Here is a 72089-nt window from a genome sequence, read left to right as displayed (position 1 = left end):
ACAAGATGAGTCATTTTTGGGATTTGTCAGGCCTCTGCTGGCTGCTTCCTTCATTCATGTTTTTTAATGTGTGCACTACTTCGAAAGTGTCCACTGTGCAACAATCTATAACATCACCTGGAACCTTAAAGCATAGGAATGGTCTACTACCAGCACTAAGATTTCCTAACTGTAGTGGCTCTGCCATTTCTTATTTTCTTATTGTTTTAAGATCAATACTGACTAAAATTTGATTGTAGCACAGAGTATTGAAAACTAGCAAGTAGATGAAATCTAAAGTCTTTTCACCTTTGTCAAGATGTTTGATTAGGTAATTGTTTATTTGAATGTAAGGATTCACAATACATATCAGGCCCATAGATTATCAGCTGATGATGCAAAATTTATATTATTATTCAGTTTTCAGTTTTATTCACAGGATTTTTGGAGACAATTGGGGGGGGGGGGGTGTATGAAGAATATAATATAATATAAGAGGATATGCCTAGATTTCAACATCTTTGTGCTTTTTATGTGTCAAAAATGTTCTATTTTCACTGATTTAGGTACTTAGGGTCAACAGACCAGAGCAACGGAGAGTGTGGAATAGAGGTGAAGAAACGTGTGCAAGCAGGTTTGAACGGGTGGAGAAAAGTGTCAGGCGATAAAAGAGTACCAGCAAGATTAAAAGGAAAGGTGTACAAGTCGGTGGTGAGACCAGTGATGTTGTTTGGTTTAGAGACAGTGGCACTGAGAAATAGACAGGAGGCTGAGCTGGAGGTAGCAGAGATAAAGATGTTGAGGTTCTCTTTGGGAGTGATGAGGATGGATAGGATCAGGAATGAGTACATCAGAGGGACAGCTCATGTAAAATGTTTTGGAGATAAAGTCAGAGAGGCCAGACTGAGATGGTTTGGACATGTTCAGAGGAGGGATAGTGAATATATCAGCATAAGGATGTTGAGATTATTTCCCCATGTGTATGTGTGCGTATGATTCATAGGTACAACTCGTTTTAAAATTGGTTCAGTATTGAGGGAGGCGGATGCAGCCGGCAGCCGTGAAATGAGCTAAAACGATAACGGGGGCAAATGCGTCCCGTATAAGTTTGCGCATTAAAAGTGCTTTTTTTTGCCACTGACCGGTTCAGATCGCCAGTGCTATCTCTGTAAATAGCATGCTAAATGTTTCCCTTACCTCTGGGCTGTGTGACGTCATCTCGCGAGAGCTTGTCCCATTAATGGAACATAATTCCTATAATATTGGAGATTATATGATAATATTTATGACAGAGCGTAAAATTAACACCTGCCAAGCGCCAATGGCGGGTAAAAAATTAGTTTGGCGTGTAAAACAAAAACACACGCCCGCCAGTGGCCGATGGAAAATTTTGAATTGCATGTGAGTTTTTGTTTTCATACTTTTGACCATTTCTGCCGACTGTCAGGCTATTTTGACCCTCGCGGCACGCTGTACTTGTGTTGTGATTTGGTACGCCGGGAACGGCGTGACGTCAGCTACTGGAGTTCTATTCATTCCCTTTGTTTGAAGAAGCACAGCGGGAAGAGCGTATTAAGGAAGATGTGGCGACACATTCCCGGCGTGAAGCCACCACAAACAAAAAGGATAAACAAAGAGGTAGGAGACGATCAAGAAGAGGAACAGACAGCAAAACGGAGTAATGTCACTATACGACATTTCAAAGAAAACTGGAAAATTAATGAGGCTGGCCAACCTCGGTCCTGGCTGACTTACGACCCGAAAAACCACAACATGAGCTGCAGCCTTTGCCGCAAATACACGAAGGATAAACAGAAGCAAAACCCATTCGTTGTTGGCACAACGAACATGAAATTGGAAAGTATTAAGGACCATGAAAAGTCAAAATGCCACAGTGACAGCTTAAAAACCTCGCAGCCTGTGATCTCAACCCGTGTCATCAAGTCAGTGACGGCTATACCAGACCCAACAAAACGAAAACTTTTCACCATGTTCAGGACCGTACACGCATTGGCAAAGAAGGGAAGGCCGATGGCCGACTTCGAGTGGATCTGCGAGTAAGTGTTTTAACTCTTAAGTCACTGTAAAATTTGTGGGAACTGTTGTATATTAGTTAACGTAACGTAAATGTCAATGACGCTTTACGTCGGGTACTGTCTCCTGTTTACGTTACCTTATGAACGCTAACGTTAAGTAATATGTGACGTTACACTTAGTCGCACACAGTAGCAGTCCTGAGCTACAGTTTGAGCAATGTTTGTGTAACCGGCACCAGATCTAGGGTATCTGGACCGGTCCATGTGATACATGTGATTTTAGACCGCATCATTTGCATTAGATATTCAGGTGACATTCACTTTGTCCACTCTAATTATAATATTTTTCTCTTCTTATCTTTTTTAGGCTGGATGAGATGAAAGAGCTGCCAGTAGGGAAAACCTATAGGAATAAAGTAAAAGTAAGAGTGTTCCTCCATTATATAGCAGACATGGAAAGAAAAAAAATTGAAGACAGATTGGGGAGGGCGAAATTTATTAGTATAATGAGTGATGGTTCAACAGATAGTGCTGTGAAGGAGCAGGAGATGGTCTATGTTAGAAGCAGTGTGGGGGGAAAAATTGAGCCCAGATTTGTTGGGATTGATGCAGTTGACAAGGCAGATGCAGAAAACATAACAAAGGCCATCAAAACTGTCATGGATAAGGTCGGTCAACAGTGGGAAGTTAAGCTTGTGGCAGTAGCCACTGATGGAGCTGCAGTGATGGTTGGAGCGAGGACAGGGGTGGTCCAGCGTCTGAGGAGAGACAGACCATATGTAGTTGGAGTACACTGTATGGCGCACAGGTTGGAGCTAAGCTTTAAAGATTCGGTAAAAAACATAGTCCTTTTCAAAAAAGTAGAAGAGCTCCTCACAGGCCTGTACACTTTCTACCATGTTAGTCCCTTAAATCGCTCTCACCTCGAGAACAGCTTTGCAGCACTGGAATTGGCACCTATCATGCCCACAAGAGTCCGTGGCACAAGGTGGGTGGCCCACCTCCTACGTGCCATTGACCACTTCCTGAGAGGCTACCCAGCCATAATGCATTACTTAAACCGGGTAAGGCTCATATTTCAAAATGTTGATGAAAACCTCTCTCTGTCACACTCTCTCTCTCTCTCTCTTTCTCACACACACAAACACACTCACTCACTCACTCACTCACACTGACATATTAACATTTACACAAAGTATTGAATAACTAGTTACTCTGTAGTTGTGTGATATTTTCATTAGCAACAAAATAACAAAGATAAACAAACAAAATCACATTTTGCCATGGTATTTGAACTCATTAGACTGACCATTTGTGTGTGTGCCTGCACATCTGCAATTTCAGATCACATCCCCAGATGTTCAAGGTGCAAGTGCTGTGCAGCAGTGCAAAGCGAAGAGCTTCAGTGCAACTGCCAAGGAAGCTGTTGTGCTTAGATTCAGTGGGTTCCTACATGACACACTGAGCCATCTCAGCAGAGTATCAGAGACTCTGCAGAAGTCGGACATCTCCATTGCTGACGCCCACAGCTGTCTGAACTCCACACATGCTGTATTGGAGAGTTACAAGACAAGGTATGGCTTTTTTATGATAATGTTTTTCTCAGTGTGCAAATAAATACTAGATACATTTGTGTAGTGTAGTAAGGAAAAAGTGTAGTATAGTGAAGTGGGATTTTGAATCATCAGAGCGGGACCAATGATGAAAGCCACCCAGGACGGAGTGTTCAAGGGAGTTTCCCTGACAAGTGGAAGGGCCAGGTCCAGGGGTCAGGAAGGAGAAGATAGGTTCCTCATCTCATGTCAGGAGCAGCTGCTGGACAGGCTTATTGAGAGCATCAGGGACAGGTTCAAGGATGGCAGCTCAGATGTTTTGATGGCAACAAAGCTGGTCAATTTCAGGAACTGGCCACAGTCAAGAGAGGGTGAAGCAGGTGGGTTCATCAGATCAAGCTCATTGGACAGAACAACTAAGTCTATTAAGACATCACTGCCAGTATGTAACAAAGTTATAAAACATTACCTTTTCATATCTTTCAGATTTTGGTGATGCACAAATTGATGTGCTCGCTGACCACTTCTCCCCTGTTCTATCGTCTCCTGAACACATCCCCGATGAGTGGACCCTGCTCAAAGCCAGACTTTACCTTGAGCCACAGCTGCTGACAACCCTGACCTGGGAGGATGTCAACCGGCTTCATAGGGACACTTGTCCTAACGTCCTGGAACTGATAGACCTCATCCTCACCATCCCTGCATCAACCGCCGACTCATGAAAGTGGTGAAATCAGACTGGCGGTCAAGCTTAAAGGCAGACACACTGTCTGACCTTCTGCTTATGCAGCTCTCATCTCCACCCATTTCTGAGTTTGATCCCAGTGCTGCTGTCGAGTTGTGGCACACTGACTGCATAAGAGGTCGGAGGCCTAATTTTAAGGATTGTTCTAAGCAGGTTGCTGACACAGACTCAGACATGTCTGACTCTGAGGCTGATGATGTGGTGATTACCTGAGCCACAAGGACAGTAGAGTTGAGGAAGCCTACCTTTAAAATAAAAGGCTGATGCAAATGCACTTGTATTCATATAGCATTCTAGAAAAATATCTATGGTCTGTGGAGTTCATTTCATTTAGACTCAATCCCAGTTGATGTTTTTTTCATTCTTTTCCCTTTTCCTGCGGGTTAAACAGAACGTTCCTGTTAAAGCTGTGAGACAGACATTTGGCTCACTCAGTCAATGTAAAAGGTTGCACTTTTGAATATTTTTAATACATGATGATACAGCAGTCACCTTGAAATGAAATATAACCTAATAGCATACCTAAATAGCAATAATCTAATTGTATCTGTACATAACTGTATTCTTTAAGTGATGCTTAAGTTGGATTTTCATTATAAAACTTATGGTAATTATTTTAAATCAAATAAGGCATGATTTTTTTATTTGGCGGGTGAAAAATATTTTTGGCCGGTAAATTTTTGGAGGTCACTAGCCAATGGCAGGTGAGGTAAAAAGTTAATTTTACGCCCTGATTTATGATGAGCAGAGTGATTGTGGTGCAGCTGTGGAATGAAACTGAGTTTTGTAAATGGGCTGTGTACAGTCTGAACGTGTTTTAACAGAATTTCAGTGGCTGTTTTTACAATTTACAATACAATTTACAACTGTTAAAGTAGCTGAAATAAAGCAACTGAACTGGGCTATACATATATATATATATATATATACATACATATAATTTAAATCTTTGACTATATTTTTCATCTTCACTCTGCTGGCCCCTGTGTTTTGTCCCCGTCAGATAAAAGCTGTACAAATACATTAAAATGTAATTAAGCTATGGCCTAAATGACGAATTAATGGACAACATTGAATAAAACTGCATTACTATCTCTACGTCCACTGGATTAAAATGGAGGCTCTGCCTTTTATTTACCCATTGCCATGGTGAATCCTAGTATCGGAGCTGCAATGATGATAGCTTTTTCATTCACCGCACACCAGCTGAACTCAGAGTGTACATACTCAGAGTTGAGTGAACTGACTCTGATCAGCTGTTCTGAAACTAAAACTCAGAGTTTTCCATCTCAGGGTTAGTTGACTCAGAGTTCAGAGTTAGACTCAGAGTTTGTTAAACCTGCTTTCTGAAACAGGCCCAGGTCATGTCTAATAGATTAGTAAATATTTACATTAACTACATTAACTACACAAAACATTTTTTTAATGCTGCACAGTCTTATGGGGGGGGGGTCACTGTGACCTTACGCCTTTCTCAGTCTCGTCAGTGCTATATCTCAATAACATGTTCGGGGCAATTCCTCAAAATTGGCAGAAAAACATTCACTTGGACTCAACAATGAACTGATTAGTTTTTGGTGGTCAAAGGTCAAGGTCACTGTGACCTTGTCTGTCTCATTCTCATGAATGCAATACCTCAAGAACATCTTGAGGGAATTTCTTCAAATTTCTTACAAACATCCACTTGGACTCAAGGATGAAATGATTACATTTTGGTGGTCAAGTGTCAAAGGTCAAGATCACCATGGCCTTGCATCCATCTCATTCTTGTGAAAGAGATATTTCAGGCACATCTTTCGAGAATTTCCTCAAATTTGGGACAAACGTTCACTTGGATTCAACAATGAACTGATTGAATTCCAATTATCAATGTTCATGGTTAGTGTGACCTTGCACCTGTTTTATTATTGTGAATGTGATATCTCAACAACACCTTAAGAGAATTGCTTTAAATTTGACACAAAAGTCCACTTGGACTGAGTAACCTGATTAAAATTTTGTAGTAGAAGGTCAGAGGTCAAGGTCAGTGTGGTGTCACAAAATTTTTTGGGGGCCATAATTCAAGGACTGATATGTTAATTATTACAAAACTTCACATAAATGTCTAATAGGATAAAATAATGAAATTATGACATTTTATATCCAAAAGGTCAACTTCACTGTGACATCATAATATTCTACATAAAACACCTCTGGCCATTTCTTAATGTTATATCTCAAGAACACAGCTGAGAATATTACTGTCAGGTATTGTCCCCCCTCTATTAAATATGAAAGGAGGCTGAAAATCACAGGACATGTCTGTTCTGATGATACAAGTCAGCGGAAAGTAATGGGTTTGTGTGCGCAAAAGACGCTACATCTGAACACCCCCCATGCACACACACACGCTTTAACCAAGATGGCGGCCAAAATCACCCAGGTGGCCCGCCCTTGTCTTAGATCTTTTTTATATTCGAAATAGTTTCATATTTCGGATGTTGACCTTCTTTTGGGGACTAAATCCTCCTTTACTGTTTCTCCCTCTTACATGTCGCTAGTTTTCAGTGTGTGACTGCAGCGTGTGCATGAGAGGGAGAGGCTGCTGAGTGCTCAGAGGGGGAAAGACAGAGAGACAGAGGCGAGTGGGGCTAAACAAAAGTTTACATGTTCTAAAAAAAGAGAAAACATTGCATGTCCTGCGATGTGACTATTGCACATGCTCACATCGCGATGGCGATGGCGATGTTCAAACGATATATCGTGCAGCCCTATTTCATGCACATCTCCCCCCCGGCAGCACATTAAATCTATGCAATCAGCACAGAGTCAAGGTGGACACCCAAGATTAGCGTCACCATTTCAGTATGTGACCAAATGTCTCCCATTCTGATGCTGAGATATGAAGTTGAATAGTGGCCAAAAAAGTGTTGTTGTACAACATTATGTTGTCACAGTGAAGGTCACCTTTGACATGTCATCACTTCTTTAATCCTATTAGACATTTTTGTGCACTTTTTTGTTTAGCATATGAATTCTTGCAGTTTGGCAAAAAACATCTTTTGTGAGGTCACACTTACCTTGACTTTTGACTTTCAACCACCAAATTCCAAGTAGTTCATCGTTGAGTCCAAGTGGATGTTTTTTTTTTCCGGAGGGAATTCCCTGAACGCGTTCCTGAGATATAATTTTGAAGAGAATGAGGCAGACAAGGTCACAGTAACCTTGACCGTCGACCACAAATTCTAATCATTTCATCCTTGAGTTCAAGTGGACCTTTGTGCCACATTGGACGGAATTCCCTAATGTGTTCTTGAGATATGTCATTCAGGAAAATAAGATGGATGAGGTCACAGTGACCTTTGATCTTTGACCACCAAAATCTAATCAGTTCATCGTTGGATCCAACTGGACAGTTGACAATTTGAAAAAATTCCCATAAGGCATTCTTGAGATGGACAGACATATGGATGGATGTACAGACACACAGACGAATGGACAGATGGATGGACGTACAAATGTATGGATGGACAACCCGAGAAACCATATATTTTGGGATTTATGCAGCTTTCCATTAACAAGGGTTGGAGCTGGGAAAGACGTCACATCTGAGTTGATTGTGTTCTAGTACAACAAGTTGGAAAACCAATTAAGGTTTTGTGAGCCATATCAGGTGATAATAAGACATTAAGCTGTATTTTACACAGGGCTCATATAAATAATCCTCAAATGTAACAACAAATTAGTTAATTACTAGTTTCCTGGTCACATAACTTGGATTTGAGTCGTACTTGAGTCACAAATTAAATAGGGGTGTAAATCAATCAATCAATCAATCAATCAATCAGTTTTATTTATAAGCCCAATTTCACAAATCACAATTTGCCTCACAGGGCTTTACAGCATACGATGTAAACGAAATGTCCTTTGGACCCTTGTAGCGGATAAGGAATAACTCCCCAAAAAAACCTTAAACGGGGAAAAATAATGGTAGAAGTCTCAGGAGGGATCCCTCTTCCAGGACGGACAGACATGCAATAGATGTTGTACAGAACAGATCAACATGATAAATTAACAGTAATCCATATGACACAATGAGACAGAAAGAGAGACAGCCACAGAGAGAGATGCAGGACAGACAGTAGCTTACAACAACATTAATGAAAGTAATAAAATTATAATTATAGTTACAGCTATTGTGGTACAATAAGTTGAAAGTATATATTAATATATGATAATGTAGAAGTAGAAGTAGAAGTATGACTAATGGTAACAGCAGCAGCAGGAGGCATCAGGCAGGACCACGGCAGCAACACAACCACACACGTCACACTATGCAGGCACTGCTGCGATATAAGTTAAATCCCTGCAAATAACACAGAAGCACTAAGATGCTATTTGCTTGGCAGTGCAGTTAGGGGTGCATTTCACCCTTTGTGGGTGCTTTGAGAATTACAGAATTTCTTTTTGTCTTATTTGTGCAGGTTTGCACAATCCTTTAGTAATTATACTCCACTGTGTGTAAAAACTGAACTGAAATTGTGACTCTGATTCGATGATGATTCGACCACCAAATATTGCCTTATTAGGAAGGAATGTCTCTGCTGAAGTTTTGAGATAGGGGGACGAATAAGGGATAAGATACACAGTCAGAGACTCCCCCTGTACTTCTGCTCTGCTTTTCTCTGCTCATCGTCTCCTCTCGCTCTCCTCTCCAGGCCATCTAACCTTGTTGCTCTATTCCTCAAATCTGCTGCAGCAGGTGAGATGTACTTTGTTCCATCTATTGTTCCAGCTATAGTCCCAATTATTGTAACATCATTGAATACATAATAAATGCACTATTGAACTGTATTGATTGGTCTGTCTTTATTATTTGCCACCACACTCTCATAGAATATTTTTGGATGATATCCTAGGAAAAATGCATGCACAACAGTTTGTATGATATCCTACAAATTTGCGCCCCAGGAATTATGTTACATTCTTGAGGTACAGTTACGTAACTAACGTAAAGTTACGGAGGTTAGATTTAGGTAAATAAACAGCCTTAGAGGGCATAAAGGTGCTGCTAGTGAAGATCAAAGCTCCATCACACTCTTGATGGTTCCAGCAGAGACACAGAGTCTTACAGTAGCTGATGGTTAGCTCTGGACGCACTTTTAGGTTCTTATTTATTCATTCAATTTTGACCTAGTTAGACTTCCACAGTCTGACTGTAGTAAAGCGTAGATCTGCTGGCAGCTTCAACATTTCTATAGCAGGGGTCTCTAATCCATTTTTCTCTCTCACTTAGCACAGATTGTGTGTGTTTGATTGTGTGTATGTCTTGTATGTCCATGTGTATATGAAGGCATGTGTGTACACAACACCCTGCTTCTTACCTGTGCGACTCCTGGCTGATTTATCTGTGTGATGCTTTCCAGTGTGTGAGCAGCACTAATTCCACCCTGCTGTTTATTGTCTTGTCATAGCGTATATGATGTCAGCAGTGTGTATGTTCACTCTTTAGTGTTGTGTGGAGGGTTTGTCATTATGACTGACCTCACATTTGTGTTGACAGTTTTTCAAATAGCTGACAACTCTGGACCTGGTCTTTGGACTTAGCCTTGAGTTTGGATCCTGTCCCAGAGAGACAGATTGTTGGCTGAAGTGGCCAAATGTCGCTGTCCCTCTCTGTCTGCCCTTTTCTCTGCTGTCTCTTTTCCTATTTTAATACTGCGGTGGAAGCACTTTGTCTTCATTTGTTTGGATGTGATGACATCTCAAATAAACACAAAATATGTGTGTTTATGATCGGGGTTTCACTTCTCAGAAAGTCAGAGATTTTTTTCACTTTGTTTCTTGCATGCTTGAAATTTATCAGGCCTTACTCTGTGTTGCCCTTCTCAGTCATGCTGTGTGAGTGGGTAGAGAAAACATTTTCACTATGTTTCAGACATGCCACCTTTAAGCTGAGATAATACTCCAGTCTGAGAGAGGGACATCTAGTCATGATGAACTTTAGATGCATTTAATAGCCATGAAGATGGAAAAGTCAAATAAATAATCCCCAAATGTAACAACTTATTAGTTAATTACGAGTTTCCTTCATGGATAGCTCTGGTCACATTACCTGGATTTGAGTCATACTTTAGTCACAAATTAATAAGGGTGTAAATCACTGGTTTCATCACAAAATGATATCATATTGATTCTTTGGACAACGATACGATATTTGTCGATATCACAAAGTTTGTCAGGGGCCTGCGATCAATATGAGACAATATTATATTTCCATTTAAAACAGAAGGGTTTAGGTTACAGGAAAAGCTGCCACCCCTTTCTTCTTTACTTTTGGCCATTAAAAACAAAAACAACACAAAAATAATGTAAATAATGATGAACTGTTATAGTAATGTTTACTTTAAATTGACTCCACCAGCACATTAAACAGCAAATGGGATAAATTAACCTTTAAGGCTGTCTGTTAGAAACTGGGTTTCATTTTAACCCAAACCATCATCTTTTTAATAATACTTAAGGGTTATCTGGCTTAAAACCTTGAACTTCTTCCAACAGCCATAAAACATGGATTAACAGCAAGATCATTTAACAAAAGTATAGATAAATGGGACAAAAGTCTACAACATATTCATACCTGTTCCATAAATGCTAGGCAATGCCTAATACAGTTTAAGGTGCAGCACAGGTTATAATATTCGAAATCCAAACTCAATGAAATATTCCCCAACATCTCCCCTCTCTGTGATAAATGCCAATTCCAGGAAGCCACTTTAGCCCATAGCTTTGTACTTTGCCCCAAGATAGAAAGTCTTGGGACCAAAATATTCAGCATCTTTTCCACTATACTAACAATCCCTCTGGTACCAGATCCAGAGATGATTATATTTATAAGATCGGAAGCTTTTAGAAAGCTGACTACTTCTCAACAACACTTTATCTCCTATGGGCTAATAGGGGCTAAAAAACTCATACTTAGTTTTTGGAAAAAGCAGAGGCCCCTCCTGTGAAGTTGTGGATCACAGAACTTACCGATACACTCCACATAGAGCAAATTAGGTTTATCTTAAATGATAAACTGAAGAAATGTGTAAAGATTTTGTCACAATTTGTTTCTTTTCTCGAAGAACACACAAAATGAATACAAATTCAAGAACTACAAAAAGTACTGAGCAGATGGGCGACTGGGCGGTCTAAAGGGTTTCTTTTGTTATGTTTTCTTTTTGTTTTTTTGTTTGTTTTATTAATATTTTGTCTTGTCTATTTGCTGTGGGTATTTGTGTTTGGCTATTTGCTGTCCTCTCTCTCTTCCCCCTACGTTACGTTATGTCATGTCGTGGTAAAACTTGAAGCAGTTTCATTTTCTGTACATATGTCAAGCTTTTTTCACTGATGCTGCCAATAAGAATATTTGAAACAAGATCACTCAACAAAAGTATCAAATTCAGCTCAGTACTAACTGTAAATGTTCATAGACAAAACAATTGTTTTTTTGCCATTTATCCATCATTAGATTACACACATTTACATTATATAAATTAGCCTAGCACCTAGCAGACTTTTCATCTACTCATAACTTAACAAAGTACATGTATCATTTTTACTTTTTCTTACTTATTTTACTTTAAGTCACTGCACCTCCCGACAGAACAGCACGGTTGAATTTCAGCCTGCATGCATATGTTTTTTAGTCTGACAGTGTTAAAAGAAAGGAGCAAATGTTGTTGCTAATGTGTTGCTGCAAGAAGTTAGGTGTTCGTTCAGGTGAGTAACATTACGTTGAGCTTTATCTTGTAACGGCATTGTTTACATACACCATGTGCTCTGTCTGTTGACCTGTATTTTCTCCGAAATCCAAAATATTTCCACACTGCTAATTTATTCCCGAGTAATATGCAATAAATTGCATTGTAGAGGAGTCTCTAAAGGGATAATAAGAATTCTTGTTTACTGGTATGCTCATCAGTCTGTGCACTTTAGCTGGGGGGTTTCCTGTATCGGAACCATTTCATGTTAGTAACAGAGTTCAACAGAGTGGCATTTTGTCTCCTTTTCCTTTAAATGTATACAGGGATGACTTACTATTAAATGATGGCTCTGCTCCAGCAGTTACAATCAATGCAATGCAGAATTAATTTTGTTATTGCTTACACCTGTGTTTGACATGTCAACGTGTTTGCAATGAAGAAGGTTCGTACTAGTTAAGATTCACTGCACACCTCATGCCACACTTTGAATGAGTCCTTTGTAATATGACTTCAACATATCAGCCATTTAGAATTCATTCCACAGCTCTCAGTATTAGTCTTGAAACACAGTATCAGACAACCTGTATCTTCAAGGTCGAGGAGATAGGAATAGAAACCATCACCCTCAGTCTACTGTTCTCTGATCTCTGGATCTCTGACCTCAGCCCTGTAATATCTCAACATCTTCACTTGACAGCAACATTAATTCACCATTTAAGTATGGTCCACACGTCTGAGGTCTCGAAAAACTAATTCAAGTCTGTCTTTGCCTCTGCTGGAAAGGAAGAAATCAACTGTGTAGCGTTCTGAGATGGGTTTGTACTTAAAGTCCAACCGAAGTAAAAAAAAATAAATAAATAATGAAATGAGAAAGAGTGAGAGTGGCATTATCTATTCTCTATTACATCAAATAAATCATTTTAAACTGTATTTATAACCCCAGTTTTCAAAAAAGTTGGGACCCTGTGTAACACCTAATGATTTACACATCTCTTTAGTCCTATATTCAATTGAATACAGGACAAAAACAAGATATTTAATGTTCAAACTGATAAACTTCATTGTTTTTTGTAAACATATGCTCATTCTGAATTTGATGCCTGCAACACCTTTCAAAATAGTTGGGAGAGGAACAACAAAACTCAGCGAATCAGGACCTTGTGAATCGAAATTAAATCGATTGAGGAAATCAGTGGCGATACCCAGCCCTAGTGGGCAAACAGTCCATTATTTGCCAATGTGTGATGTCATTGAACCAGGAAATTTGTGTGTCCACCACAACAAAAGATCCCAACTGACCTTTTATCTGCACTGTTTCCATTAGGGCAGGGTATCACCGCTGATTTCCTGAATCGATTCGATTTTGATTCACAGGGTCCTGGATCAGTTCTGTTTGATTCAGTTGGAGATATTTCAGTTACAATACCAAATTCTGCTAGAAAGTGAAAGAGTTTTAGGCAATAAAAGTTACTGTTGTCAGGTTTAGGAAAAGAAACATGGCGAGGACGTACCTTAAAATGAGTGTAAAGTCCACAGTGAAAGTCTGTTGCTTTGTGACCCATTCACCACCCAACCTTCCTCCTAACAAGTGCTCAGGACTGCTTCCTTGTTTGCTGCCATCAGCGCATTAGTCACGTGATCACAGCCTTTCAAAATATATGGGATAGGTGCAAATTTAAGTGCATTGCTTTTTGTAGGACAACATAAAATGCCATCAGGGAGAAGGTTCCAGAGCCTTTGTGCCTGCTCCACCAGACTCATGAACAGCTCCATCCACCGAGCTGTCAGGAAACAGAACTCTCCCCTACCCCTCAGTGAAGTGAGGCACTGCAGCCTGACACACAAAACACAGCCAGGAATCCCCCACTCCACCCACCCCCATAGACTCTGGTTACCTATACTAACCATATTACACAAAGAGCACCAGCCACTTTAAACAGACTACCAGAACTCACTCATATACTCATTCACCATTTACTGTTCTTGTCTGTCATTCAAATTGTTGAATATTTGCACATTTGAATTGATTGTGATGACATCTTTGCAATACTTGCTCTTATTTATTTTGTATGATCACTTCTATTTTATACTTATCCCTTTGCACTGTCTGCATTGTGGGTCAATTCATAGTGAAACATTATGCCTGCATAACTGTAGAATTGACAATATAGCCTCTTCAGTATAAGAACAGTGTATTTATTTCACAGCTCTGTTTGGGTTGGCGAATTAGGAGACAAAGCTTTAGTTCTTGCCTTCACTAAGCCAGTCTACTCTTAACCAGATACATACTACCACCTTGCCCAAAGCTGTGTTGACAACGGGGTCATACTGCGTGTTAAGTAACCATTGATGTTTTGTGCTTTTTGGATTTACCCTGAAATTATGATACTCTAAAAGCTGTAGGGTAAAACTAACCTCTCTCACGATGGTCTAAACCCAGCTCACGTTCCCTATTTGTGAGTAAACAATCCAAGGCTTTGTGAATTATGCTTCACAATGATAGGAAGAGCAGACAACGAAGGTTACAAGCCCACCCAAACCCTCCTTGTCAAGTGCTGATGTGTCCATAGTGAGTGAGTAAACCAACTTCAATGCTTGCTTTGAGGCATTTGGCAGCCAACAAGCAAAAACAGCTTAATGGATGGGTAGGTGCACCTTTCAAACCTATCACCCTCTCTGAGCATGATGTCAGGAGGGCTTTCAAGTGTGTGAGCACTAGTAAAACAGCAGGACCGGATGGTATCATAGGGTGGATCTTCAAACTATGTGCTGACCAACTAGCACCGGTGTTCACAATGATATTTTACTTTTCACTAGCTCAGTCTGTTATGCCCACATGCTTCAAGAAGTCCACCATCATTCCTGTGCTCAAGAAAACAAAACCAACCTGCCTGATTGACTAACACCCAATGACTCTCGCCTCTGTATTGATGAAGTGATTTGAACAGGGTTTTCCCTGCATATAAAATATTTTGGTGGTTGCCAAAGCCGTTTTAGCCCTCCGCCAATGGAAAATCCATTCTGCCAAAGAGGGGTGTGGGGGGAAGGGAGGAAAAAAAAAAATTCAAATCTCAGCGCAACCACTCATAGTTCAATCACCATGGTTCGGACCAATAACGAGAGCCTGGTGACGCGACATTAGACCAATAATAATCGAGTTCTTTGATTCATCAAAGATCAAAGTAATGTGCTGAGCCCCACACTTCGCGTCAGCTCAGAATGCAGGTGCTGGTGCATTCACTGCCTGCCTGGTGACAAGCGAGATTATGTTTCGGTCCTGAGGTGCTACTTACAGTAACATAACGGGTTTATACAACTCCACTGCTGTCTGTCTCTGCTGCGCTGTACACACTGAGGGCTCAGCCCCGCAGTGCTGAGAAAGAGCAGAGGTGCAGCGAGATGGCAACAATATTCAGACCAAATCAGGTGGTGGAGCACAGCCTTAGTGTTGAGCGGAGTGTGTTGGGGTGTGGGTGTGTTTGTGCTTAAGAACATTACCGCTGTGGAACAATCAGAAACTAACGTTTTATTGTTCTGATTCACCAGCTCTCTTCACTCACTGTCTAGCTCGCTCATCCACAGCTGCTCGCTCTCTCTCTCTCTTTTTCTCTCGTCTTCTTTAAAATGAGTCAGTTTTCCGACTCATCGTAATGTTATCAAACGAGGAGAAATGTCCTCCCCTCGTCCTAGTAACATTTTTGTACTCCCTCATGGCAGAGTTTAAAGTTCAAGGAGCTGGGAGTAAACACCTCACAATGTATGTGGATCCTTGCCTTCCTGACATTCAGACCCCAGGTGGTGAGAATGGGCAGACAAACATCTTCCACTCTCATCTTTACATAGGAGCATCCCAGGGCTGTATTTTGAGTCCCCTGCTGTACTGCCTGTACATATATGACTGTGTAGCCACTTTGAACTACAACACCATCATTAAATTTGCTGATGACACAGCTGCAGTGGGCCTGATCACAGATAACAATGAAAAGGCCTAACTGAACGAAGGAGAGAACCTTACCCGCTAATACTGTAGTGGACCTGGGCACTGCATACTGCCTCAGTGGTGAGAAAAGCAAGCCAGAGACTGTTTCACCTTTGATACTTTTTATTTAGTGATTTTAGAAGGTCATAAACATATATAGCAACATAAGTATAGATGTTGTTATATGTGTAAAATGTTGCATTTGAACCTTCCAGGAAAACTTCCTCCAAACTAAGGAATTTGTCATTTTCCAGGTATTTGTACACATATCTGTCCAGCGTTGGTGTGTTTGTCTGTTTGTTTTGTCTGTTTGTCTGCAAAATAACTCAAAAAGTTCTGAACAGATTTTGATGGAATTTTCAGGAAAGGTTGATAATGGGACAATGAACAGATGATAGAATTTTGGTGGTGATCGGTTGAAGCGAAGTGGATAAAATAATAAAATGGCGGGAAATCCGAGCTGCTTGGCGGAGGTCTGCGCTCTCCGAGTGCTTTTCTAGTATTTATATGTAATTCTTTTTCCCAATTAGTCAAAGCTTTTAGTCTGTCACCCTTTTCTCCACCTTCGATCATGCCCGGACTGGCCCACGGGAGAACCGGGGAGTTCCCTGGTGGCCTGGCCCGCAAGTGGTCTGTTTTTTTTTTTTTAAGGCACGCTTTGCAGTGCAGGCTGCGCAGCGCAGGTGGCCGTGCCTGCTGGCAGAGAGCCCGCCCGCTGTCAGAAATGATAGGTGCTTGTCAGCATTTGTCACAACGATTGGTCAAAAATGTTTTTTTGTTTTGTAGATTCAAGACGTGATTAGTTTGTTTCACTTTCCGCCCGCGCCCGCCCCCAAATCAGTGCGCCTGTAAACTGAAAGCAGCTTGGTTGTGGAGAGTGAGGTGGAGCAGAGAGCAGAGGGTGTGTACGTGTGCCTATAGGTTACAGCTGTAACTTTGAAACACAAATTGACACAGAATTGTGTGATTGTTTTAGTGTTTAAATTAAAATCTCACTAAAATTTGTGATTTTGACCTGCCTTTGTCTTTCATTTGGTCATTGCAGTATCTTTGAAGACTGAAAAAGGGAATACTATGTTGATGACTACTGACCAATACATAGAAACATTTTAATTATTTCACCTTTGTTTTTACATGGTAGTGAGAACATTGCTACATTGCTTATTTTACTGCACAAAATATTTGGTAGATCTTCCTGGGTCAAAAATACCTCCACAGGTGGGTTGCAGCGCAGGCTGAAACAGTTTGGGGACCCCTCTTAAGGACAGGCTTTTATCTAAGTTCAAAAGTTTTCAATATCTATCTAATGTTACTGAAATAAGATCAGATAAGTTGAAGTTGCTGCTGACTTATATTTTTACTTGTCTTACTTTTGCATTGAATATGGGTGTTGCCATATTGATTATGATAAGCTGACATCAAAATGATTTGCTGACAAAATAATACAATCTTGTTGTTTAGTTCAGCATAATACCCATTCATATAGGAGTCCTGGTTTATTGAGGGGCACATTTGGTGAGGGAAGGGAAGAGAAAAGCACTGGACTGGAGGACTATGAGTAGGGTTGCTGTTACAGTTGTGTTTAATAGAGTTGCTGTATGACTGTCAGTCTGGAATAATGAGCTTTGGTGATTACTTAGCCCATATGTGTCTCCGTGTGCACGTGCACGTGTGTGAGCATATAATGTGTGGATTGGGTGGCCTGGGTGGATGTATGACTCCCGGCCTGAATTTTTGTCCCAGTCCGGCCCTGCCTTCGATAATTCTGTATATTTGTCCCAGTATGTTCTTACTATTAAATTTGTTGTGTATGTCAATTACGTATCTAATTAAAGGGTGTATGTCATTTAAGGTTTTATTATGTCCCGTTGTTTTTATCAAGTAGCTTCATACCTGTAGATATTTATAGAACTGAGAGTTTGGAAGGTTAAACATTTTTGAAAGATTCTCAGATGTGTCTACCCCTTTATTTGTGATCATCTGGCAAAATCTAATCAATCCTTTATCAGCCCATATTCTAAATGAGTCATCTATCATGCTAGGTTTAAAATCTCTGTCTGTTGTAATTTCTCTCAGACAGACCAAGTCTTTTTGGAGTTGTTTTGTTCATGTGATTTTTACCCAAGCTCTTATAGATTTTTTATATATTATCTATTTTTAGGGCTGACCCAAAAAATTCGAAGCTTCGAAGCTTCGTTCGATGGCACGGGATTAAACGCAACACTTACCCCCACCAGTCCGATACTGACAACGAGCGCACTCAGAGCTGGCAGACATGTCCAAGAGGTCATCAGATGTGTGGTTGCACTTTAAAATATGCCCCAACAACCCCCAGAAAGCAGAGTGCCAGATTTGCCAAAAGCAACTGGCATATCACAATTCAACAACAAATTTGGGAAATCACTTGAAAAGCGTAAGTAGTAATTAAAAAAGAAAAAATCTCCGACAAGGAAATAGAAAGCCCGACACACAATGGAGACCTGCTATTATCCTGCTTGAACACAGACGACTAAATTCTTTCAACAATGTGACTCAAAATAATGATAAAATAGATTTTATTGATGTAAAATATGCATTTTCCAGTTCCACCGGTCCACTCTGAGTCTGGTGTTTTTTTTTTACCAATATTGTATTGTTTACTTTGGTAAATACAAGTTCATTCAAATGTTTCTTCATTTGTAAAGGCCAAAACACACCGGCGGCGTCATATGACGGCGTTGTTTAGTAAAGGTTAATGCTTTTTCGATGTTTTCCAATTCAATTTGATCGAACTTTTTTCTAATTTGTTTTACTTCATTTAAAGTCTGCATATTTGTATTCTTTTAATGTTCACTTTGAATTCTTTTTAAGGATTCAAATAATTATTTTTTTCTCGTTCTTTTTACTTTACCTTGATAATAATAATAATTAATTTTATTTGTAACGCACTTTTCATAAAAAACAAGTGCAGTGCAGATATGCTATGCTAAGAGTTAAAAACAGACAACATGATAAAATACATCAAAAGGCTTTAGTAAAAAGGTGAGTCTTTAGGTTGCATTTAAAAGCATCCACAGTCTGTGGTACTCTCAGGTGGTCAGGGAGAGCATTCCACAGTCTCGGAGCAGCAGACCAGAAGGCCCGGTCTCCCATGGTGCGGAGTCTGGTCAAGTAGGTGATGCAAGCATAATCATCTCCCCTCGAATTACTGCTTTGCCCCCCTCCCACACCACGATGGGGGATATCTCTCTATTATCATTAATCTCTACATATTATTTTATTACTTTCCTAATTTTATTCTTAATGTTAGCATCATTCAACAGTGAATTATTAAGTCTCCATATTGTAGAACTTTTTTCTATTCCTAAGTTTAATTTCATGGATATTATTGCATGATCTGATACTTCTAAAGCACCAATATGACATTCTACTACCTTTTCTAAATCTGTTTTAAACATAAAGAAGTAATCTAGTCTAGAGTATTTATTATGAGCTGTTAAGTAGTATGTATAATCTTTTTTTTTATTAGGATATAATTTTCTTCAGACATCTAAGACCAGTCTCAAATTCTACACTTTTTAAATTGTGCTGACAGTCTAGTTTCGGATTCATGACCAGATTTAAATCCCCTCCCATGACCAATGTCCCCTTTGCTTCTAAAATAATCAAGTCTATTATTTAAGATATAAGATCAGTTCCTTGTTCTGTTGGCCTATATACATTTAGTAGTGTTATTTCAGTGTGATCTAATCTCCCTTTAACTAGTATATATCTCCCATCTTTGTCTACAATCGTTTTTTCACTGTGGAAGGGGATGCTATTCTTGATCAGTGTCGCCGCGCCCCTCCTTGCAGAGTGAAAAGAGGATGAGTACACCTGAGCATTTGCCAGTCTTTCTAATTTCTTATGTTCCTCTTTTGAAAGATGTGTTTCCTGAAGGAACATTACATCTCCTCCCTCTCTCTTCCTCCTTAATAAAACTTTTTTTCTTATGGGGTTATTTAGGCCAATCACATTTAGTGAAGTTATTTTAATTTCCTGTGTGATAATCTTTCTTTCTTTTTTTTAAAATGTTATAGGTAGATTCATTTTTTCTTTTCTCGCAATCTTTCCAGGCCCACAAACAAAACTGACCAAGAACAAGACTAAAGAAGTAAACCTAAGATGAAAAAAAAGTTAAAGAAAATAACATAAAATGGCTTCCAATGGTGCCACCCCCATCCTTGGGTAGCTTTGAGTGGTTTTCCATGTGTCTCCCATCACATGGATCCTAGGGTCTATTGCTGGTTGAGACCCTTCCCTTAACAAAATGATAAGGTTTTGTCGTTTTCTCTTTTTTCCCTTTTTACACTTTTACTTAATAGAGTTTATAATAGTTTTTAGAAAGTAATATATTTATGTTCGGTAAAGTTCCATTCAAATTGAATAAGTCAGATAAAAATAGATAAATAAAAAAATAAATATTTCTATAGGGTAGTTTATTAGCTACATTGTATGATCCTACGATGGCATTTGATAAATGTAAAAGACCAAGAATTGAACTATAACTAAAGAGACATCTATTAGCCCATACTCTCGTTTGAAGACCCCTTCTGTGGCCTCGCTCCTCCAATATCATGTAGGCCTATCTTAATCATTGCTCTAAAGTCTGAGCCTACTTATCAGTGTTTTGTACTGATAAAAAATTAAATAGCTGACATTAATTTTCAGTCTTAGGCTAAACTAAAACTATAAAATATATATATAATAAAACTAGATAAATAAAATAAAGAATAAAAAGAAAAAAGAAAAAACTCCAGACAAAGAAACTCATTTATAGAAGCCTGACGTAAATTATAATTAAAGCCATTTTCAAGTTTTCTCACTTATCCCTCATCCTTGCAGGTTAATTCACTAAACTTAATGCATCTCCACCTATGATGCATCTCCACATATGAGTCCGAGTCTTTTACACCATTGTCCAAGTTAAGATCAGTTAATTGTGGCAGTCTGTAGTTTATCTCATTTATTTCAACCAAGATAAATCCCACGATGAAAGGAGTATCCTACCTCCCCGTAGTACAGTCTGTTTAACTAATTTATTTATTTTTTTATTTTTTTATTGTGAAACAATACAAGACACATGTAAGGACACGTAAAATAAGGCTACATAAATACATAAAGAGACATAAGACATGACGAAACAACAATTAGTGACTGTGGGTGCGTGAGTGCGTGAGTGCGTGAGTGCGTGGGTGCGTGCGTGTATTTTAACTAATGAACAACAGATATAAATGGTAACGACATACATAACAATAATAGTAATGATAGTAATAATAATAATAAAAAGTAGTTATAATCAACAACAACATTATCATCATAGGCACTGAAGGGGGGAGACGAAATAGAAAATAAACAAATAAAATAAGCGAATAGAAAAAAAATAAAATAAAAAATAAACAAAACGAATACATAAAATAAAATAATAATAATAATAATAATTATAATAATAATTATAATAATAAAAGTATATATACATACACACATACACACTCACACATAATAATAATCATCATCATCGCCATCATCATCATCGTCATAATGATAATAATAAATAAATAAAGGGGGGATAAAGTCATAATGATAATAATAAATAAATAAAGGGGGGATAAATAAAAATAAAGGGAGGAAGAGCAGCTCTCCCCCTTGGATGTTTGCCTCTTCCACAAATCACCGTTCCGCAGCTTCTCCTCTAAGTCCACCAGGTAGGATCTTGGGATCTGTATGTCAAAGGCATATGTCGGTTCGGTCTTTTTCAAACACCTTTAATTTCGCAGGGTAGATGATGTGTGATAATTGAGACTCGTACTCAATTCTGACAAAACTAAAATGATGTGCTTTTCGTAGTCAAAGAATACAGATGATGATCATTCAGTATCATTCAGTATCAGTCTACAAATATCTCGGATTTTTCTTAGAAGAGAATTTGTCTTTTAAACATCACATTGAGTGTCTTACGAAAAAAGGGTGAAGTTGGGTTTCTGTTTCAGATACAAATGTTGTTTCCCCTTTAGTGCGAGAAAAAGACGGTGACATTTTATACATGCTTGCAAATTTATCTTCTCTGAAAATGCTGGATTCAGTGTATCATGCAGCGTTAAGATTTGTAACTAATTCTGGTTTTCGTACTCATCACTGCAGCTTGTATGAGAGTGTTGGTTGGCCTTCTTTGCACAATTGTAGATTGGAACATTGGTACATTTTTCTTTATAAGGCCATATTGTGTGATTTGCCTTCTTACTTATGTTCTCTCTTGATTCCTAAAGTCGCCAGGAGCTGTAATCTTCGGTCAGATGGACAAATTATGTATGTCGTTCCTCAAACATGAGGAAACATGCCTGCTAGGTATCGTAAACGAGAATGTGTGTATGGAGTGTGTGTGTTACGCCAGAAGAGTCAGAGTTTGGGACGGAGTCTTTTACCCCCTGGAGTGTTACCGGAGTTTTTGGAGTGCTCAAATAAACTGGCCTTTTTCCCGAACGCTACTCTGGTCTCCTGCTCGTGAGGGATCCATTACAATATTGTAACATGGTTTAGATTTCTAAATAAACATTCACCTCGTCACTAGATAGACCTACTCCTGAAAAACTCATGTCTGCGCAAGGCTTTTTGTCCCTACGAGGCCACCGTCATTTACCCGACGGGAGGGGTGAGCGAGTGAGCCCTGTAATCTAGAATTTGACCACTTGATCACTGTTTTCAACGGTTTTCAACCCATTTTACACAGTGGCCCTTTAAATAAAAAAAATTTAAAAAGTGGAATTTCACGTGTCTTTCCTGCAGGTGTTTTCGGATTGGGCGCAGTTTGTTTCTTTCCTGTTGTACTTTCGTGGTGAAGTCCTGGTCAAAGTAGATTCTTTTATCGTCAAGTAGGATCTCCTTTTTCCTCCACGCCGCTTTGAGTACTTGTTGTCTTGTGTCCCGTGGTCTGTCTCTGATCTCTGCACGCTGGCTTGTAGCCATGCGGTGCGCTCGGATGATTTTTTGCTGAACTTGTGGTTCAAATTGCTCCTTTAAGAGGTTCTCAACAAAAAGGGTCACATCTTCTCCTTCAGCTCCTTTTCTCTTGATTTATTTTCCAGGTAACTGAGTTTACTGCTGGCCTCTTTCAGTTTCATCATTAGAAAGTTATTTGTCTCATGGAGCACCTCCTCTCTCCTCACGCTGACATTTCTTTCCTTCATCTCCTCCATCCTTTCTCTGGTGTTTTTAAGTTCACATTTCACCTCTTTAATTTCTCGATGCAAATCAGAGACGACTTGTTTTGTTTCAGTTCGAAATTCTTTGAAGTCTTTTCTGAAGTTGACCAGTTGATTGGTAATCTCGTCTGTGAATTTCTGCAGTAGTTGTTCCATTTCCCGTTCTTTGTCTGAGATTTGTTTGCTGATTTTGCCTCGTGTTTTCTTTACTGCTTTCTTCTTTAGTTGTGAGACTGCTCCTGAGTGCAAATTCATTCCTTTGTGAGGATAAGCCATTGGATTCCTGTTTTCTTAAGTTTTTTTCTTCTTCTCAGTTTACCCCTTGTTTTACATTTATAAACTTATAAACTACAGCTGAGGTGATAAGGAGCTCAAGCCTCATGCTGCCATCACCTGCGTGCTTCCGGCGGAAGTCAGACTGTTTCACCTAAGATGCTTTAGGAAATTATGGGCATACCCTTGAATACTGACATTATTCTACTCTTGCACCATTGAGAGAGTTTTGACGGGTAACATGACTGTGATAAATAGCACTGAATAGGACCCAAGGCCCTGCAAAGAGTGGTTTGTTTGGCTTAACACACAATAGGCGCAGCCCTACCTTGCCCAAATGATATTTACACCAGTAGCTGCAAGAATAAAGCCATGAAAATCATTAAAGATCTCAACCACCTGGATAACTGCCTTTTCTTCCTGTTGAGGTCAGGAAGAAGGTACTAAATAAAACCAGTCTCAGGCAGTGACTTCATTTAGATCGTAGTGGCCTGAGAGTAGACACCTCTCATGAGCCTTATATTTGTTACTATTTATATTCTATCCAAACACTTGCACACATTGAAGGAACTGGTGGGATCACATTTCCCTGGAGTTGTACCTTATATGATTTCATGTGTCTGGTTGTATGGGTCAGCAAAGCAAGCACTTTGAAAAGACAACACATCTGGTCATTTCAGGTTTCCTACCAAAAGTCAACATTGGTGCCCAAACCTAAATGCCGTCGATATTTTTAATTCAGACCACCTTCTAACCTAGTAGGTTTTGTGTCTAAACCTAATCAAACCTCGGCCATAATGGTTTGCTGATGAGAAAATACAGTGATTTGTAACAGGTTTGGAAGGAAATGTTCTATCCAATAGGGGTGCAAAATCAACAAATGCTAACATGGGTCATTTTTCAAAAGCAATTTCTAATTACAAGAAAATGTTTTCTTCTGAGAAAAAGAATTGTGCTTAGTCCGGATTGGACTTGTTCCAATTGTACCCACCAAGTTAATACACAGCAACATTACTACAAAAAAGTCAGATGAGGTTCCACTTTATTTGCCAGCAAGTCTTTAAAGTCCATTTCACACAAAACCACTAACACCTGCCAATATCTGGCTTTTGAATTTCATAGGAAAGGTTACAATCATCATTCACTCTCTGGACAAATGACTCTGCAGTAGTCACTGGTATTTATCAGCTCCAGCTCCAATTTTTGATCTGTAAATATGACACCCAGGTGGACCTACCAATTTTAGCCTGTTTTTCTGTGCGATGCAATGACAAGCCCCCAGAAACTGTCCATCTCAGTCCAACCAGCACTTGAATATCGATCTGACTTGAATTGGCAGCGAGTTTGAGAGAGAGACTGAATAAGCAAGAGATACAAAAATGAAGTGACCACTGTAACGTTGTCACTGGCCTCCATATTGCTTTCTACTGTTTACTAACCTGTTTTCCAGCCCGTGCATGATGTTGAACGTGACACATCAGGAAAAACAAAAACAACAGAAAGGCATAATCATCTGCTGCAGAGCTGTGTACATGTCTCTGGTCACTGGCAACAGGAAAACAGTTTATTGCCTATTTTTAGCTAGATTTACAGTGTCTAAAAACCTACATTCATGCACCAATTTAGGTGAAAAAAGGGTACAATATACGACAGACCTCCGTTGGCCCAAAATTAGACCATAATAAATGAATGGCTGGGAGTCATGTTTAGCATGCAGAGCTAATGTTAGGCCTTAAGAACTGTTCTGTTTTGGTATTTTCCATGTGGAAGAGGATACTATCCAAGTTTTACTGGGCTGTGAAAATGGAAATAATGATAGTGAAGTTGCAGGTGAAGTGTTGCCATTGTGGTACAGTTTGAAGGAAGTCATTAAAGCACAAGAGCTGGCAGACTGGGCAAAGAGTAGAGGAATGAGGAAGGCAGGGGAAGGTTTTTTCATATTATAATCACATTTACCACAGACTTGTTGAAGACAGGCAGACAGACAGACAGACAGAAAAAAGCTCAATGAGAAACACTTTGTGTTTTCTTTTTTTCCCCAAATATATTTTTCTTTAAGGTACAGACTATTTATATATTGAAGAGCTACAATAATGTGTTAAAGGGAGATGTTGAGCCCTTCCAGTTTCTGGAGCAAACATGCTTCAAGTCATCTAGCAGCAGGCTCATAAGAGGGACACATCATGCCATTATGTAAAGCTTTAAATGATAGGTTACTCAGTGTGACCTATGTCTGACATGCTTGAAATAAGTTAAAGCTCTGTCCAGGAGGATTAAGCCCAGGTATGGGGCTGTTATTGTCTTTTTTTTTCTAAATAGTTGTAATGACCCAGCAATTTCTCTCCTCTCCTCTTCTCTCTTCTTTTTTAAAAAACATCACCACTTCACCCTTAACTTAACATAATAATATACCCACAGTAAGGTCCTTGAATTAGAAAGGGTTACAGTCTTAACGCATTGTTGCTGCAGAGACAACACAGGCTTACAGGGTTTCAGTTTGCTAAAGGCCTCAGTTACATACATTTATCTGCATGGATTTGATAATGAGTCTCCAAGTCGTCAACACCCTACAGCTGTTATGTAAGGACACACTTTTTGCCATAATGTTATGAATTTCTTGAAAGGGAACAGAACACATTGTCCTATCCTTTATGCAGTTGTGCAGCTGCCATCTCTCATTTAGCTACTTGCTCTCAAAATGTCTGCCAGCATTGTCATTTGTCCCATACAACATTTAAACTTGATAAAGATACATAAAAATCTAAGAACACTCATGTACTTGATTTCAATAATGTGTGCAAGTGACTGTGACTCAAGCAGCATTGTTCACACAGTTAACTTCTTCTGATTTTGCAGTGTTAAAGCTTTGTGACCAAAAAGTGTTTTATCTGCAAATCTATGGGAAATATGCGGTTTTGGAAGCTTTGTGATGTAGTGAATACTCGTTGGGCTGGTTGGCTAACCACTGTAGCTAGCGGGCTAACTGCTTTCACACTAGCCAGCTGGAAAAATGCCAGCACAAGTCAGTCAAAACAACTTGTTAGCTTTCTGACGGTCAGTTAGCCCAAAGTTCAAACACAGTTTATTGCACAGACATATTCTATTGACTCTTGTTTCATAATCATCTGCAAACCATTTGTTTTTGGTGGAGTTTATAGTCTGACAGAGGAGGGTACAGCTAATACAGTTGAAAGGTTTCCTGTTTTTGATTCATTGTTCTCTCAAATGTGATCACTGTTGACCATTACTGGAGAATCCTGTTATACTGCCCCCACTGTTTAGGTGCTTAATTGCATCTTGCAGATGCGTAGCGTTACTTTCTGAGGATATGTGGGGTGGTTGTTAAGCCCAGGTTAGACCAAAGATTCGCGACGAGACGGGTTGAAACAGGCAACTACTTGAGATGTGCCATTCTGCAACATTCTAAAAACCTGCTGGTTCACACCATGCAACTAGAAGAAGATGGTGTATCATCTCTATGCAACAACTTTTTGTACGTCTGTTCTGATTTCCAGCTTTTCAGGCCTATTTTGTGGCTGAATATAATCTGTAGCTTCTTAAAATATGAATGAGGATCGTGATAGTGAGATAGTGGCTACAGTTGCATTTGTAGTAGTGATGAAACGGTGAAAAACAGAAATAAAATGAACATCAGATGGACTGTATTCATGATGAATAAACCACAATGATATACAGTAGGGATGTAACGATTACCGGTAAAATGATAAAGCGCGGTAAAATCCCTGGTGGTTAGTATGACCGTTTCAAATTTTAATTATCATTAAAACCGTGTTTGATTACCGCACTTTGAAAAACTCACGGTGCCGTGTTTGATTACCGCACTTTGAAAAACTCACGGTGATACTGCTCATTGCTTGGAAAGGCAGCAGCAGTCCCTCAGACACAGGCGCGCATGCGCAGTTTGCAATGTTTGGCCTATGAAAACATGGCGGAATGCACAGACAGTGCTCCGGAGATTTTTTCCCCCTCTGTGACCACCACCCACACTACACAACTTTTCTGCCCGTTCTGAAAGTCACTATGTCACATTACACGATTATGGAATCATAAAATTGTGCTGTGACTTGGCCGACAGACATGACACACTACACGATGGTCCGCACCAATTATCCCTGGTCGTCTTTCACGACGTGTGTGATGTCATCAGGTTATTCTTGTCATGTTTTTATTACTTCTACTATTATTTGAATCACTGTGTCTGTTCATGTGCCAGTGGAAATGTTGGCTACGTTTGAAGTACCATACGCAAACATACAAGTCACTGAATCCTCCACAACCAAGTTCCTACAAATGTTTCACAATAAAAGCCTGTTTAGAAAATGGAGGGATTCTCTCAGCCGAGGTTTATGGGGCTTTTAATCTAAAAAATATACAGGAAGTGTTGAGTTTGAAATGATGGCACGATGCATTAACTTTATCAAGGCAACGAGAGTGGATAAAAAGTAAAAATATAAAAATACAGAGAGAATAATAAATAATGAACCGTTTATAATGTAGTCTGTTTCAAATGAAGCTGGGAGCCTCTGCAGTCGTGGTGAGTAAAAGCCCCACCACTATTTTTTCATTTCCTTACTTTATGTCTGTCTCCATTATGAACAAAATAACATTGTTTGCTAGCTTGATGCTAATGGCAGTACTCAGCGGGTTGACAAAGTGCCTCTGCTGTTTCACACAATCATTTTCCCCTTTTTACTCTGTGTGGTAACGTCCCTAGAGGAAATATTAAAAAGGCTGGGGTGCTGTTGCCCTACAGTTGTCTATAGCAGCAAGTAACTCTGTGTTTCTATTGGTCAAAGTGACGGCTGTGATGGGAGTAAAAAGAAAATCAAACATACTAGACTTTGTTAGACAGAAAGTACATTTTGCTCTTTATTTTATTTGTTTTTCGAAATAAAACTTGGTTAAATGATTTCAGTGTGTGTATAAAGTACTTTTTGAACATTTTGAGCACATTTCAACAATATCGCGATAACCGTGATCATTTTGGTCACAATAACCGCGATATGAAATCTCTAATATACAGTAAATAACCAGCAGCAGTTAATCAGTCAGTGAGAATGTGGGCATAAGCACAAATAGCGAGCAGCGGCAGCGAAACACTGTCCAACACCAGATGCAAGGGAACACACCGTCTGTGGTCATTTTGACTTGACTTCACTACAAGCCAATATAGGCTGTTGAAACAGGTGATGTGCTTTGCATTCTAAAATCAGCCACTGGTAATTTGAACAGCTGAGTTGAAGGTGACAGTTGGCTTGAGTCAAGCTCAGAATGACCAGATCACACCACTGCAATTTCCTGTTATTTTGAAAGTCAATGACAAGATAAAACTTTGACCTCATTATCACATTCATCACCGATGTGGAGGACTCCAGCCATTGCACTTTGCAGCCTGAGGATTAGGTGCCAGCCTACATCGAGTTCAAGACACCCAAGGAGGATCCTTTTGAGGTTTTATGGTGGTGAAAGGAGCATGCTAAAATGATTCCTAACCTGGCAGTGACTGAATGTTTTCACTATACTGGCATAATGGGTGCAGGCGGGTGCGGCTTTGACTTAGACATTAGACGGGTAAAGTGGTTGGGTCTAGTACTGAGCTTTCTGGGTATGGGCCGGTTTGGGTTTTCAAAAATGAACCCTTGCAGGACTCTCTTGGCTCATACTCCAGACAGTGTTGTGTGGTGCAGACTATAGATCAGCTTCTGATTGGCCCCATCTCTCAATCATTGGGGGCATGAGTTACTTATTTATTTATTTTTTCCACATTTTGAACTGAGCAGATGGCTGCATGGTCATTCTTCCTGCACATGGACAGCGTTCCACTCTGCAGCCACTGCTCAATGGCATATAGCACTGATCTAGAGTGTCCACTTTAATAGCCTAGTTGTTCAGATATTTCTATCATTCTACTGGCATATAAAAATCATTCTTTTCAGACATCCCTGTTTAGGCATAAATCTGCAGTAGTTTGTACTGGACTGTCTTATGTTGTCATGCGATTTAAGCTGATCAAGTTATTTAGTTACTGCAACCTCTTTGTGTCTCTGATCCTCTTCTGTCAAAAAAATTAGGCATTCTGTTTGCTCCTCCACAGCTTTATTTTTAGTCTTGCAGAGCTCCTATCGCTTCTGTGATGACTAAAGCAATGATATTGCCCTCTTCTGTCTACAGTGTTTGTGTAGACTAAACCCTCATTACATCAGATGCAAGCCGACAGAGAGGCCAGTATCTTCCCCATTTCTCTTTTTCCCTTGGTCTCTTGCAGGCTTTTTACATTATGTACAATTTAAAAAAACAAAAAAACAAAAACACAAATAAACAGAAAAGAAGGAGGTTTGGCTGATTATAGTTGAGCATGTATGGCTGTCTTTATTTTGCTCATACATTTTGTTTAGAATCCATAAAACTATGTTGTGTCAGGGTTGTGCATTTACAACTGTGATTTATTAAGACTTTCCCTCTCTGTCCTGCCAATCATTCGATTCCATATATGTTCTGTATTACATGTAGATCACATGCTCCAATAGGGAGGTGGGAAATGGAGTGTTGTCAGTGTGTCTCATTAGCCACCTAAGCTAATCAATAATAAATAAAAGCAAAAATTCAATTCAAGTTTGGCAGTGCCAGGCAGGTTTAGTTGGGTCAGTTATTAACTACACGGAGTAGAGAGGGAGACATATGAGGCAAAAATACTGTGTGAAGTGAAAGGGACAGGTGCTACTGTTACAGTAGGTTGTAATGTCAGATGACCAACATTTAATGTAAGGACAACATCCAGTGATGTTGAAAAGTTTTCAATGTAGTAAGTCCCTGGGTCCCACAGGTGGTCATATGAGTGGGTCCCAGGAAATTGAGTGGGTCCCAAACAAAATGTATGTTTTTTGACAGATATGTGTTAAACTTGTTTGATGTTATATGGTTATAATTCTGATTATATTCAAGAATACTGAAAAATGTTTCTGAATATTAAATGAAATCCCATGTCTTAAAACTTAATTTACAAAACCATGTAGGCTAAACACTGTCCACGTACAAAACATACAATTGTCACATCTTGAGTTGATTATAGTGAGCACCAAACTCATCTATCCAGTATCAAGTAAAGCACAATCAGAATCAGCTTTATTGACTAAGTTTTTGTAATATTATGTGATAATCCATGAAAATTTAAATAAACTACTGTATAAATTTGATAGTTTAACATTTTGAGAAATAAAGTATCTTTCAGTCTTTAGACAAAGAAAACTTTATTTCCATTTGCAGTAATATATTTGGCAGTATGGCTCTGTTCTGGGGCCTCTCTGCCTTTCCTTGGGCTGATGCAGAAAGCCTTAGGTGAGGAGAGCACACCTCTCCACCGTTCCACATGCATACAAGGAAAGCCTGAGGCAGAGAGAGCAAACCTCCCTGCTCTTCCATGCACCTACATGTAAAGCCAAAGGCAGGGAGAGCAGCAGCAAAGACCCCCCAGCAACAGAACAAAGTGAGCATCAATGACAAACAGAAATGACACTGATATGTAAGACACAACATGAAAAAGAGGAGCTGGGGTGGAGGCGGCTTGCAAAGCGGCTTGCAGAGGAAGCAGCAACAGGAGGCAGTCCAGAGCAGTTTAAATAGGGCGCCCTGAATGAGATTTGCTACATTTACATTACATTTTTTGTCGACAGTTGGTCCTCAGCGACCTTTGTGCCATGCGACAGACACTGCTGTGTTTAGGTGACGGCGTCCCTTCAGATTTTCTGAGCTGGCCCACTGTGGGCTCTAGTTTTCCGGCGCAGCGCAGGGTGGCGCAGGGTGGTAGTTTCGAGCAGCGCAACCCGAGGTGCGCTCAGTTTGGTAGTTTGGCAGACCGAGGTGCGCTGAGATGGGTGTGGCGGCGCAGCAGGGGGAGGTGTCGACAGATCCAGCTTGGCGCAGTGACAGTTTCGTGCCAAAAGGCTTCGCCGAAGGTGCGCTAAAAGCTCGCCAGCTGAAACCACGTCTACTGTCAACGCAGGGGGAGCGCAGCCGGTGTAAGCTGAAGTTTGGCTGACCGGCGGACAGTGCGCACACGTCACCAAAACCTCACAGGCAGGTTTCCAGAATATCAGGCACATTAACGATGCAATAAATACCCAAAAAACCACTATTCAATGCAACTATCTGCAATCAGCACATAAATGTATCTCTATATCGACTGTCCCGTCACATCTGATGTCAGATCAAAGGGGATTGGCACCGTTTGGCACGTTTGGCACGCGTAATGGAAACCCAACCTGATTTGATTAACACAGCTGCAAACTAATGAGTTCACATCCCTCTCAGCCAACCACAAACAGCCACAGCATCAGATAGGGAGTATATATTCAGCATCTGTCATCTTAGAAAAGTCAAAAGAAAAGAAACAGAGTGAGACTGCGAGAGAGAAAGAGAGAGCGCGCGCGCACGAGAGAAACGCAACATTGATTTACAATTGTGGTGACCTCCTCCCAGGCTACCTTTGCATCATCAGCCCGTGGAGGTCTGCTCGCAGTTCCGTATATTCGGACACTGCGAGCTTGGACCTCCCGGACCAAAACATCAGTTTCCTCCTGGGAGAAGTTTGGCCGTCTGACGCTGCTGCTCTCTTCCGCCATGGCGAATTGAGTAAACTCTCATTACGCCTTCGCGCTGCGCATTTAAGGGCGAGGAGAGGGGCTCATTTGATTGGTGTGATGTGTGTAAAACCCACTCCACGCCTTCTCTCCTCCCTCTTTCCGACTTGCGCCGGTAGGAGGGACGGAGGTGGGAAAGAGGAGTAGCTGTGCCAGGGAGCACGGTGTGCCAAACTTGCAAAATCCGCCTGGCCACACCCAGTTGGCGAAGCGCAGGTGCGCTGCGCCTCCGCCGTGCCCGGTCTGCAAAACTAGAGCCCTGTGTCAGACATTGAAAGCCCCTTATGTAGACTAATTATATAGACTGATATAGCCCTAGATGGCAATGATTTTTCAGAATGTGCAACATCCATGCTTTCTTGCATTGTAATACACAAGAAAAAAAACAAAGATGAAATTACATCCTTTTTGTGCCAGGAAGCCTAATGCAGATGAGTGTATGGCTTTAGAAGAAGAATAAGGATATAAATTAAATCAGAACTAGAATGATTCCATAGAGCACAGGCTTGTGGATTTTTCTTTCTGTTCAACAGAATTGCAGAAATAATGTTGGCATTGTACGCTTTTGCAAACTATGGATACGTTACATTTGCATGTTATTAGTTAGACAAAAATGTATGTTTCAGCAACGCTGTGGTTTAGATTTAAGCCCCGTTTCCACCAAGCAGTACGGTATGGCACAGTTCAGTTCAGTATGCTTATTTCTGTTTCCACTGTTTTTGGTACCCCTTCTGTTGGGGTACCTAGCACACAGATCTGGTACTAAAAGGTGGAGCTGTGAACACTGCAGTCCATTGATTGGTCAATAGCGGACAGTTAATCTTGCTCAGTGCTTAATTGTGGCTGGTTTTAAGGCTTATGTAACCACTGTTCATACAGTGGAGAGTTATAGTAAACTATAACTATAAAATGAAAGGATGTTTTGCTGCCTCTAGTCTGAGAAAGACATAACTTAATTCACTGGGCCAACTGCCGGCAACTTTTAAGGTGGAACGTTACTTGTAATGTTCAACTCAATGCATGAGTTGACAATGTGAGTCCATCAGCACACCTTAAATTTCACTGAGACAACTTTGACCATTCCATTACTTTTTATACGACATATACTTTTAGTAATGAGTGGATCTTCAAGCATTTCAAAATCATAACACAAAAATAGGATGTACAAACAACAAAATGAAACACAGAAAATGTGTGAAGCATTGTGGTCAGGTTTGTCATCCTAATGATAATTAAAAGGCTAAAGAGATGGGTCATAAGACGGGTTTTAAATGTATCAGTAGAGGAAGAAGATCTAACTGTATGTGGAAGACTATTCCACAGTGTAGGACCAACAGCTGAAAATGCTCTATCACCTTCAGTTTTAAACTGGGTATGTGGAATTTCGAGCAGTTATTCATCACCAGATCTGAAGGGTCGGGAGGTTGAATAGGGGATGAGCATCTCAGAGATGTAAGCAGGTGCGTGTCCACGCAGCGCTTTAAAAATAAATAAAATAATTTTTAAATCAATTGAGAGAGGCCAGTAGCGGGATGATATGGTAGCTCTTCCTGGTACCAGTGAGGAGTCTTGCTGCTGCATTCTAAACAAGCTGCAGGCAGGAAAGGGCTGACTGACTGATTCTTATAACAGAGAGGACTGCAATAGTCTAAACAAGAGGAAATGAAAGTGTGGGCTAAAATCTCTAAATCTTTGAAGGGCAGGAAAAGTTTAAATGTTGCAAGTGACCTAAGATGGTAAAAACAGTGCAAACGACAGAATTGATTAGTTTATCAAATTTTAAACCAGAATCAAAGAATACAACAAAATTTTTCAGATGTGATTTCATGCTTAATAACATAGACCCAAAAGTATTGATTGTGGAAGCAGACTTGACAGCTGGGTCAAAGATCAAAACCTCTCCTTTATCCTGGTCATGTTGAGCAAAGCTTTTTGCCATCCAGGATTTTACATTTTCAATGCAATATAAGAGGACATTGACACTGCATGAGTCGCAAGGTTTGAGCGGGAGATATAGCTGAGTGTCGTTAGTGTAAAACTGGTAAGAGATATTATGTTTTCTAAAATCAGACCCCAAGGGAAGCATATACAAGCAAAATAAAATGGGGCCTAATATCGAGCCTTGTGGTACACCACAGGAATTGGGTGCAGAGAGAGGACACATTTTCAATTGAAACAGAGGCAGATTGGTTTTGTAGGTAGTAGGCAAGTAGTAATCAGTCTTAATCATGTAAGCCAATCACCCACCTGACCCCTACCCAACAACACATTCTCACTTTGAACTTGTCATATATTGATGTTTGGTCATGAACTTTCCATGTCGACATATGACATGCAAGGTACCCTGGGTGTGTTGGTTGTTGACGTTCTTGGACGCCATGTCAACTTCATCCTGTTAAATGCATTGCGTGTTTTCAAAATACACTTCCCTTTTCATAGGAAATGTACTGTTTGCATACAGTCTCTTTTAAAATAAATGCACTATGCCAGTACAACACTGCAAATTGAGTTTTTTTCCCTTTAACAACAAACGCATGAGGTCAGGTTTAGACAACATGTATGTGGTTGGGTGTAGCCAACAAAAGCACGCGGTTGGGTTTAGGAAAAAAGCACAGGGTTTGGCTTTACAATCGTGAACGTCGTCAGAAGTCATCAGAAAGTCGTGGTCCACCAACCCTCCCACCCAGCCCTACTTAGACTCAGACTTCTGTTTGTTTTCCAAAGCTGTGCATCTGATAATAGCATCGCCCAGTAAGCTGGTTTTGGTAATTTGTAGATGAAGAGAGACCAATACTTGGACCTGCATTTGGTCATTTTGTCCAATTACAAGGTGCCACCTGCTACTCAGCCATCGGGAGCAATTTGGGGTTCAGTATCTTGCTCAAGGATACTTCGACATGCAGCCTGGAGGAGCCCGGGATCGAATTGCTGATCTTTCGATTGGTGGACGACCCCCTCTACCTCTGAGCCACAGCCGCCCACTACTTCTACAAAGCCATTTTATATCAACTATGTGGCTGATTGTAGCTCTTATTATATACTATATATTTTATATTTCTGCCATGTTTACTCAGTATTCACATGAATCCTTAACAGCTGCTTCAGTGTGAGAACATTTGTCTTACTGTGGAGCTTTTAAAGCACATATGGGTCCCATATTGTAGTTTACAGTTGCCACTACACATTGATCAATATGAAGGCTCACTCTGATGTTACCCTAATGCCTTCTTAACACAACTCCATCCATCAGTGTCCTCTTTTGCTTTCCCAGTCATTATATGTCAATATAGATGAAGCTGATTGGCTGGTAGAGCAGACTCCGCAGAGCACTCCCATGAGAACATTTGAAAGAAATTATACCAAGCATATCTGTCATTCATTAATCCAACATAACTGAAACTGTTGGTTCTCTAAACCTTTTATCTCAAAAAGATCAATGTGTAACCCACAGAGAAGCCCTGTCTCTTCAGTTATGTTATGTTTGGCCAAAGTGCATAACTGTGGGAAGGTCACAGATTGCTTTGCCTCTTGCTGTATCAATTTCCACATTTCTAGTGTAGAGTAAGATTCTCAGAAGCCTTTGCTTTTTATATCTGCAGGAGATGTCTGCTCCCCAGAGGAAGGTGTCCTTGTTTTTGTCTTGTTGAATAGAAAAAAAATCCACACTCTAAAAATACAGACTGTGTGACAGCGGGTCCTTGTTTCTTTTCCCCGTGTGGTTTGCAGTAGTTGAGATGTGACTCTGCATCACTGATAGGTGAGTTGTTATGTTCAGACCAAAGACTCGTAATGAGACAAGTTGAAATTGGCAAAGTTGCAATGCGCCATTCATCAATCCATCACCAACTCCTTTGACTTTGTGCAATAAGTTGCAGGCAGTTTCTTCCGCACCACTCTACAAGGCTGTCCACCACACCCTGTATTCAGCCGCTTAGTTCCCTCTGATACAGCCTACAATGGCAGAATCATTCAAAACCTTCTGCAGGTGGCAGGACTGTGAGCATTATCTAAAGTCTGTGGTGTAAAAAGTGAACAGAAAGGGAAACAGGACTGTCCCCTGACGTGCCCAATGCTGCTAACCATAGTGTCTGACACTGTGTTCTGCAGCCTCACATATTGTGAACTCTGTCACAATAATTACCTGGCTGCATGTATACTACCAATGTACATATAGCTACATGCTAATGTAAGGGAAACATGTACATTTTGTTGCCGACGTTGTTAATTTCTCCATGATTTCAGATTATATTTTTGCTGTAATGTGTCTAGTTGTGTTTAGTAGCTTTTTCTGGTGATGTTCACAATAAAAGTGCCACTATTCGCCACTATAATAATTCCCTGGCTGCATGTACTACTAACATATGTGTACATGCTAACGCCAGGGAAACGTACATTTTGTTGCCAATGTTGTTATTTTTTTTCCAGTGCTTTTAGATTACATTTATACTGGAACATGTCTAGTTGTGTAGCTTTTTCTGGTGAAGTTCACAATAGAAAGTGCCACTATTCTCCATTACAGTTATTTCCTGTCTGCATGTATAGGACTAATGTACATGTAGCTACATGCTAACGTCAGGGAAACGTACATTTTGTTGCTGATATTGTTCATTTCTCTGGGATTTCGGATTATATTTTTGCTGGAACGTGTCCAGTTGTATTTAGTGGAAATGTGGTTGTCAATATTATTTTCTCTGTCATTTCAAATTATATTTTTGCTGGAACATGTCCGCTTGTGTTTTTTCTGGTGATGTCCACAATAGAAAGTGCCACTATTTACCATTACAATAATCCATTGGCTTCATATTAGTAATATAGCCTATAACTAAATGCTAATGTCAGGGAAACATGAAAACTTTGTTGCTGATATTGTTAACGTCTTTGTGATTTGTATTGGATTATATTTTTTGGGGAATGTGTTCAATTGTGTTTAGTAGGCTTTTCTGGTGATATTCATGATGGAAAGTGCCACTATTCTCTGTTACTATCATTCTCAGGCTGAAAAACTAATGTACATGTACACCAGGGAAACGTGCTTTCCCGTTGTGTTGTGCTTTTATTCACAGTAAAATCTGTTGATATTCTCTGCTACAGTCATTCCCTGGAGCTAAAATGGAGTATTTCAGTCAGAGGGTTAATACAGGTGTTTTTTTACCTTAAAGCTTGTAAACATATTATAGTAGAAACCTGAAATACAAGTAGAAACCTGAAAATAAGTATAGTGGGTCCGATTTTACAAAGTAATTGCAGAGATCTGGCAACAAACGACACTGCTATAGCAAAGTCTGATGGACAAGAAACACAAGCTGTCAGACCATAAGACATGGTGTAAACAAGTCACCAGTCTCGGGCATCAAAAGCCTGGCATTTAAAAAAGATAGCTGATCCTCCTCCTTTTCCTCTTCCAACAGAATACTATGCGAGTAGTAAAAGCTCTAGCTTTAGCTTAGTCTTTACAAAGGATGTGAGGAAACCAAGAAAGGACAGCTCCGTCTATTGATGTTTCTTTCAGTGAGAACTTTCAAAGGATCTAGATTTTCTCTCCCCTCTCAGCTTGACTAAATAACTTTTTGTTTTGCACCTCTTTTCCAAACAGTCTCTCAATAGTGTGTGTAGTGGAAGTCCATCTATCATGTCAGGGAAGTAAAAGCTGAGTGAGACAAAGGCAGCACACAGTAAAGAAACCCTGTAACCTCTGACCTGTGTGTGCGTGGTGTGTATGTTGTAGTGCCTTGATGTCCTTGAAACTCTGTCTTTCTGCATGTTGTATATGTGACTGTGTGTGTGGTTTAAATTGTGATGACATACTTTGCCCGCTTACTTACTAGCCATACAGTAGCTACATAAAGTATGTCATTGTTCCTCTGAGTTACAGATACCAAATGAGCTATTTTACTGGAATGTTCAGTCAAGTGTTGTGTAGTTTACCTCCAACAGTTTACAACAAAGGTTTAAATGACAAGAACATTTATGACTGTATTATCATCACATGTGCATGTGGAGTTAATCACAACTCTCAACAAATGCACTGATCTATTGTATATGCTTTATTAGCTCCATATATGCCTTATTGGCTTTACTGCTAAAGCAACAGAGGTTAAATTAAAGCAGCATTTCTTTATAGCCACTATAGTGGCAAGAAAAAACAAACCAAACATCACCAGTGCTGGGCAAGTTACTCTCAAAATGTAATATATTACATTTTACTGGTTATCTTCATTTAAAAGTAATAGGGTACTTTACAATATTACTCTCCGTATAGAGTAAGTTGCTTATTACACCACTTATGCGTTACTTTGAGCAAAATGGGCTCAGAAAAACAAAGTTCATTTTAAATGGATGAGGTTCATGTTATTTCACAGCAGCTAATCAAAGCACAGAAGCCCCAGTTTATTACAGTTCATTTCAAATCCAGTGCTGTGCAGGTCTGACCCATTCATGCAATCAAATACAGTGGTTACCACTTTCAGTGTGGATAAATGAAAAATGAAAACAATAAACAGTTTATTTCAGGTGATAACGCGTTACGTGACATTGTAAATGTAATAATGTTACCCAAAATCCTGTTAGTAACATGTTATATTACTGTGTTACTGCTAAAACGTAATATATCCTAAAACTTCTATCAAAAGCCTAGTCCCAATTAAACATCCAGTCCCTTTTCCTGCCCCGGTGTGGCTGCACATTTTGACAATTAAACACCCGTCTCGATTAGACGCCTGGTCTGGAAGTTCTTTGGATGTATAGAAGCGGGTTGTTCGCTATCTCAAATTATGTGTCAATTCCTTGATTACCCTGTGAGTTATTTCTTTAGTCCGTAAGGGTCCTCAGATCAAAATAATCCAAAGGGTTTTTTAATAAAAATTAATCCAAGCTGTGAGTATCATTTTAACAGGATAAAGTGGTGTTGTGTCAGTATGCAGGGTGCTGTAATTCTCAAGTGCTGTAGCTAACTCTCTCTCTCTCTCTCTCTCTCTCTGATGCGCTGTCTGTCGAGGCAAGATCAAATGAATAATTCATAATTTATAAATTATCTGAAGCCTAACTTTTATATAAGCAATATTGATACTGGTTTAAATAAACAATTTGTTTTCCCATCTTTGCTGAGCAACAGTTTTGTGTAAAAGGAATTAAAGGCCTGTTCCAAATAAAGGCCAGTTGATTTCAGTGATTTAGGAAATAATAGCTTGGGATGTTAATTGTTGTTTAATGGTAGTTTGGTACTGACAGCTAGCGCCTGTATCGTGGTTTACAGACTTGTCTACGTAGCTTGGTACGGACAGCTAGCATCTGTGTTGTTGACACAGACTTGTGTATGTAGCTTGGGCCCGACAGCTAGCACCTGTATCGTGGATTACAGACTTATAAGCAGTTTGGTACCGACAGCTAGTGTCTGTATTGCGGTTTACATACTTGTATATGTAGCTTGGTACCAGGGAGCATCTGTATCACGTTTACAGACTTGTGTACATAGCTTGGTAACAACAGGCGTCTGTAATGAGGTTTACATATTTGTATATGTAGCTTGGTACCAGCTAGCATCTGTGTCGTGGTGTATGGACTTGAATATGTAGCTTGGTACCAGCTAGCATCTGTGTTGTGATTTATAGACTTGCATAGTTTGGTACCAGCTAGCACCTGTATCATGTTTACAGACGTGTATGTAGCTTGGTACCAACAGCTGGCGTCTGTACTATGGTTTACATACAGCTGATATTTAGTGACATTTCTCTCTGGCCTCTACTGCAGCAGTAATGTTCAGAACTGAAATGTAACTTCAATAATGATCTGAGGAAGTCCTTTTCCCTCACCAACAAAGTCTGAATACATTTAATGATGGCTTTGGTAAGAGAGGTCAGAATGAGAAGCTCACTTTTTCCTCAGTTGCAAAAATATTTTTCATTATTGTAATTTTGCCCAAAATAAGTTATAAAACAGCTGCCAGTTGGATGAGATCATGTCAATCATCTGCAGTCCAGTTTTATGTGAGAAAGATTTCCTGGTACACCAAGATCCTATCATCAAATCTGTGACTTAATGAGATGCATTTTGTGGCATTGTGCAATGATCATGCTCCATCCATGTCCACTATGTAATTCTATCCTCCAGAATCATTATTTCTTTTAAAGCAGTGAAGCTCCAGACACTTAGACCATTAAACACACCAGGTCACTCCCATTGGAGGAGTAGTAGTTGATGAGGTGGGTGTACTGCTAGGTAGATAGGTACATTACTGAGGAGGCAGTGAGTATACTCTCCTATATGTTACATTGGCCTTTTTGGCTGATAGGTGGGTATACATCTGCATGCAAAAGTTTGGGCACCCCTGATGAAAATTTCATTTACTGACTAGAGCTAACCAAGTAAAAGATGCCCTTATTATTAAAAGGCAACAAGTTAAAGATGACATATTTCTTCATTATTTTAAGCAAGATTAATTTTGTATTTCGATCTTCTAGAGTTTCAAGATAACAAAAAAGGAAAAGGGCCTGAAGCAACAGGTTGTGCAGCCTGCATGGTCAGTTCTTAGTAGCACCCCCTTTGGCAAGTAGCACAGCTTCCAAACACTATCAGTACTTGTTTGGAGGGTTTTTACCCATTCTTCCTGCAAAGGGTTTCTAGCTCTGTGATATTCTTGGGCTGTCTTGCATGCGCTGCTCTTTTGAGGTCTGTCCACAGATTTTAATGTTTAGATCGAGGGACTGTGAGGGCCATGGCAACACACTCAGCTTGCACCTCTTGAGATAGTCCATTGTGAATTTTGAGGTGTGTTTGGGATCATTGTCCCATTGTAGAAGCCATCATCTCTTCATCTTCAGCTTTTTACAGATGGTGTGATGTTTGCTTCCAGACTTTGCTGGAATTTAACTGAATCCATTCTTCACTCTACCTGTGAAATGTTCCCCATGCCACTGGCTGCAACACAAGCCCAAAGCATGATCGATCCACCCCTGTGTTTATCAGGTGTTCTTTTCATGAAATTCTGCCCCTTTTTCTCCAACATACCTTTCCTCATCGTGTCCAAAAAGTTCTATTTTAACTTCATCAGTCCACATGGCTTGTCTCCAAAAAGCATCAGGCTTGTTCAGATGTTCCTTTGCAAACTTCTGATGCTGAATTTTGTGGTGAGAACACAGGAAAGGTTTTCTTCTGTTGACTCTTCCATGCAGGTCATATTTGTGCAGGTGTCACTGCACAGTAGAACAGTGCACCACCACTCAAGTGTCTGATAAATCTCACTGCAGGTCTTTTGCAGTCACACAGGAGTTTTGAGTTGCCTTTCTAACAATTCCTAGCAGCTCTCTCAGAAGTTTTTCGTGGTCTTCTAGACCTCAACTTGACTTCCAGAGTTCCTGTTTACTGCCATTTCTTTCAATTTCAATTCAATTTCTTAGTAACATTGCAAACTGAGGAAACAGCTACCTGAAAACATTTTGCTGTCTTCTTATAGTCATCTCCTGCTTTGCGGGCATCAGTTATTTTACTTTTCAGAGTGCTAGGCAGCTGTTTAGAGGAACCTGTGGGTGCTGATTTTTGGGAGGGAGCTTTGAAATTCGCGTCACCTTGCCTCTCTTAACGGTCATTGTAAACAAGCCATAGCCCTAACAAGCTAATTATGGTCTGAGACCCTGGTAAAAGTTGTCTGAGAGCTCAAATGTCTTGGGGTGCCCAAACTTTTGCATGGTGCTCCTTTCCTTTTTTCATTATAAAATCGTACAAAACAAAAATAATACACTGATCTTGCTGAAAATGTTGAAAAGCATGTTTCATCTTTAACTTTGTGCCTTTTGGAGATCAGTTCATTCTTCCACTTACTGAACTATTCACAGTAAAAGAAATTTTGACCAGGGGTGCCCAAACTTTTGCATGCCACTGTACTGTAAACTGCCAGAAAACAAGGTGGGTATACCCTGTACACCTGCATGTACCCTCCACTACACCACTGATTGTAAGTGCATTTTCTAAAGGAGTACACACAGTGAGTTAGATGTGGAAAACATTTGCCAGAAAAGGTTTAAAAGATCTCAAAATGTTGTCCAAATTATAAGATTACAGAGTAAATTTACAGCTGATGTGTGGCACACTTCTTGGCAGACTGTAACATGACTCAGCAGTTTGAGGAGAAGGACAGGGGAAAGGGTGAATCGGCAGGCAATGAAATGAGCCTCTGCTGTTAACTCTCTCTTGGTCTCATACCCAGATCTGATAAGCCGAGTGTGCGTGCTTGTTGTAAAGATCTACAAGAAATAAAACAACTTATGAACGCACACCAGGAAAAGCCCAGACTCCGTCTCACAGGGCCCCCATGCCTGATGTTGATATGTTCTTTTTTTGACACTGCCAATTGGATCTTTTAACTGTGGCAGCAGAGCGCGCCAGTGACAGTGACCTCACAAATGTACAGATCCGTTCCTCTTTACACAAGCTCCTGTGATATCTTCGTAATAATGTTCTTGTAGCGACACATGCAGCCTGCAAGTTGTCTGTAGTTCAGGTCCAGTGAGCTCCTCTAGAACTTAAGTATAGTCATGTGTCACCTCTATGGCTCCGATTATCAAATGATGTTTGTCTTTTTATGCTTTCACGCTGGCAATCGCCGTGGCCGGAGGCATTATGCTTTCAGGTTATTACATCTGTCCCATCCTTGTGAACAAGAAAGCTCAAGCATGCCTCAAGGGATTTTTTTTTTAATCAAATTTGGCACTAATGTCGACCTGGACTCAACAATGAACTGATTAATTTTGGTGGTCATAGGTCAAAGTTCAAGGTCACTGTGACCATGTCTGTCTCATTCTCCTGAACGCGTTATTTAAACAACACCTTTAGGAAATTTCTTCAAATTTGGCACACATGTTGACTTGGACTTGGATGACCTGATAACATTTTGGTGGTCAAGGGATAAAGGTCAAGGTCATCTTGTCTGTCTCATTCTCATGAACAACACCTTAAGGGTATTTCTTTTCTTTTTTTTTAAATTTAATACAAATGACCACTTGGACTGAAGTACAAACTGATTAGAATAAGGTCAGTGTGACCTCACAAAATGTGTTTTTGGCCATTACTCAAGAATTCATATGCCAGCTATGACCAAACTTAGTACAAATGTCTAATAGGATAAAATAATGAAGTGATGACATTTTATAACATAAAGGTCAACGGTTAACTTCACTGTGACATCATAATGTTCTGCATAAAACACTTTTCTGGCAGGAACAGAAGGGAAAATATTTGGTCAGGTACTTAATTGATGACACTTATCTTGGGTGTCCACTAGGGATGTCCCAATCCAGCTTTTTCCACTTCCGATCCGATACCGATATTACAGCCTTGAGTTTTGTCCGATACCGATACCGATCCGATCCAAGCACGTATTATACATATTCACTTATTTTGTTGTCAGTCATGTTAGAAAAGGTTTGATCAAGCGATATTACTCTAACAAGAAGAACTACTTAATCGGGTTATTTAGAATGATCCACAACAGTTGGTATGAGAAACTGACCTGTTTATTGTTAACAGGGTTAAATAAACAAACTTTAAACTTGAACATTAACATTAAATAGAAAATATAGCTGGTTTGCTTTGGCTGCTTTGGCCCCTTAATAAATAGAAAATAAATCAACACAAGAAATCTTTCAAATGTCTAATATTGAAATTAAAACAGCAGCAAGACTCCACACACTTGTGCTTTGGCCCCCTAATAAATAAAAAATAGATTTAACACCACAAGACATTGTTGACATGTAACAAACAATGCAGCCTTTCCTTTTCAGTTATTTTAGTAGTGTCAGTGCCAGCCTGGTGCTGCTGTTTCCTGGGACCAACAGAGGGGACAAAAAACCACACACAATAAACTTTAAGAGAAACTTGACTATGCAAGGAAGCATACAACTGCAGGGCAGTAATTCTAGTTTTTCACTAAAAGTTGAATCACACAGTGATGACTGCTACTTTTTTTGTACTGTTTTGCTTTGCAGGGCCATTTGAGCGTTGGTGCTCACCTTCCCACGTGCAAGTGTCCCACTAAAACAAGTTCACCCTGGACACTACTGTATTTTGCAAGAGCACCTTTGCTACATCCTGGGCTTTGTTCTGCCCTACACAACTGTGATTGTGTAACCCTGTTAAATTTATTGCACTGTGATTTCCAGAACCCTTTGAATGTTTTTGAATGCATCGTAGTTGTTTCTCGCCAGGTAGTGAAAATTCTGAGCTTACCTGAACGCATCACCTGCAGCTCTCCGTGTGTGCGAAAGGAGGGACAAAAAAGAAGGAGGAAAAAGGAAAAAAACCTTGTGCAGCCGCAGAGCAAAGAGTCCTCTTTGGTGACTAAATGTGATGATATTTTGTGTTGAAGTGTGATAGAACTGTCGTTAGAAACGGAGTGTGAAGCGAAACTCACCTGGTAGCACCTGGTAGAAGTGAGACTGATCACGGGAGCAATTCGGACGAGTGTTTCCCGATCTTTCTGGACTATTCTGGTGAGTTAGCGGTCTGTTAGCTCTGTTAGCAGTGTCATCCTGCTTTGGTATATAGAAAAAAAAACCCAGTCAGAATAGCTAACAAATATTTAATGATACTGAGATATGTTTTTTCGTGATGATGTGATGATATGCTATTAATGCGCATTACCGTGATGAACGGGTAGCGAGTTAACGAGCAGTTAACGAGCGTTAGCTCAGTTGCGGCCTAGCAGTAAGGCCGAGCACGGCTCCACAGCCGTTGCTGTAGCTTATGATGCTAAAATGATGTGTTGCTGCATATGTTCGTGGTTCCTGTTATTTATTTCGTTCAATGGAGCTATATTGTTTAATGGACACTGGGAAAAAAAAGAGTCGTTAAGTTGATAAATAATTCCGCTGCATATTATGCAGGCTGGTCTTTTGTGAGGGACGAGTTCTTCGGTTCAATTGTGATTCCACACCACCGCCGCTGCCGTGGAGAGGCTCTTGGTTCAACTGCAACCCGCATCACCGCCATGCTGCATGGAGGCTCTTGGTTCAACTGCAACCCGCATCACCGCCATGCTGCATGGAGGCTCTTGGTTCAACTGCAACCCGCATCACCGCCATGCTGCATGGAGGCTCTTGGTTCAACGGGATCACCGTGTGGATACCAGTGTGGTAGGACAGGCTCAGTCCTGAGGAGTGACACCCTTTTATTTGCACTTTATTTTCTGAGATCTCAGTATTTTTTTTTTTATTAATTTTCTCTATTTTTTTTACATTTTTGCTAAAAAAACTGATTGATAAAGGAAAAAAAACCTGTTTTCTCATTGGAGGACCCTGGAAGACAATAAATAAACTGAGTAAACAACGGAAAACCGGGAATAAAAAGGACAATTTAACACATTAAAAGGGAAAGAAACATTTTTTTACTTTTTATTTTTTTTGTCTTTATTTTCTTAATACACCGGTACCGGTCAGGTAATTTTCAGTTCATACTGTGAATTTAATTTCATTTAATGTGGAAAAAAAACCACTCAATGTGTGGAAACTGAATGTTCTAAGTTGAAGAGAAGGAAATTGAATACCTGAATATAAACGTTTAAACTGCATTCTGTGTTATGTGTTGTGTGAGTTGGAAATCAGTTGCTTTAATGCTCAGTGCTACCGCCAATCTCCTTACCCGAACCTAATGAATAGACAGGACCTGATAGAACCCGAGTAGACTGAGGAAACGAACCTAATGAATAGACAGGACCTGATAGAACCCGAGTAGACTGAGGAAAGGTTACATAAAAAGTGGCGAGCCAGCCAGGAGATTGGTTAATAGTAGCTTCCTGATCTTCCACCCCACATACACACTTTTGAAGTTCATTCTACTGAGTCGGATATGGATATTTGCAACCGGTTTGAAGTAAATGGTCAGAACTCCTTGTATGTAACAGGTATAGGATCAGATTACACAGATGAAGAAATCAGTACTGTGTTTAAAGTTAATGGGGACATTTCCAAAATAGTCAGGATCCCTGATGAGTCAGGACAGCCAGAGGGTAGAGCCCTGATCCAGTACGCATCTGACAGGTCTATCTCCAGAATCGACCCCATTACCTTGGGAACCTTACCGAGTCCAAAGGACCCTGCCGTGTCATGGTTTGCGAGGACCATTAGAGATGTTTGTCAGGAAGAGATGGGGAGGGAGATAGCTCGTAGATACCTGGGTGAGCTACAGTCCGTTGCAGGCAGTGGCAGGGCAGGTTTCTTGAGTGTGCTTCAGGAGGAGCTACAGGGAAACCAGAGCACATCACACAACGTACAGAGTAGTGTTACACAGCCATTTGCAACTCAAAATGGTAGCACACCTAATACTGACCAAAATGAACCTGCAGAGCCTACACATGTTCATAGTGCACCTGCTAGTGTACCAGTGAGCCCAGTTCACGTCAGTGAGAATGTTTTTAACCCCCCTCAGATCCAGAAAGTGATCGTAGAGCATGTGATCCGAAGTGAGTCCACCACTTCATCATCCCCACAAACAAGGATGCGCACCTTCTCTGGACGGATGCCAAGGCCAAATGGTGAAGTGGATTATGACACTTGGCGCACCCAGGTCGATCTTCTCCTTGACGATTCCTCCCTGAGTGACGCTCACAAGGTAAGAAGGATTCTTGAGAGCTTGTTGAGTCCAGCAGCTGACGTCGTGAAGCCCCTTGGCATCTTTTCACCACCGAGTAGTTATGTCACTCAACTTGATTCTGCTTTTGGTGTCGTAGAGGATGGAGAGGAGTTATTCGCTGTATTTCTCAGCTCTAACCAAAACAATGGAGAGAAGCCGTCAGCATACTTGAACAGGCTCCATAGCCTCCTCACAAGGGCAATTTCTAGAGGGGGAGTCTCAGCTGAAAGTTCCAATGATCACTTACTCAGACAATTCTGTAGGGGCTGTTGGGATCAGAGCATCATCATAAGCCTACAGTTAGAGTGCAAAAGGAGCAATCCGCCAACGTTCCCTGAATTCCTCCTCATGTTGAGAACTGAGGAAGACCGTCGTTCAGCAAAGCTAGACAGGATGAAAAAACACTTAGGTGCTTCCAAAGCTAACATGTATGCCCACCATGTTTTTGACATGCCGTCTTATGACTGTGAGCCTGTCCCATTGCCCAACACAAAACAAAATGAGGCATCAAAGCTTGAAAAGAAAGTGAATGAGCTAACTAAACAGTTGGAAAAGCTAAACAAAAAGCCGCAGAACCCCACTCATGACAGTAACCCTCCCCCAGAGTCAAAGCCAATACAAGCTGAAACCTCTAGCATTGAGAACAAGATAGCTGAGCTGACAAAACAAGTTGAGAAACTAGCACAAAGTCAGAAAGGGAGTGAGGAAACTCAAAGGAAAGACTGCCTCGCAATCAGTGGCAATAACATGAGGAGACCCTTTAAAGTGCCTGGAATGCCAAGGGCGTGGTTTTGTTTTAAGTGTGGGGGAGACAACCACATTGCTGCTCATTGCGCAAACGAACCTAACCCCACACTAGTTCGTAAGAAAAATGCAGAACTTAGAGAGAGGCAGGATAAGTTCTTAGCTCAGCAGGCTGCTTCGCCAATTGCTTTAAACTAGCAGCAGCTCCCGGTATGGGACACCCAGGAGCTGTAGTTGAGGATAACCCCTGTCCCAACAAATCAGTTAATGGTGCTGAAACACAAAAGAGAATCATAACACAGACAATGACTGAGACTTACCGTAGTACAGAGCGGTCCATACCTCCGGGACTTATAGGTCCTCTTTGTGCAGCTTCTGTCTTCCTTGAAGGCGTACAGTGTGAGTCAATCATGGACACCGGATCACAAGTTACAACAGTGTCTGAGTGTTTCCATAAGAACCATCTGTCCCACTTACCTGTACATCCTATTCAAGCTCTTCTCGAAATCGAGGGAGCTGGTGGCCAGCAGGTCCCCTACCTTGGCTACATAGAAGCTCGTGTCACCTTCCCCCTGTCCGTTCCTGGCAAGGAAGAGGAGCTAGTTGTGTTAGCTCTTGTGGTGCCAGAGTGTCAATTCAACAGCAGGACCCCCCTGTTGATTGGTACAAATGTGTTATTCAGACTCTATGAGCAAGTACTTGAACGAGATGGTCCAGAGTTCATTCACCAACTCACCTCCAGAGACCTTGCAGTGATCTTCCAGCACATTGCCCGGATCCATGACCTCGACAACCATGCATATCCAGTCAGGTTACATGGTGGAAATCCCATCACCGTCCCTGCAAAACAAAAGTGCTGTGTCGTAGGTGATGTTAGGCTGAAAAAGAACAGTCAAACCACACTTGTGCTTGAACCCAACGAACGTCATGGGTTGCCAGGTGGCGTGTTCCTCGAAGCTGCGCTAATGGACATCCCCTTTAAATCCAGCAACAAGGTCCCTGTAGTCCTGCATAACCTTGGCGACCATGATGTTACGCTGCAGCCGAGATGCATCATTGCGCAAATATGTGCAGCTCAGCAGGTCACACCACTTGGACCAAAGCAAAGTGACTCTAGTCGCAACAAGCCTGACAGCGACAACCTCCAGTTCAATATTGATGATTCGCCAATATCTGAACAATGGAAAGACCGTATCATCACCAAGCTCCGATCCATTTCACAAGTCTTAGCTGTGGATGACCTGTCACATGGTCACACCACTGCTGTGAGACATCACATCAGACTACATGATGAAACTCCCTTTAAGGAGAGGCCAAGGCCTATTCATCCCAGCGATAGGGAGGCGGTCAAGCAACATCTTAAAGAACTGCTTGATGCAGGAATTATTAAAGAGTCACAGAGCCCTTTCGCATCGCCAGTGGTCTTGGTGCGGAAAAAGAATGGCTCGATCAGGCTATGCATCGACTACAGGAAGCTAAATGCTCGAACCATCAGAGATGCTTATGCCCTTCCGAACATTGAAGAGACCTTTGCGGCCCTCAGCGGAGCAAAATGGTTCTCCGTCATGGATCTTAAATCTGGTTATTACCAGGTCGAGGTGGCTGAAGAAGATAAGCCCACAACCGCTTTCACGTGTCCCCTAGGCTTCTTCGAATTCAACCGCATGCCTCAGGGTGTCACGAACGCGCCAAGCACCTTTCAGCGGCTTATGGAGCGGTGTGTTGGCGACTTGCACCTCCGTGAGGTATTGGTTTTTCTGGACGACTTGATTGTCTTTTCAGACACATTGGAAGAACACGAAGCACGGCTCATGAAGGTGCTGAACCGTCTTAAAGATTACGGTCTAAAACTTTCTCCAGAAAAATGTCACTTTTTTAAGATGTCAGTCAAGTACCTTGGTCATGTGGTCGATGCGCGGGGAGTTCATACTGACCCTGACAAGGTATCCGCTTTGAGAGACTGGCCTTGTTCTTTAAATAGGAAAGAGCTAAAATGTTTTTTAGGCTTCGCTGGATACTATCGGCGGTTCGTCGAGGGGTATTCCCAGATAGCCAAACCTCTTAATAGCCTGACAACGGGCTATTACCCGCCAAAGAAAAGAGGCAAGGTCTATAAGAGAGAGCGCACCACACCTCTGGTGAGCCCCAGTGCACCCCTCGGTGAGGAGTGGACTCCCGAATGCGAGAGTGCATTCAGAACTCTGATTGAGAAATTGACATTAGCGGCCATCCTTGCCTTTGCGAATCCACAACTGCCGTATGTTGTACATACTGACGCTTGTCGCGACGGGTTGGGGGCTGCACTCTACCAAGAGCAGGAGGGGAAGCTCAGAGTTGTCGCGTACGCCAGTCGAGGTCTTTCCAAGAGCGAGAGGAACTATCCCACTCACAAGCTCGAATTCTTGGCCTTAAAGTGGGCGGTTTTCGAGAAGTTCAATGATTACCTTTATGGATCAAGTTTCACTGTGCTTACTGACAATAACCCCCTCACCTACGTGCTGACGTCTGCCAGGTTAGATGCTGCTGGACACCGCTGGTTGGCCGCTCTTTCTACTTACCAGTTCACCATCAAGTATAGAGCAGGGCAGGCCAACCGCGACGCAGATGGGTTATCCCGGCGGCCTCAAGGTCCGCCTCTTGAGGATGAAGCTTTCACTAAAGAGAGAGAGAGAATAGAGGACATGAAAAAACGACTTATGGAGACAAGAGAGGACATGGGTCATGAAGTGTTCTCTGCATTATGTCAGCGTCATCTTGTGACATTTAAAGGTGAATACCACCATCATTCAGAGCAACCTGTTGTTGCAGAGTCTCTTGTTGTCGACTCCTCTGTCGTGCCTGATGTTTTCGGCGAGGATACTCTACCACCCATGGCCAACTCTGACTAGTGTAATGCTCAAAATAATGATCCATCTATCTCACGTGTCATTACCCTTGTGAGGAGAGCTGTAAAACCCAGTTTCAGAGAGATACATCTTGAACCTCCAGATGTCAAACTTCTTCTCAGGGAATGGAAAAAACTTGAACTCAGGGATGACGTCCTGTACAGGAAGTGGTCTGAACGAGGCAATCTTGTCTACCAGTTGGTCTTACCTGAGCAGTTCAGAGAGAGAGCACTGCAGGGAGTTCATAATGATGTTGGCCATCTTGGTTCTGGGCGTGCACTTCATCTTGCTCGTGCCAGGTTCTACTGGCCAAGAATGGCCAGAGACATTGAGGAGAAGTGCAAAAAGTGTGAACGTTGTTTCAGAAGGAAGGCTGTGCCGCAAAAGGCTGCACCCTTGGAGAACATCTCTGCTACTTACCCGCTCGAGCTTGTTTGTATGGATTACCTATCCCTTGAGCCGGATAATAGAGACACGAGAAACATTCTAGTTATTACTGACCACTTTACAAAATTCGCTGTGGCAGTACCAACTAGAGACCAGAAAGCCAGAACTGTTGCAAAGGCTCTATGGGAAAACTTCATTGTTCACTACGGGTTCCCCAGTCGTCTGCTCAGCGACCAGGACAGAGACTTTGAGTCTAAGACAATCAGAGAACTCTGCACACTGATAGGAGCAGACAAAGTTCATACCACCCCGTACCATCCCCGGGGAAACCCGGTGGAACGGTTTAACCGAACTCTCCTTGGTATGCTAGGGACCCTGGAAGAGAGAGACAAATACCATTGGAGGGATTTTGTCAAACCATTGGTCCAAGCATACAATTGCACGAGGAATGATACAACAGGCTATTCGCCTTATGAACTAATGTTTGGTAGGCAGCCCAGACTGCCAATTGATCTTGTCCTGGGAATCCACCCTGATATGGGGAATCACAAGACCCACTCAGCGTATGTTAAGGGCCTTCGTCAACGCCTTCAAGAGAGCTACTCTTTAGCTGCGAAAAACTTCCAGAAGATGGGAGGGAAGAACAAGGCTAGGTTTGACAAAAAGGTCAAGGCAGCTGAACTCTTGGAGGGGGATAGGGTCTTAGTGAGGAACGTGAATATCAGGGGGAAACACAAGCTAGCAGATAGGTGGGAACAGGAAATCCATGTTGTTGTCAGACGGATTAAAGACAGTCCCGTCTATGTAGTTAAACCTGAAGCAGGGGAGGGGCCGCAGCGCACATTACATAGAGATCTTCTTCTGCCGTGCGGGTTCCTGCCTGTAACAGAGATCAGAGAGCACAGTTCCCCCATTGACACATCAAAGAAGAGGAGATTGAGGGACAAAACAACAAGAAACACACAAGAGGATGTTGACTGTCAGGAGGACGAGTCGCGCAGTGAGGAGGATGAACTGTATCCTAGCGCATGGGTGCCAGAAATCATCACAAGAGGTCCTTTCCTACAGAAGGAGGGAGGTTCCCATGAGCCTCAGCCAGCTTCCAGGGTGTTAAACCCTAATTCCCCTTCCTTTGTGCCCCAAAGCTCCTCACACTTACCTGAGAGACCTATCCATGAGTTTCGATCAGAACCTCCTCTTGTCAGCTCTGAGGGCAGTGGTATTGTCACACATCCTACTTCACAATGTAGAGCCCCAGACCATGTTATTATTGATATCCCAGAACCTGATATGACACACATCTCACCTGTTAGAGAGAACACAGATCTCATCACCACAGACCCTGTAGGTGTAGACACTGATGATGTGACACCAGAGAGCCTAGAGTCAGAGGCCACGAGTGTCAGGCGTTCTGTTAGGGAGAGACACCCACCTCGAAAACTCACTTATGATGAGCTCGGGGAGCCCTTAACCTTGGCCATCAGTTCGTTCTTTCAGGCTTTAGGAACTGCCATTTCACCTGTAGGGGCAGGTATGCATGCAGGGACTCATGCAGTCTAGAGGGGGAGAGTGTAACCCTGTTAAATTTATTGCACTGTGATTTCCAGAACCCTTTGAATGTTTTTGAATGCATCGTAGTTGTTTCTCGCCAGGTAGTGAAAATTCTGAGCTTACCTGAACGCATCACCTGCAGCTCTCCGTGTGTGCGAAAGGAGGGACAAAAAAGAAGGAGGAAAAAGGAAAAAACCTTGTGCAGCCGCAGAGCAAAGAGTCCTCTTTGCTGACTAAATGTGATGATATTTTGTGTTGAAGTGTGATAGAACTGTCGTTAGAAACAGAGTGTGAAGCGAAACTCACCTGGTAGCACCTGGTAGAAGTGAGACTGATCACGGGAGCAATTCGGACGAGTGTTTCCCGATCTTTCTGGACTATTCTGGTGAGTTAGCGGTCTGTTAGCTCTGTCAGCAGTGTCATCCTGCTTTGGTATATAGGAAAAAAACCAGTCAGAATAGCTAACAAATGTTTAATGATACTGAGATATGTTTTTTCGTGATGATGTGATGATATGCTATTAATGCGCATTACCGTGATGAACGGGTAGCGAGTTAACGAGCAGTTAACGAGCGTTAGCTCAGTTGCGGCCTAGCAGTAAGGCCGAGCACGGCTCCACAGCCGTTGCTGTAGCTTATGATGCTAAAATGATGTGTTGCTGCATATGTTCGTGGTTCCTGTTATTTATTTCGTTCAATGGAGCTATATTGTTTAATGGACACTGGGAAAAAAGAGAGTCGTTAAGTTGATAAATAATTCCGCTGCATATTATGCAGGCTGGTCTTTTGTGAGGGACGAGTTCTTCGGTTCAATTGTGATTCCACACCACCGCCGCTGCCGTGGAGAGGCTCTTGGTTCAACTGCAACCCGCATCACCGCCATGCTGCATGGAGGCTCTTGGTTCAACGGGATCACCGTGTGGATACCAGTGTGGTAGGACAGGCTCAGTCCTGAGGAGTGACACCCTTTTATTTGCACTTTAGATTCTGAGATCTCAGTATTTTTTTTTTTATTCATTTTCTCTATTTTTTTTTACATTTTTGCTAAGAAAACTGATTGATAAAGGAAAAAAAACCCTGTTTTCTCATTGGAGGACCCTGGAAGACAATAAATAAACTGAGTAAACAACGGAAAACCGGGAATAAAAAGGACAATTTAACACATTAAAAGGGAAAGAAACATTTTTTTACTTTTTATTTTTTTTGTCTTTATTTTCTTAATACACCGGTACCGGTCAGGTAATTTTCAGTTCATACTGTGAATTTAATTTCATTTAATGTGGAAAAAAAACCACTCAATGTGTGGAAACTGAACGTTCTAAGTTGAAGAGAAGGAAATTGAATACCTGAACATAAACGTTTAAACTGCATTCTGTGTTACGTGTTGTGTGAGTTGGAAATCAGTTGCTTTAATGCTCAGTGCTACTGCCAATCTCCTTACCCGAACCTAATGAATAGACAGGACCTGATAGAACCCGAGTAGACTGAGGAAAGGTTACAATTGGTTCAGAGAAATACAAACATGCCAGTGCTTTTCCCCCTTTATCAGAAAGGTATTCAGTGATTCCAGACCTTTCTCTAGCACTGACACATTGCTGTGGAGATAGATCTGGATAAGTGAGACTGAATAGTCAGAATAAACCTTTATTTTTCAGTTACTAATTATCTCATCTCTCTTTTCTCTTCCAGGTAAGTTAACAGGGATCTTTACAGAGCAGAGGCCTCACTGTAGGTAATCTCTCCTTACTCTTTCAACTTGTCATGCGGCTTTAGTCCCTGTGTCTTAATTTCCTTCTTGCATGCTAATTTTCAGTGGATAACAGAAGTTGAAGATGTATCTTATATATTTTACTTGTCAGTAGGACAAATTCATTGTTGATTTTGGCCTTTACATGGGATTTGTTAACAGAGAGAAAAGCAGGAAGGAGTTTTACTGGCTGCTGTGAATGGAGATAATACAGCTACATGATATGTAGGGTTGTGGGTGTGGAGACAAAAGTCAGAAGCAGACCAGCATCCTGTCTGATTGGATTATTTGGAGTCATGCTGTGATATAAACCATCCATCCAGATGCAGGGGATGCTCAGAGAGGGGATGTCTTTCATTGTCAGGTTCTACTGTGCTGGCTTCACTAACTCATATTTTAATATTATGTGTTTCTGGTGGCTGCTCACACATTTTTAAAGCCTTTACTCATTATATGACATATTTCAGATGGGTTTAAATAAATACCTCCTGTAAAGATCCCGCATATTGCAGTCTGAATGTTGTTGTCTTCACAACTAATTGTTTCTTATCTGTAAAAATAAAAGTAAATCAATGCTTCATTTCCACTGAGGGAAATGGTTTTTAGTTCACAAAAGTAGACAGGAGGTCTGTGTCGCCAGGCATGTAGTTACATTTCTGGGGAGGCCGCACAGCGTTGATTCAACACCTAAATCTCGCTGAAGACAGTTGTATTGTCAGTGAACCTTGTGAGTTTTAATGAAGCCAAATTTTGTTACATTACCTTTTTGTTAAATGATGCTCTGGCTTCATATGAGTAGAGGAAATCTCCGCTAGCTGCTGGACTAATTTTTACATTGTAAAATGCCATAGGTCTGTGCTAATAACATTAGCATGTTGTATTTGTGGGGGAAATGTGCCAGCAAAAGAAGTGTTTTGTCTGTGAATCCTGGGAGTTATAATGAAGCTGATATGTGTCCTTGTGTTTGAAATTGTTGCTATTAAGCCATGCTTAATGTGTGTTTTGGCTGTGTTTTGAATCGACTAAACTTTACAGCACTTCACAGAAACTCCACTGCTGGCTAGTGTTTTGGAGATGTAACTGGAGAGTGACACAGACACTTACAACGGCGTAGGCCATATGCATAGGCTATGGTGTAGGCTTTGCATAGAGCTTGATGCACAAGTATAAATCCATCTTTAGTGCGTCTGGAGAGGCACCAGTGGCAGCAGACTGTAGAACAGAGATTGAGTGTATGTTTGTTGGAAACAGTCAGTATGGTTGAGAAGCAAGACGAACAGGCTTTGAGAATGCTGCTTATTTTCATTGTTGTACAGCCTCTTGAAAGTGTAGCAGAGTAAGTTTGACTTGATGTGATTTTTCTTGTTGCCTGCTTGCTCAGAGTGCCCTCTGCTGGTGATCACCTTTAATTTGATTTATTCATTTATTTGTCTTTTAAAGGAGAAGTCCGGTATTTTGCACTTTGAGCCCCATTTCTGGGTTGTTTATGATGAAATAGAGTGGTTAAGACCAAAATTGTGATGATTGCTCCTTTTCGGAGAATTTGGTTTTCCCCTGCCTGGCTTAACAGTGCTGCCTATGGCCTTGTGTATATCTGTCCTAAAACTACCCAAAACGTTAGTTTTCAAAGCCATGAGTGGTCAGTGGTGTTCGTTGATGTTCTGACATAAAAATCGTAGCAAACTGATTTACTAGTGGCCTCTAGTAGCTGCTGAGGTCTCTATACCATTAAATACAAAAGTGTAGCTGCTGAGGTCTCTATACCATGAAATACAAAAGTGTAGCTGTTGAGGTCTCTATACCATTAAATACAAAAGTGTAGCTGCTGAGGTCTCTATACCATGAAATACAAAAGTGTAGTTGCTGAGGTCTCTATACTATAACATACAAAAGTGTAAGACAAGTTCCTGTCTATCTGTCTGTCTGTCTGTCTGTCTATCTATCTATCTATCTATCTATCTAGATGAAATAGAATAGAAATAGAATACTTCTCAGAATTATATGGCCTGGTTGTGTTGTAGAGCCTTGGCATGAAATGCATTTGTGAAAATTTTCAGTCATTCAGGTCATACAGTTTCTACTGTGGAAGTGCTAAGTCAGTCGAAAACTAAATTAAACACTACATTTTTAAAAAACGAAGTAGTGCTAAGTCAAAAATAGCTGGACTTGCTGTAGAGTACCATTGCCAAACATTAATGTTGATATTGGGACAATTCTGCAAAACCCTTGATTACTCTCAATTGCAACATTTTAAAATGTTTTGCTTTCTGATAGTATCTGTGCATGGCAAATGGTATAATTAGGGTTAGGGGAAGCTGATGGTGAGGGCAAATGAAATATGGTTGAGGTTAAGGCTGGCCCCTGAAAATCGGAGATTCAAATCACAAGTCTGAGAGACCCCTCAGTCACTTGATATTCTTCAAGTCGAGCAGTCATGACCACTCCTCCCTTTCATGCTGCTCTCTGGTACAGGTGGCTGCAGACCCAGACCCAGTGAGTGAGTCTGAACGGGATGGAGGTAGCTGCCTGGAGAAACAGAGGCTTTGCCTGATGAGGCTCTGAGATAACGTTATCTCCTGCCTGTGAAGTGATGAATTTACAACTCACACTAACTCTCTATGATACAGTCTCTGGCTTTGGTTTGATATCTAGTGTTGGCAAAATACAACAACATTGTTGCACATTTTCATTGAAGACCTACCAAGAGGCAGTTAAAGAAGCAAGAGCACCCTTCTTCTCTAACTTAATTTTAATAAACCACTTGAACCCCATAATTTTATTCCAAGTTATAGATTCTGTCACCACCCCCGTGATTTTACTGATGCCTCTCAAGAGACATGTGAGAGGATTTTAGATTTCTTTAGTAATGAAATCAAAGACATTAGGCAACAAAATACCCCCCTTTGTTTTTAGCCTCATTGTAGCCTGTAAGGGACATGGAGTCTGAGTGGGCCATGTTCAAAGCCTCCATTGTGGAGGCGGCTGCTAGGAGCTGTGGTCAGAAGGTTGTCGGTGGAACAGTGGACTAGCTCTTTATCCTTGCAAGGTTGCTGGAGGGGGCGTGGGAGTTTGCCTATTCAGTCTACATGTGCTTTGTGGACCTGGAGAAGGCTTACGACCGCGTCCGTCGGGGGGGTCTTGTGGGGGGTACTGCGAGAGTATGGGGTCCCGGGCTCGCTGCTACGAGCCATCCGGTCCCTGTATGACCAAAGTGAGAGCTGTGTCCGCATACTTGGTGTGAAGTCGACCACATTCTCGGTGGGTGTTGGCCTCCGCCAAGATTGTCCCTTGTCACCAATCCTGTTTGTGATCTTCATGGAAGGGATCTCGAGGCGCAGCCCTGTTTGTGATCTTCATGGAAGGGATCTCGAGGCGCAGCCGGGGGGAGGAAGGGGTCCAGTTTGGGGACCTCAGAATTGCATCCCTGCTTTTCGCAGATGATGTGGTTCTGTTGGCGTGTGAAGCATGAGTGTGAAGCAGTTGGGATGAGAGTCAGCACCTCCAAGTCTGAGGCCATGGTTCTCTGTCGGAAACCAGTGGATTGCCCTCTCCAAGTTGGGGGAGAGTTACTGCCTCAAGCGAGGGAGTTCAAGTATCTTGGGTAATTCTTTTGAATAAATTATTTATTTTCATTTTTCACTTTAATATATTTAGATATTTGAGATCCTATTTCTTTCAGTTGCACATTTTATCTTTTCAGATTCAGATCTTATTTTTTTTACAGTTTCAAATCTTTTAACTTCCAGCTTTGCCAATTCACCACTTAAAGACACCTCTCATTTTGAACATTTCTCACCTGTGTCCTGGCTCCAGCAGGTGGGCCTGCTGAACCGGACGCCATCATTGCAAGACTGTATGGCTCTCCATCATTGCGTGCAGACACTGCGCTGCGTTCACAGTGCTAGGTGGAAATCGGAAATTTCAGCACTTAAAGTGTGGCTGTTGAAGTGCACAATAACACAGATAACAATAATAACAATAACAATAAAACAGATTTAGCCATGCAGGATATTCGTGCATGCCGTGCAAATGGAAGTTTGTCACTGCCAATCACATGGTGTAGCCTACATAAAGTGTTGAAGGCAACTGAAGGCAACGTGATAGGGGAAGGTCCCTAGCCTTTTTGTTAAACCTGTCTGTCATGATTCCACACCCCCTCTCGGTTGGTGCCACGCCCCACATGCTAGATCAGGGCCAAAAGTCTGAAACTGAAAAGAAAAGATCTGAAACTGGAAAAAAATTTGAAACTGTAAAAAATAAGATCTGAATCTGAAAAGATAAAATGTGATCTCAAATATCTAAATATATGAAAGTGAAAATGAAAATAAATAATTTATTCAAAAGAATTACCAGAGTGAATCATATTATATTTAACCTGAAAAACTTTTTGTACACTTATTTTTATTTTGAATACATTGATGTATTTTTCAAAATTCAAGATCAGAACTTAAATTTTCAGTTTCAAATTTTATTTTTTTAAGTACAAAACATTTGGCCCCAATATAGTTCCATACTGACGTAAATGATGTTGTTCTTGAACAACTTGCAATTTTGTGACAACAGCAATTACCTTTTAAGCGCTGACTCTAGTTGACTTAGTGTTGCACTTGAAGTACAGTGACCCTGACGACATAGGGTTACGTTCTTAGTCCTGATAAAGCTCCTCCAGAGCCACAGAAAACATGATGGAACTGTTTTTACAGGTCAAGAAGAACTAAACAAAACTGAATCTGACATTTACATTTTGTTGAGTGGCCCTTTAATACACACTACAGCTGATGGCAGCTCTTATGTTTCTGCTTGGCTTCCTGTTCAACTAAGTCAAAGGTGATTTTACAGTGACTCTTTCTCTCTAAACACTCAGACTGTGCTGCAGTAGCCAGATTCCAGTTCAGTGCCAGCTGATGCCAGTCACATGCAACACTGATATGAATTACTGCTGCACACTTTTATTTATGGCAAACTGTCAAGTGTGTTATTTTTGACAGGGACAGTAAATGTCTGCTCTGCTCTCTGACCCTCCTCTGGTGTGTGTGTGTCTTTGATAGAACACTTTGACACATCAGTGTGTCATATGATCTGCTGCCAGGAATACTGTACATCCACAAAAGGTATGAGTACTGTGAGGAAGGTCAGGACACAACACACTGACACATGTTTAGTCATCTCACTGAACACAATATGAGCACTGCCTCCCAGTGGATCAACCCCAGACTGGTAATCATGTTTACTGGTCACAGATCAGCCATATTATATTAAATGGAAGCCTCATTTCTACATTACATCATTCTACTTAATGTTTAAAGCTCCTTTAATGACTTCACTCACATGCAAATTCTGGTCATGTAATGTTAGTAAGAATCCTCAAGAGGACGCCATTCACCAACTGAAATGACATTAGAAGTTGAAGACATTTGGATCAAGTATATATTGAACACTGGATAAAATGGGGTTGGAATGAGAGTTGTGCAGATTTGGGATTAAAGTTTTAATTTGTAATTGACTTCATAGAAATTGATTAACAAGTGTTCCAACACAGATTCCTCCAATTTCATGTATTCACTTTAGTGGAGGTAGAGAGTCAGGACAAAAGCAAAGCAAAAACAGTTACATACACTGTAGCAACACCATGAAATACTAATATTTAAGTTTAAATTTAAAAGTGTATAAAAGCCACTACCTCCTGCATTGCACTGAATGTTGGCTTTGTTCATTTGTCATGACGTACAGAATTGCCCAATATGGACTCAACCTTTAGGGATACGCAATTAGTCTCGAATTAAAATTCATGAATGTGTCTGTGTTTTCAGACATCATATACCCCATATAAAGCTTTAGCTTTATATGTGTCTTTAGATCCACCAGGGGGTGTTAAATAGCCACACTGCCTGATGACTAGTTAGTCAACCTGAGAATTTCAGGATGTCTTTTACCACCAGGTTCTTTGGTTGTCATTCCAACAAACTCAGTAGCACCTCATCTCTGCAGCAAATTCTAAAGTCTTGAGCCATTGTAGAATGTCCTCTCCATCCTCTGTGTGTTTGAACTTCTCTCTGGACAGATATAGAGTACCAGAGGCCATGTTAGACTTTTAGTGAGAATTTCTTTCACCTTTCATGCCATCAAACTGGTTAATGATTATGGGTGAGATTATAATCAGTCTTCCATAATGGTGCTTGGTAATGGTGGGGTTTTAACTTTTGATGAAAAAGTTGGATTTTACTGTCTGAATGTACTATTTGTTTTATGTAAAATAATGTTATGTGGTAACTGTGGAAGAAACACACAAGTAAAGATTCAGGCAGATGGGGTGAACATTGAAAGAGTTTATGACATCAGATTTCTTGTATATCTCCTGTATATCTATTTTAGTAAGGCAAATTGGAAATATATATATCATACATTCAGACTGGTTTACATTTGTAAGTAATGGATAATTGGTAATTTATATTATGTACTAAGACAGGTATATTTTGTACGATATATATTTTATAATTAATATTATATATTTACATGAGTTATTTTTGTTTGACAATGTTAAATGGTATTAAAAAATTATGTATATAGAAATGTATGTGGTTTATCCATATAAGAAAGCTGTCTGTTTCATTTCACTCAATGACTTATGGAGAAGGGGTGAGAGTTAAGAAGTTTACACTTTTTGGATGTGTAAATCAAAGTAACTATACATTGACAGTTTTGCTTTTACATTATGCTTTTCATGATTTGTAAATATTACTTTCTCTCTCTCTGTCTACTTGTCTGTATGTTCATGTCTTTTTTACATGTTTGAAATGAATATTAATATTATGTTTTGTGTACCTTTTGTTTAAACTGGAGTGTTACAAGCCTTATGGTACATGTTAACAAATGAGCATACATATTTAAACAGACAGACTGTGTTGTAAAAATGGTGCATTTTTTGTATTGTGTAGAGTGCAAATTACAAAGAAGTACAGTTGCCCAAGCTGTTTAGCTGTGATTTGCAAAGCAATTTGACAGCAACATTTTGGTAGTGATTGTTCAGTGGAGCCCCTGTGACTTTGTGGTTAAAGGTCCAAAGTGAGAGATAAATTGATGCAGAAACACCCTTCAATCAATTTTTTTTTTTTTTTTTTTTTTTTTTTGCAAATTGATATCCGTGCCCACTCCACCACTCATTGGACCTGTCAAATCGGCAGAGACAGACTGTCTCGTACCGGCCTGGTTCTCCAACAGAAGAGCGGTCATTACGCTCTGCCTTTATGCACGGCTGAGCCTATTAATAGCGTCCGTGCCACTAATTCATCACACGCAGACCGACCTGCAAACCATCATTGCGGTGATATTTCAATCTTCATTATAAAACGTCAAATTATTGACGATTCATTTATAGCTCTACAGCGGGTTGTGTAACAGAAACAAACATCCTTGTGAAACACAGTGCACTGTATAGTTATAGCCTACTGGCTTTCAGTAATCGAATTATTAGAGTTACCTGAGGAATCGTTTCAGCCCTGTGGCAAACAAATGTTTATGATACTCACGTTTTGTTCAGCAAGACAGTCTTCACAAATGAACACCGCTTTTATGATTTTGAACTGTAAATGTAATTGCCAGAAGTGAAAAGCTAACGTTAGGCTAATAACAATCAACACTGTGGTTGCATGACTAAACATCACCACCATAAACAAGGCCTTAAAGCTGTTCGGCGTGGCCTGGCGTGATGACGCTCTGTAGTCGTCTTATTACTTACTTGTTAGATGAATTTTATGTATATGTATGAGGTTTGCCAAGTGGAAGCATAGATTATATTAACTAATCATTAACTGGATTGTTTTAATAACAAGAAACATTGATTTGATTGATTTATTTTATTGTGAAATGTAAAAAAAACCCACAAGGTTGCTCTGCTGGGCTGCATTTACTCTGATACAATGAGGTATTCATTTTCATCATTTTTAAACAGATCGTTTTTTTTTACACAGTTTCACCTGTTGGAGGGCTGCGGAGCCTGATATAAAAATAGACCTGCTTCGTGAAAAATAGAGTTGAGCCATATGGCACAGCTTTCATTCAGTCAGTGTAGCACCTAACATGCTGCAGCAGGGGTGAAGCCCAGCATTGTGCCCTGTGTATTTTGGCAGTTAGCCTCTTCTACTTCAGCTGTGACTCATCTGTCTCATGAAGGTGATATCTCAAGAACATCTTGGGTTTTTTTTTTTTTTTTTTAAAAAATTGACACAAACCTTCCCTCAGACTTTGGTGGTCAAAGGTCAGAAGACAAACTCACTGTGACCTTGCATCCATCTCACTCTTGTGAACATGATATCTCAAAAAAACTGAGGGAATTTATTCAAATGTGGTACAAATGTCCACTTTGAGTTAAGGCTGAGTAGACTTTGGTGGTTGAAGGTCACTGTGATCTTGCATCGGTCTCATTTCGGGAATTTTGTTATATCTCAAGAAGGGGTTGAGGGAGTTTCCTCAGATTTGACACAAACTTCCACTTGAACTAAAGAATGAGCGGATTCCAATTTGGTGGTCGAAGGTCAATGGTCAAGGTCACTGCAACCTAATAAAACATGTTTTTGGGCATAATTCAGTTATTCATAAGTTAATTATGACCTGATTTTTGTTCGAAGCATCCGTTTTTTCACATACATGGATGTGAACTGATAAAAAAACTTGTCAGGTTTGCTGAGGCATACAACTGCAAAGCGGTAATTCTAGTTTTAAAATATTGCATAATTAATAATGTACATTGTGTGAGTGTAAACAGCCAAAAATAACATAGAAAAAATAATCTCCTTTTCTTTTCTTTACTCTTTGCCCCTTCAGCTGTGTAAAACTAGTCCAGCGTAGATTCATTCTTTCACAATTACTGCCCCTGAAGTTGTTTTCCATGTTTGGGGATGGGGGTGGGCAGAGTTTAGGGCTGCTAACGAAGAACAAAATCAACCAGCACTGCAAGAAATCCATCCAATCCTCCTCTTTTATGGCAGTGAAACAGGAATGCAATAGTTCTATTAAAACACACTTTTGGAGCCATTATCATGATCATATATGTGCAGCTACACGGCTGCTCATTCATACTTAGTCTGAGTATGTAAGTGCATTTTTAATGACAGTGAAATCATGAAGGTCTCAGCTGACGGAACGTCTGGGGCCACGCCTGTCTTTGTCGTCTCCACATCAGCCCTCCTCCGGCCCCGTCCTCTCCATCGGTATTTTCCTTTCCATCTTTCCCCTTTGCCCTGTTGCCCTGACAACAGACAGACACATGCAAGTGTTTCCTTGGAGACGGGACAGATGAGCCCCCCTTCACGTCTGACAGCATACGTTGCAGCACCACCTGTGAATGTAAAATCACATTTAGATGATAAACACAAACCAGAGGCATTTTCTGTTTTCTGTTCTGCATTAAGACAAACTAATCTGAGTCTTTTTCTTATTGTCCAGCTGAGAGCTCTGGGAAATTGCAGTGCAGCTATGACTCAAGGTCCAAATAATATTTTTGGCTTTCTAAGTATGGATCATGTTTGTGAACATTATAACACATGACTGTATGGCAAATTGTGGACAGTGAGGATTAAGAATCTTCAAGTATATCCCATTTGGACCACAGGCTGTCAGTGGAATCTCTGAATCTCAGATCATGCTTTTCACTTTTTAAATTGACTCTCCCAAAATTGGCACAATAAATTCAGAGCTAACAAGGTAATAGTGGGTCTAATTATATTGAAACATATAGCCACCAAATTTTTTACCTTGGACTCATCCAGTGGTAGAATCAAGACCGACACTGTGGCAGACAGTGATGTGTAATGCTACTGAGCTGAAGTGAAGCTGGAACTGGAGGCTTCTGTTCCACATGTAAGAAAACCTCTTTAGAAAATCCACACGTTTCAGAATCACACTACTAAAACTCTAGCCTTGGAGCATAATTTTACTCAACTGCTGTGCTGCTGCTGCACAGTCCATTTGTCAACAAAGTTATTTTAAATTTCAAAAACCTCAACCCAATTACTAGAATAAATTTTGGCAGTGTACTGTAAAACTTCAAATAATAGCCCAGGCTATTATTTAAACAAATTACTGAACTCAACAGGCGTATGTTTGGGACAGGCATCTATAAAGGACAGGCCTTTAATTCTTTTTACACAAAACTGTTGCTCAGCAAAGATGGAAAATACAATCAAATTGTTTATTTGAACCAGTATGAATATTACATTGTATAAAAGTTAGGCTCCAAATAACATATCAGTTACATAGTATGTTATGACACTTGTTTCATGGCACTCAAGGATAACTGCACCTGGCACACCGCCATAACTTCGGTTAATTTTTATTAAATCCCTTTTGATTTTTTTGCTTGGTGGAACTTACACACTAAAGGAATATAAATGACTTACCCAGTAATCGAGGAATGAACACATATTCTTCATGAAAGCTTCAGAGGAAGGGAGTCACCATTTGTTTTTTGGCATGCTGTTAAATACACAGCTACACCAAGCTAGTAAAATGGACTTGGCATTTAATTGGGATTAGGCTTTTAATTGAAGTTTTATGGTATGTTTCTACAAACAATTGATAAGTTACATTTCTACGTTATTAGTGGATACATTGAAACTTTACATTTCTTCACTTGTCAACAATGCTGTGGCTCATATGTGGTAAGGTTTAGGCACAAAAACCACTGGGTTAAAGTTCAGAAAGAATATCCAGTTTTGGGGGCACAATCCCTGCTGGAAACACAGCAATGTCTCAACAAAAACAACTGCTTTTCTTGGCACTATCCCCACTGGAAAAGCTGCCACATGTCACTAAAAGAGACCCATGCTCAGTGGCTACTGGAAATGCAACGACTCACTAAACATCCACAGTAAGGCTGCAGCTATCGATTCTTTTAGTAATCGAGTATTCTATCGATTATTCTGGCGATTAATCGAGTAGTTGGAAAAGAAATACTGCAGGTTTTCATTAAAATACTTTAGCTTTATTTAAGGGCAAGAGTAACATATAAAAGGTCAAATGATGCATCTACTGTAAACTCAACTGCTTGCTCAGTTGAACATGGTAGAACCCTCTGCACAAAGCTGTCCAAAGTACGACTCTGCGACTTAAGAGTATAATTAATGTTTTTTAATTGATACTTATTATATGGCCTTCATAATTATCATAGTTGAAGTTCCTATGACTGGGTAGTTAAGACTCATTCACTGTGGTCAATGGATGCCTTACACCTGCTGACCCTACTTTACTGCAATCCAATTTAATATTCCTGCTGTACTCGATTTGTGCATTAAGGCTCCATTTTCTACTGTGTGCATGTCTGTGTGTCAATGAGTGAGTAAGGGGTGCGCATGTGTTATTGTGTGTGAGACTAACATAATAACATGAATGAAGCAAAGGGTTAAACAAATTGACTACAGCATTTTATTTTCTGTGTGTTGCTATATTCTATAGCAAAACTTTGCTAATACGCATGATACTTGCCAGGTAATCACCACAGTGATTTCTGTTATTATTCAGCCATTGTAAAGCCATAATACACATACATTATTCACATGCATTATGAATCTCAGCTAGAAATCACTGATTAAGGTTAAATGCAATTAAATGTGACGTTGACGTTACCTTGTTGCGTTGTGTCCGTTCAGCAAACTTGATGCATACAGTGGATTTTTTCTACTTAGATGTTGTAGCATTGAGGATGTGCTATTGTGGTGTGCTAATTCTGTTTTGTAATACAAACGGTTTTCGACATGTAATGATCCCACACTCTACACACTTTCTGTCATTTTCTTTGGTGTGTCTCCACTTTTTGTCTCTCACTCTTTTCTTGTCCTTCTTCTTCCATCGTTTTGCAAACCGTGCTACATCCAAAAGTAACATAAGCGCTTGTGCAACAAAAACAACCATCCATGCAAAACACAGTGCGCTGTATAGTTATACTGGATTTAACAAGGCAAATAATTTGCTTTGAGGCTTTTTGGTAATCAAATTATTCAAGTTACATTCACAGCTACGGGCAATTTAGAGTCACCACTTAACCTGCATGTTTTTGGACTGTAGGAGGAAGCCTGAGTACCTGGAGAAGACTGCATAGAAGGGCTCCCCCATCTCGGGTTCAAACCAGGAACCATCTTGCTGTGAGGCGACAATGCTAACCACTGCACCGCCATGGATCTTTTTGAGATGCTGATTACAGAGTGCTGTAGAGATAATGGGGTTTTTTTTGGTTTGTTTTCTGCTGTTTGTTGCTGAGGAGGTACTGTGTAGTGGAGATGCAAATGATTTTAACCTAAAACAGTAAACTTTTGTTGGGTTTTGGCCGTTAGTTCACACGACAGTAGCGTTTTGGGGGCCTGAAAATGCAATCTTGTCGTGTTTGGTGGCACTATGCAGTTCCTCTTAAAAATGGAGACTTTTGGTGGACTCTAGAGCTCTGTTTGCGCTGCTCACTGCACCATCACTGTGAACAGCAGAGACACATAACTTACATGCACCAAATACTGAATCTACTTACACACCAATGAAGGGCAACCAAAAGGGGCTTTTGGTCCCGGGAGGACAAGCAAGTGGTGGGAAAACTTTGTGAATGGCGTTGTGGAAGAGAATGAATAGAAAGAAACTTTCATGTGTCTAAAGCCTCCCTCGTTGCCCTGAGCAAAGAACTTTGTCCTCACATCGAGGGGGAGAGGATGCACATAAGATCACCGCTTGGAGTCCTAAAAAAGATGGGGTGCACATTATATTATTAAGTGATGATCTACGATAAACTGCTAATGCCTTTGGGTTGTCATGGCCGACTGTGTCTGTTATTGTCAGACAAACATGCAAAGCCATCTCTATTCACTTTGGTCCCACATACTGTACATTCAGCTGCCTTTCGCTGTGCCCCAGGCCAAAGCACTAGTTACTGCATTTCAACATGCTCATGGTATGCTTCAGTGTTTGAAGCCATAGACTGGACCTCAGAAATCTGATCTCTGCAGCTGGGAGTGATGACTGGTGAAAATGAACCAAATGGTGATGAGCTGAAAGATGTTGAAAGGTTCAGTAGAGTTGAACTGTTGGGTTCAGTAATTCCATTCACATCACAAATAGTCATTTGATCCATTGTGTATATGAACACTGGAGCTTTAAAGATAAATATGATCAAGACTGATAAAAAATTTGAAGACATTAGGGTTAGCCATGTTAGACATGGATTACCACTTTAAGCACTGGCAGTCCATGTCTCAGTGTGAACCTCCAAGGAGGGTATCAAAGCATCACATGAGGATTATTTCAAAACCAGTGATCATCTTGACCTGTACAGGACAGCTACAGACACAGCTCTCGCTCTAACACACCTGAAAGTGAATTATCTCCTTTGGAAGCCATTGGCTCTAATTAGACCCTGTATTTAATTTAACACAGCATGGATGAAACAGCTACTTATCACCACCTCCTCTTATTCCAAAGCCAGAACACAGGTGCTGCTCTACTTACACAGTATTCCCCTGACAGGTAATTACTAGACTACAGGGATTTGGAAAGGGTGGCAGTGCCTTCAGGGAAAACCTTTTTTTTTTGTTTTGTTCATATCCCCTTTGCATCTACCTTCTCATCTACCTGCTTTACTTCTTATTTTCATCCTTTCGTCCTACTGTTCTCCCTCTCCATTTCCTTCTTTTCCCCCCCTTTCTTTATCCTCCTCCTCTCAACAACATCAGGCCTGTTTGATCTTCAGCACTGAAAACCAGCAGCTACTACTGTGCCATCAAAAGCATCTCTATGGTTGCTATGGTTATTCACTTAGATACAATTACTATAGCAACACTGTTTCTGGAGGCCTGGGAGGAAGTGGCTCAGTAGGAGTCCAGGTGGAGACACACAAAACGCGTACACTACATTGAATATGCACGGGACAGTTTCCTGTTGGTGTGCCACTGAGAATATAACATGGAATGCAGTCTTTCCTCTCTAGATACAATCAGTGGGCACAGGTTTTGGTTTGGTCTCTGGATACATAAGATGATACCAAACCTGGCAACCTCACTGTGATGACAAAACTCCAGGGGCCTCATTTCTAACCATGGCATACAAATGAAGCTGTCCTTGAAAGATGCCTAAGCCACTTCTCATGACAAAGATTAAATTTGTAAAAAAAAAAAAAAAACAGCATTGGAGACTAAACATATGCATATTGCAGGGAAATGTAACATCTTGACAATGCCCTCAAATTCATTGTTTTTAATGTAGAGGCATAGTTGTGATCGAATGCCAGAGCGCCATGGTGCACATGCGTTTCCGAGTTCCTATTTTCTTATGCTCTCCTATTCTCTTCCACAGAATTATCGGCCCATTTCTAAGCTGCCTTTCCTATCCAAAGTTCTTGAAGAGGTGGTGCTAATTCAATTCTTAATTGTGTTAAACAATATTACCATCTTAGATGCATTTCAAGCTGGATTTCGAAACAACATAGCACTGAAACTGCTTTCCTAAGGGTCACTAACAATTTACTGATGGGTGCTGATGCTGGGGAATGTTCTATTTTATTGCTTCTTGACGTCAGTGCTGCGTTTGACACTGTCGATCATAACATTCTCATCAATAGACTAAATCAATGTGTAGGTATATCTGGAACTGCTCTTTAAAGGGATAGTGCACCCAAAAATGAAAATTCAGCCATTATCTACTCACCCATATACCGATGCCCTGGTGAAGTTTTAGAGTCCTCACATCCCTTGCGGAGATCAGCGGGGGCAGCGGCTAGCACACCTAATGGCTGACTGCGCCCCAGACTAACATCCAAGAACACAAAATTGAAACCACAAAATATCTCCAACATGCTCATCCCTAGTGATCCAAGTGTCGTGAAGCCCCGACATAAAAAGTTGTTTCGAAAAACGTCATTTGAACTTTGTTTTTAGCCTCACTGTAGCCTGTAGCTCTGACTGCTTCTCTGTGCTCCGCGCTGTTTTTTACTCATAGACAGCCCCTGGAATACAGAATGCACTCCCAGTTTGAAAGGCCAGTGGTCTCTGTCATGTATCTGTGCGGCCATGGTGCTACAAACTTTGAGGGCCTTTTTGCTACAAACACAAAAACAATACTGACATCATTAGAAAGCTAAGACTATATCCAGTAGTGTATAACACTCAAAATTATGAGTCAGTGTGATGGATAATGATAATGAAAATGATAATGATAATGATAGTCACTTCTTGATTATATGTCAGATAAGTTACAATTTTGTTAACAATACTTCAGAAAACACTACTATGAGCAGACTGTGAACCACATTAGCTCAGAATGACTTAGTACTGTCTTTGCTGCCAATGCAGTGTTCCTATTTGCAACCCTCTTCATCATTTTTTTTTTTTTAAATATCAGTTACAGATGGGTATCCTTATCATCGCCATCCCTTTTCTATTCTCTGAGATTGATCAATACATGGCTGATCTGACCCTGCGTCATCAGTCACAGCTGCCTAGTTGTCAGAACGAGAGGCTGGTTCAGATGTAACATCGTCATGCTATGGATCAGCCTGTTAGCCCAATCAATCCCTCATCAGCGCTTTTTTTAGCCTCAGCCCTGTCCAGGTCATTAACAGCTGCCAATAGCCTCATTAGACCCTGCAGCTGATAGTGTTATTCTCTGTCTCATTCACTCTCTTGTGATGGACAGTATACTGTATGTACATATGGTTTAAATTACTACCTCGTTGAGAATTTCAGCTTTATGTAGAATTGTTGTAACATTTGTAAAAATACAAATAAAAGTTGGTCGATCAGAGTGAGAACAGAGTCAAATATTTTTATATGTGAGCCTTTTCATTTTATTTTCTTGTTTTTTTAACAAGGGAAAAAGCACAGGACATTGCTTCATATGTAAAATACAAATCAGATGCAATGCATACAGGTTTTTAGCCATAGCTGATTTACAACCTCTGACCCTGGTTAGGCTTTTAGAATTAAAACAGTAAGTGTAAGATTACTGAGCAGGGAGTAATTCAATGCAATAATACAATACAACACAACATATACAATAAAATATGGGCGAAGACTAAGTCAAAGAGGAGACCACAATAAGAACAGAGACAAAAGAAAACACTTAAAGAGTATGTTATTTAGGTATGAGGTCTGCATGTGTTTGTGTGTATGTGTACATGCCACACGTATGTCCATGCATTGTGCTTAAGGCATATGCGTGCACGTGTGTTTACAGTGGTATGCAAATGTTTGGGCACTTCTGATCAAAATTTCTTTTACTGTGAATAGTTCAGTAAGTAGACGATGAACTGATCTCCAAAAAGCGTGAAGTTAAAGATGAAACATACTTTTCAACATTTTAAGCAAGATTACTGTATAATTTTTGTTTTGTACAAGTGTAGAATGCAAAAAGGAAGGTTACAAAAAGTATTCAGAAGCTGTGATACTTGCCAAAGGGGGCACTACTAAGTAATGACCATGCAGGGTGCCCAAACTTTTGCTTCAGGTCCTTTTTGTTATTTTCAAACTGCAAAGGACTGAAATAAAATAGTAATCTTGCTTAGAAGAAATGTTTCATCTTTAACTATTTGCCTTTGGAAATCAGGTCATCTTTTACTTGCTTAGCTTTACATGGTAAGTGGAATTTTGACAAGGGTTGCCAAAGCTTTTGCTTACAAGTGTATATGTGAGATCAAAGATTGTGGCCTGCACAATTGTTGTTCACAGGCTTGCTTCAGTTTCAGCTGTTGCTTTACATGTGTGTTAAAAACCTTGAGTTCTTTTTAATTTCACATTGTCATGCTTTCCACAATTGTATATCTCTATACCTCTTACTGAAAAGGACGATTGCCCAAATGTTGTTCTGCGTTTTGCTGCACTGCAGGTTCCCTTTGTTACACCCCTTATTCTGATTCCACTATGTTGTTTGTTAACCAGTTGACAGAGTATTTGTGGTGCAAGGTGGTTCACAGACTTAGAAATTAGTTTTATGACCAAAAAAATTACAAAACCGTCAAAACTTTATGTATTGTATCGCTGTTAAAGTAGGCAATGATGCCATCCAGCAGGTTTCCGATACTTTACATTCAATGCCTGTTTATATAATGACATAATGGGTGTAATTGTTGTTGGCCACACATGGTTATACAGTATGATAAATGGGAAAATACCATGGCATCCATGAACTGCTGTGCTGCCTTGAAAGGTATATATTGTCTTATTAAGCAAAAGCAATTAAAAATTGTTTTTGACAGTTTTGCACAGTCTTTTTAAGTGTCTATCAAACTTAAGCTGCGAATCTAAAATTACACCTAAAAATTTAAGCCCATATACCTTATCTCTCATTGACTTTTCTTTTTATTGAAAAGCACATTTAAACTGTCTTGTTGTAGTTCAAAGTCAGATGATTACATCACAAAACTAAACTTTGTTTATATTTTAATTACTTTGTTAAACCATGAAAAGTTGTATAGAATAAATGTAAAGCTCCATTTATCAATATTTTTTATATTGAAAACGGATCAATATGTAATAAGAAAGGAGTCACTCATACTGAGAACCCACAAAACATTTTCATGCGCTCTGCAGTTCCCTTTACCTTATCACCCTCAATTCCAACAACACGCAGGTAGCTAATAAACTTAAATATACTGTCTTTATTCTGGTTTTCTAGCTCACAAATCCACTCTCATCAACCTGGTTGAGTCCAGCCATGCTAGCAGCTCTGTGAGGCTGTACTCAGGCACTGCAGAGGTATGTGCTAAATGCTAATGTCAGCATGGAAATATACTCACAATGACAACATTTTAGCTTATGCTGGTGACAGCGAGTAAGAAAGTAGTGGATCTAGGATTTTCTAAGCAAGGGGCCATCAAGGGGCCACATTTCTCACAGAGGGGCCAAGTATTTTTCCAACATGCATGCACACAGTCACATTTATGATAAGGTATATATACAATTCACGAATCACACCTTTTTCAAACACTTCAATTTAAAAAAGTGTAGACAATAAAACTCATTTTCAATT

General features: G+C 40.5%; 1 protein-coding gene across 6 annotated transcripts; it reads left to right on the top strand.

Annotated features, from left to right (window-relative positions):
* Positions 1–51250: 51250 nt before the first annotated feature.
* LOC126404026 (uncharacterized) lies at positions 51251–70253 on the top strand. Of its 6 annotated transcripts, none has more exons than XM_050066978.1 (4): positions 51251–52737; positions 53129–53285; positions 54041–54079; positions 66156–70253. In XM_050066978.1, the coding sequence occupies exon 1, from the start codon at positions 51282–51284 to the stop codon at positions 52359–52361; it is 1080 nt and encodes a 359-aa protein (XP_049922935.1). In that variant the 5' UTR covers positions 51251–51281; the 3' UTR covers positions 52362–52737; positions 53129–53285; positions 54041–54079; positions 66156–70253. The 6 variants fall into 6 exon arrangements, with proteins under 6 accessions (XP_049922935.1, XP_049922933.1, XP_049922936.1 ...); XM_050066976.1 differs by having other exon boundaries at positions 54041–54083; XM_050066979.1 differs by lacking the exon at positions 66156–70253 and adding an exon at positions 57536–60979.
* Positions 70254–72089: the final 1836 nt, after the last annotated feature.

The sequence above is a fragment of the Epinephelus moara genome, chromosome 17 (assembly GCF_006386435.1).
Source record: "Epinephelus moara isolate mb chromosome 17, YSFRI_EMoa_1.0, whole genome shotgun sequence".
In the NCBI taxonomy this organism is placed as follows: Eukaryota; Metazoa; Chordata; class Actinopteri; order Perciformes; family Serranidae; genus Epinephelus; species Epinephelus moara.
Note: the sequence above shows the minus strand (reverse complement) of the source record. Positions and strands in the feature narration are given on the sequence as shown.

Bases quoted from the DNA above. Each gene is read 5' to 3' on its own strand.
- LOC126404026 (XM_050066978.1), top strand. From the start codon at position 51,282: ATGTTTGGTAGGCAGCCCAGACTGCCAATTGATCTTGTCCTGGGAATC.